The sequence below is a fragment of the Hylobates moloch genome, unplaced genomic scaffold, assembly GCF_009828535.3.
Source record: "Hylobates moloch isolate HMO894 unplaced genomic scaffold, HMol_V3 SCAFFOLD_19, whole genome shotgun sequence".
Lineage (NCBI taxonomy): Eukaryota > Metazoa > Chordata > Mammalia > Primates > Hylobatidae > Hylobates > Hylobates moloch.
Window position 1 is genome coordinate 23,233,574 of NW_026652294.1, and position 70,352 is coordinate 23,303,925.

Below are 70,352 nucleotides of genomic sequence, written 5' to 3' on the forward strand. Positions count from 1 at the left end.
TCGGCCCGGGGGAGCCCGCGCCTCGCTCAGCCTTGCAGCCCCGCGCCCGGAGCATCTCCCTGGAGGAACGGAGACAAAGGAGGATTCATGTCCAAAGGTAGGGCGGCCGGCCAGGCCACCGGCACCCGCCAGGAGGAGGCTGCGGCCCCGGCCAGCGCGGCTGGAGGCGCTCCCCGGGGGAGGGTTTCCGCGCCGAGGAGCCCACGCGCGGTGACAGATGGGCGGACACACGCACACACGGTGGCACCCACCTCGAGAGAGACAATCTCGGAGAGAGGCAGACACAGGACGCGGGGAGACGCAGGGACCCACGGACACGCAAGCAGGGACCCAGATGCGCACAGAAAGCCCCATGCTGGAATACACCAAGACACGCACACACCACACACCACGCACAGGTGCCAGGGCCATGCCAGCCGGATGAGAGACCTGTGCACTGATACATACGTCCCCTCCCCGCCAACCCCCACAGGCACACGCTGAGACAGGCACCAGCTGGTGGTCTCCAAGGGAACCCGATGGCCTCCAGAGGACTGGGATGGGGGAAGGGGTGTCCCAGGGTCCTCTGCTCCTGCGAATGGGAAAGGACCGAGAGAGCTTTCGTGATTCCTTTTCCCAGAGCCTAGGGCTGGAACTGGGGTGGGCTGGAATTGCCTCTGTGGGGGGTGATGGGGTCTTGAAGGCTGCTAGGGGCTGAGGAAGATCCACCTTCAGGATGGAAGGAAGAGGGGGCGCCTGCAGTAAGCAGGTGCTATTTTGGAAAAGTACCCTCCCTCAGCTGCCACCTTCCTAACAGAGGGGTGGGGTCCCTGGGCCAGACAAAGCCAAAGCCATTCATTTGCCCCTAAAAGGAAGTGCCACGGTCTTTGCTTAGCATGGGAATGGAGGGGCTGTTTCTGTGGGGGACTTGGCTGCACCGAGTCTGGTGGATGGTGCCTCTCCCTGGAGCACTGATGGGGCAGGTAGCTTCTGGCAGAGAGTGCTGCAGGCAGATCCCCCTTCTCCAGGGGCCCTGGGAGAGCCAGGCGCTGAGGGGGGCCCCAAAGACCGTCTAGCCAGGATGGCAGACTTGAGCTGCACCCTGCTGTGACCTGAGCTTTTCCCCACCCTTGGGGAGCCCCCCTCCAATCCTTGTTGCAGAGGAAGGAGGAGGTCTCAACAATTCTCTCTTGACTGTGGCGGAGACAACAGCCATTGCTCACTGGGGGTCAGCTGCTCTGCATGGGGAGAGGCATCTGAGGGAAGAGAAAGGTGATGTCTCTGATACCTGCCTCACTCTGAAGCTCTCATTCACTCATCATTCATTCATTCATTCATTTATTGAGGAGTGCCTGTGGTATGCTAGGTAGACTGGGACACAGAGATCAATAAGACATGGTCCTGCCCTAAAGAAGGCTGAGAACTAGTACGTATTTGTGCCAGATAATTTACATTCTTCATTCTATATAACCTTCATAGCAACCCAGCAAGGTAGGTTCTATCCCCAGTTGTCTGAGCAGAAAATGAGGCTCATAAGGGTCACCCAGCCAGGATTCAAGCCTGGGTCACCTGCCCATCTGAGGTTGACATGGTGGGACAAGGGGAGTTGTAGGGACAGAGGATAGAGCTACAGAATCCAGCTCCAGAACAGCATTGGTTCTGTGCCCCAGAGGTCTTTGTTTATTTGTCAGGCACCCTTACCAGACAGGGGGCCCTCAAGGGCAACAACCTTGTCTGGGGTACATAAGTGTCCTTGGAATTTAGCCTAGGGCTTGGCTGGTGTAGACCCCCATTTGACAGCATATGAAATGGCCTGGATGGGATGGAATGAATCAATGAGTGAATGTGATGAGTACCAGAAAACCTGCAGCGGGCACAGAAGAGGGCCATCCACATCAGATGGCAAAGCAGAGGCTTTCCTGGGAGTAGCAGTGGGGCTGAATGCTAGAGGAGGAGGAGGAGGAGGAGGAGGAGGGGGGAGCCAGGAGTTGGAGGGGGAACAGGATCTTCCAGCAAAGCTTGTGGCACAGTGACCTGCACACATTTGCTGTACTTGGGGCTGATGGGTGGCTTGTTAGCATGTGACTGGCATGTCACTGGCATGTGGTGGGGAGGCTGACTTGCCATCAGGCGCTGTGTACAGTGCACACAATGGGTGCTCATATATGCTTGCTGGAGGAATGAAAGTGAGATCTACTAGGTCCTGGTCCTGTAGCGGGCCTGTGGTAGCCCCTAGATGCTGCTTGGGAATCTGGTAGGACCCTCTCTCCATCAGGGTCTGTCTTTTGGGAGAGCTCTTTTAGGATGCTGCAGTTGACAGGCCAGGGCTGAGCAGGCCATGGTGAGAGCACACACTTTATAGGAATCTTTACACAACCTCTCATAAGTAAATACAAGGCATACTTCCCAAGTCTGTAAAATGGTGATAAGACCACCCCCCCAAACCATGTGGCTTTATCTTATAACACAGGTTGAGACCAAATGGGCTCAGCTGCAGAGGCATAAGGGGCAATGGAAAGGCCCAGCTTGTGTGAGCAGCTGGGCAGGAAAAATGGGGCATTGGTCCCAGTGCAGGTGTGCTGAGTGGGGCCTGTGAGCCACGTGCAAGAGTGGAGGAGCAGGGCCGGGCTGCTGAGAGTCAGCTGCTGCAGGGCTGGGCCAATCTTGCTGCTGTGTGGAGCTGCCTGGCTGGGAACAGCTTCCTGGGAAGCAAGAGAGAGCCATGCCAGGCCCTGGGGAGGTCCCGAGGCTTTGGCAGATTTGGCTGTGCCTGGGATTGACAGAAGAAAGAACAGTTTCCCATTGGGAGAGAGGGTCTTGCCAGTACCGGTGGAAGGACCAGGTGGAGGGAGATGAGAGTGGACTCCTGGCTGGGTTTAGGAGTGGGAAGGGAACGCTTCTGTCCCCTCTCCCTCCCGCCCATCTGCTGCTCCATCAGGCCTCCCTGTAAGGTTGAGACTCTGCAGGGTGTTAGTCATGAAACATAGGATTCGAGAACGGCAGAGCTGGAAGGTGTCCTCAAGAGCACATGGAGTCCAATAACCATGCTTGTGTAACTGGCATCTGGGGACATCTTCCTTTAACCAATGCTTTCACATGTACTGTTTCATTTCCCCTACAGACCTGAAAGGAGCTGGGGCAAAAGGGTCTGGGACTGTAAGATATTGCTCAGTGCCTTTTTTTTTTTTTTGAGACAGAGTTCGACTCTTTTGCTCAGGCTAGAGTGCAGTGGCACGATCTCGGCTCACTGCAACTCCGCCTTCTGATTTCAAGCAATTCTCCTGCCTCAGCCTCCTGAGTAGCTAGGATTACAGGCGCCCGCCACCATACCTGGCTAATTGTTGTATTTTTAATAGAGACAGGGTTTCACGATGTTGATCAGGCTGGTCTCGAACTCCTGACCTCGTGATCCACCTGCCTCGGCCTCCCAAAGTGCTGGGATTGCAGGCGTGAGCCACCGCGCCCGGCCGTTGCTCAGTGCTTCTAAGCATCACGTCTCACAAAAGCTCACCACAGTCTTAGTGATGATCTTTCCATTTTATAGAGGGGGATGCAGGCTCATAGTTGGGAGGTGGTCTTCCCAAGTCCACAAAGCTGAGAAGTAGCAGAGCCAGGCTCTTTCCACTTCACCCCACACCCCAATCGTATGGATGGGGAAATGGAGGTGCTCTATTCTGGATCCTGCCCTGGTGGACAGTGGCCTGATAAGGAAACCCACAGATTTCTCCTGTGTGTGAACACACCCATGATCCACTAAACCCAGGGGGATGTTTGCCCTTCCTCACTAGGGAGGGGCTTGTTCCTCAGCCTCCTCTTTCATCTGCCATTCACCACTCCAAGAGCACACTGTGTCATCTTAGGCAAGTGGCTGTTCTCATCCCCTCCCCACTGGTTCCACAGATTCAGAACAATGGCTGGGAGGGTGTCTGGGCTCCTCCAGGTACAGACACCCCTACTCTGCAGTGGTGCTCATGGTACAGAGAGGACATCAAGTCTGGGAGACGAGAGTGATAGCCACTCTCCAGAGAAATGTAGCCCTGTTTGCTTCTAAAAGATGAAGCAACCGAGGTCAGTGACAGTTAATAGATGTTAGTGCAGGATCCTAAAAAGTCTTTGCCCTTTATTCGGGGAGGGACGACTTAGGTCTGAATAACCCCAGACATTTCTTAGACCAGTGGTTCTCAACCAGGGCAATGGTGCCTCCCAGGGGACGTTTGGTACCATCTAGAGACATTTTGGGTTGTCACAACCTGGGAGGCTACTAAGGTCGGGGTGCCACTAATCATCCTGTAATGCACATGACAGCCTCCCACAATAAAGAATTACTCAAATGTTATTAGTGCCAAGATGGAGAAGCCCCTGGGTTAGACGCACAGATGTGGGCTTCAGAGCAGTGAGGTGCATTTGAAAGTGCCCAGCAACCAGAGAACCTGGCACTGGCCCAGATTTTGCCTCTGACCTGCTCTGTGTTCTTAGTTGAGTTCTTTCTCCTCCAGGCCTCAGTCTCTTTGTCTATGAAATGAGGGACCTTGACTAGATGATACTAAGAGCCTTTCCAGGCCCAACTTTGTATGATTCTGTAGCAAGAGAAAAATACCATGATTTCCACGTGACCTCTGCTGTCCTCCTGATCACCCCTCCGACCCCTCCCACCTTGGCTCTGCAGGGCTCCCAGAGACCAGGACGGACGCAGCCATGTCAGAGCTGGTGCCTGAGCCCAGGCCTAAGCCAGCGGTGCCCATGAAGCCCATGAGCATCAACTCCAACCTGCTGGGCTACATCGGCATCGACACCATCATCGAGCAGATGCGCAAGAAGACCATGAAGACCGGTTTCGACTTCAACATCATGGTCGTTGGTACGGAAGGCTGTGGGGCTGCTGCAGGCCTGGTGGCGGGCAGCACCAAGGATCCCATTTCTTTCCCCCGAATGGCTGTGACCCTGGCTCTTCTAAGATGAGCTGTTTGTAGAAGGGAGAATTTCACCATGCTGATCACAAAGGCCTAACCCCTGTCTCCCCTTAAGGCTAGCTGACCCAGGGGCAGGAGCTTCGGGTGGATGCCAGCCCAGCCCCCCATCACCAGCTGGGTGTACACAGGCAGCCCCTTCACCACTCTGATCCTGCTTTCGGGTTTGTGACATGAGAGAATCAGCAATGTTCTTCCTTACCTCTGAGAGCTGGTGGGAGGATTGGATGAAGGGTGGTCTTATTTCTACTCTTTTGTAGTGCTTTAAAACTTTGAGAGAAGGCCGGGTGTGGTGGCTCACACCTGTAATCCCAGCACTTTGGGAGGCTGAGGTGGGCAGATCACCTGAGGTCGAGGGTTTGAGACCAGCCTGACCAACATGGAGAAACCCCATCTCTACTAAAAATACAAAATCAGCCAGGTGTGATGGCATATGCCTGTAATAACAGCTACTCGGGAGGCTGAAGCAGGAGAATCGCTTGAACCCGGGAGGTGGAGGTTGCGGTGAGCTGAGATCGCGCCATTGCGCTCCAGCCTGGGCAACAAGAGCGAAACTCCGCCTCAAAACAAAAAACAAAAAACAAAAAAATTTTGAGAGAATTTCCAGGGATTTGGTCACTGAGTAGCGTCACTGCGTCACAGAATGTAAGAGCAGGAAGGGGCTGGGTGTGGTGGCTCACGCCTGTAATCCCCGCACTTTGGGAGGCCGAGGTGGGTGGATCACCTGAGGACAGGAGTTTGAGACTAGCCTGACCAACATGGTGAAACCTTGTCTCTATTAAAAATACAAGGCCGGGCGCGGTGGCTCACGCTTGTAATCCCAGCACTTTGGGAGGCCGAGGCGGGCGGATCACGAGGTCAGGAGATCGAGACCACGGTGAAACCCTGTCTCTACTAAAAATACAAAAAAAATTAGCCGGGCGTGGTGGTGGGCGCCTGTAGTCCCAGCTAGTCGGAGAGGCTGAGGCAGGAGAATGGCGTGAACCCGGGAGGCGGAGCTTGCAGTGAGCCGAGATTGCGCCACTGCACTCCAGCCTGGGCGACAGCGAGACTCCATCTCAAAAAAAAAACAAAAAACAAAAAAATTAGCTGGGCATGGAGGCGCATGCTTGTAACCCCAGCTACTCAGGAGGCTGAGGCAGGAGAATCACTTGAACCCGGGAGGCGGAGGTTGCAGTGAGCCAAGACCATGCCATTGGACCCCAGCCTGGGCAACGAGTGAAACTCCATCTCAAAAAAAAAAAAAAAAAAAAAAAAAAGTAGGAAGGGACCTTTGCCCTGTCTCAGTGAGATGTACAGTCAGTGCTGAAAAAGGAATCTGGCGTCATCCTTCTGTCCTCTTCCTCCTTCGTCCCCCAATCAGTCATCCAGTCCTGTCCATTTTGCCTCATACATATCTCTTACGTCTGCCCACTTCTCTCCTCTCTCCTGCTGCCACCCTATACTGAGCTAGGTCTCTTACCTGGCTTGCCGTGGCCACCTGACTCTGTGCTGTCAAAGTGCTGACCTGCAGCAAAATAAGCTCAGCTGGAGCTTGGGCCAGAGTATAAATCATATGGAAAATCTTGCTATAAAAAATCTCCACTGAGCTAAACAGTGTGCTCAGTGACAAGGTAGATTTCTCTCCTGAGGCAGACTTCTTATCTCAAGAACCCGTAGCAAATGGTTCAGGGACCCTGGTAGCTGGGCCACTATGGGCCACACTTGGAGTGGCACCAACCCTCCTAGCTCTCTCTGTCTCCTTTCCTCTCCAATCCCTTGTCCACCAGTGACCAAATAATCTTCCCACCTTGCAAAACTTATCAAGTCACCCAACTTACTTAAAGATCCGTAATAACTCTCCTTAACCTCAGGGTAAGTTTAAACTCATAGACTGTCCTGATGCTACCTCTTCAGCTCATCTCTGACGCTACCTCTTCAGCTCATCTCTGACCGCTTCCCATCTAGCATTCGACTTCTTGCTCAGAAGAGGCAGTGCTCCTCCACATGCCATGCCCTCTCCTACCCTAGAGCTTTTTCGTCTGCTGTTCCCTCTGGCTAGAACTCATGACTCTTTTGAAATCAACCTTCCGGTTTCAGCATAGTTGCATTTCTCCAGAAGTCTTCCTTAGTCTCAGAGAGACTGGGTTGGATTCCCTTGGCAATGCTGTTTCTTTTTTTTTTTTTTTTTTTTTTTGAGACGGAGTCTTGCTCTGTCGCCCAGGCTGGAGTGCAGTGGCGCGATCTCGGCTCACTGCAACCTCCGCCTCCCAGGCTCACGCCATTCTCCTGCCTCAGCCTCTCCGAGTAGCTGGGACTACAGGCGCCCGCCACCACGCCCGGCTAATTTTTTGTATTTTTGGTAGAGACGGGGTTTCACCGTGGTCTCGATCTCCTGACCTCGTGATCCGCCCGCCTCGGCCTCCCAAAGTGCTGGGATTACAAGCGTGAGCCACCGCGCCCGGCCATGCAATGCTGTTTCAATACCCTGTGGTTATTCTCCTTCATAGTGGTTATTGCAACATACTATAATTGTCTGCTTATGTTTTGGTCTCTCTCACGCTAAACAGCTCCTTGAGGGTAAGGATGATGTTTTGTTCACCATAGTACCTCCAAATTTTAGGACAACACTTGGCACCTAAGAATAATTAATGAACGAATGCTCTTAGAAAACATCTCAGAGCAAGCTTGGCAAATCCAAGACCCGTGAGCCACTTCTCTCCCCAGTGGTGCACATGGCAGGCTGCTAGTCAGTCATGGCACGTGTTCAGTGCTGAGCCCAGATGTAGCCTTTTTAACATAATGGTCTAAGTGGCTACTACCAGATAATCAGCAGGAATGAGAAGTGCACCTTATTTACCATCCCTGGTCTTGTCCAATTTCCTCTCTCCTCACCATCCTATCAGTAAAGAAACCAAGGCATGCCTAATCCAAAGGCATTCAGGGAAAACAATGCAGGTGGGTCTGGAACTCTAGGCCCTTGTCCCCCAGCATGGTTCTTTTTTCTAATATAATCACAAGAATGCACCAGCCCAGTATTTCTTTCGAGGATGTTGCTCTCCACCCAGGCTGGATGGCGGTCTCGGCGGTTCAAATCGCCTCCGGTTCACCCATTCTCTGCCTCGCCTGGCGTATTTCTTAGATCTTACTGTCCATAGGACTCTTCTGGAAGCCCAGTTAAAATGCAGATTCAGAATCATAGGTCTGGGGTGGGGCCTGAGATTCTGCATTTCCTACTAGTGTCTGGGCAATGCCAAGTCTGCTTGTCAATTGCAAGTCTTTCTTGTGGGATTCTTGTACGTGTTGAAGTTTGAGAAGCACTGCTCAGACCAGTGGGTTTCTTTCTTTTGAGACAGAGTCTTACTGTGTTGCCCATGCTGGAGTACAGTTGCGTGATCCCGGCTCACTACAACCTTTGCCTCCTGGGTTCAAAAGATCCTCAGCCTCCTGAGTAGCTGGGACTACAGGCATGTGCCACCATGCCCAGCTAATTTTTGTATTTTTAGTGGAGACAGGGTTTCGCCACGTTGGCCAGGCTAGTCTCGAACTCCTGGCCTCAAGTGATTTGCCCGCCTCGGCCTTCCAAAGTGCTGGGATTACAGGCATGAGCCACTGCACCTGGCCTGACCAGTGGTTTTCCCTTTTTTTTTTTTTTTTTGAGATGGAGTCTTGCTCTCTCGCCCAGGCTGGAGCGCAGTGGCGTGATCTCGGCTCACTGCAAGCTCCGCCTCCCAGGTTCATGCCATTCTCCTGCCTCATCCTCCTGAGTAGCTGGGACTACAGGCGCCTGCCACCACGCCCAGCTAATTTTTTGTATTTTTTTTTTTTAGAAGAGACGGTGTTTCACCGTGTTAGCCAGGATGGACTCGATCTCCTCCTGACCTCATGATCCTCCTGTCTCGGCCTCCCCAAGTGCTGGGATTACAGGTGTGAGCCACCGCACCCGGCCTGACCAGTGGTTTTCAAATGCTCTTTAGCTGTGAAACTTTTCCTTGAAATGAAATCTTCTGCAGATATGCATCTGGAAAACAGGTGAAAGGGAGCCATAGCGAAGGAAGTGGATGCAGAGGCCCTGCCTGCCCAGCCTCCTCCTCCTCTCACAGTGCCCTCTGCATATATCTTCACAGGACACTAAGGCTTCTGGGAGCACAATCTAAAAACCGCTACACTAGAATAAAGAGTGGATATAGAGCCAAGATGTTATTTGGGTTCGAGTTCCTGGTCTTGCATGTATTAGTTATGTTGCTCTGCACATATTTTGTTAGAAGAGGATTCATCTCTCTAGGACCATCTCAACTGAGGATAAAGATAGTTCTGCTTCAGGATCCAGAGGGCTGATATAAAGATGAATTTGGCTAACAAATGTGAATGTACAATATGCACTGTGAGGCAGTATCAGGATGAAAAGTCATTCTATTTTTCCTTTTAGTATCATTAAAAAGTGAAAACCTAAGCAAAAAATGGAATCACAACAAAACAGAAAACCACGACACTAGACATATGCAGAGGTTGTCCCTTTTCCCAGTGGTCCTGTGGCTCTGGGAAGGAGAGAATATGGAATCCAAGTGATATTTCCCCAAGGCCCTCTGTGGTAAGGAGGAAGCCATTCCCACCTGCCTGCAATCCCCACTCAGCCTGGCCATCCCCCAGTGACTGGTCAGACAAGGTGTTGGCCTGGATCATGGCTCTAGAATTCTGTAAGCTTATGGGGAAATATTAAGCTCAGGAGGTGGATGCAGAATCTCCCTACCTCCTCCTCCTGCTTTGCTGTAGGCCAGAGTGGACTGGGCAAATCAACGCTGGTCAACACGCTCTTCAAATCTCAAGTGAGCCGCAAGGCCTCCAGCTGGAACCGGGAGGAGAAGATCCCCAAGACAGTGGAGATCAAAGCTATTGGGCATGGTGAGGACCAGGCAGGGACCCCTATGGTCTTTGTTCAGTGAGTGCCTTTGCTGGAAAGGGGAAAGAATGGGGCTTATTGAAGGATAAGACCAATAAAAGGCAACCTTAAGAAAGAACAGACTTGAGCACTGCACTCTGAAGCAAACTGCTTAGACTGCAGGTTCAGGGAAGAGAGAGCAGGGAGCTCGAATGGAAGGAGGTGGGATTTGAGGTGGATGATAAAGTACAGGATTTAGACAGGTAGAAAGAGGTAAGGAGAGGGCAGGTACGGTGGCTCATGCCTATAATCCCAGCACTTCGGGAGGCCAAAGTGGGAGGATCGCTTGAGTCATGGAGTTCGAGACCATCTTGGTCAACACAGTGAAACCCTGTCTGTTTTTTCGTTTGTTTGTTTTTTTTGTTTTTTGAGACGGAGTCTTGCTCTGTCTGTCGCCCAGGCTGGAGTGCAGTGGTGCGATCTCGGCTCACTGCAAGCTCCACCTCGCGGGTTCACGTAATTCTCCTGCCTCAGCCTCCTGAGTAGCTGGGACTACAGGCACCCGCCACCATGCCCGGCTAATTTTTTTGTATTTTTAGTAGAGATGGGGTTTCATTGTGTTAGCCAGGATGGTCTTGATCTCCTGACCTTGTGATCCGCCTGCCTCGGCTTCCCAAACTGCTGGGATAACAGGTGTGAGCCACCGCGCCTGGCCCGAAACCCTGTCTCTTAAAAAAAAATTAGCTGGGTATGAGGGTGCATACCTGTAGTCCTAGCTGTTGGGGAGGCTGAGGCGAGAGCATCACTTGAGCCGGGGAGTTCGAGGCTACAGTGAGCTGTGATCGCACCACTGCACTCTAGCCTGGGTGACAGAGTGAGACCCTGTCTCTTAAAAAAAATAAAAGAAGAAGAAAAAGAAATGAGTAGAGAGGGTATTCCAGATTCCAGGTACAGGGAACAGCATAAGCCATGATATCGAGATGGAGAAGACCCTAAATTTGACTTTTCCAATAACTGATCCTGAAGAGCCCTGGGTCTCCCTAGCTAGCAGGCTGCCAGGTACCTGGGGTCAGCTGTAGGAATGACCTCTCTGGTACATTTTCTTTTCACCCCCAGTGATAGAGGAAGGCGGTGTCAAAATGAAGCTGACCGTCATCGACACCCCAGGCTTTGGAGACCAAATCAACAATGAAAACTGGTATCTGTCTGCCTCTGAGATCTTTGCCCTAAAGACTCTGCTGGGAAGATCCTTACTATGGTGCAGATTCATTCACATTGAGAACCATCTGCACCCTCCATGCTCTGTAGTTCCCGACAGCCCAGGCGAGGGCCCCTGGGGAGCTCCACCCCTGCTAACTAACCATCCAGGAAAGCCATCGGTGCGGGGGCTGAGGGGGAATCCGGCAGCAGGTGTCCTAGGCCCGCCAGGGAATGACATGAATGTAAGGAGATTGCTACCAGATCATGCCTAAGGTGAGCCCTAGGTCTTGTTCTTCTGATGCATCTATCTACTTTCCCTCCCCACCAGCTGGGAGCCCATTGAGAAGTACATCAATGAGCAGTACGAGAAGTTCCTGAAGGAGGAGGTGAACATCGCCAGGAAGAAACGCATCCCTGACACTCGTGTCCACTGTTGCCTTTACTTCATCTCCCCCACGGGACACTCGTATGTACCAACCCTACCCCTATTGCCAGGCCCGGTCTGGTTCCCATCATCTGTGCCCATTCTGGATTGGATGATCCATACGTTGACTCAGCTAGGGAAGGCCAGATGGGCTGGAACATAGTCATGGCCCATGACCTTGGGATTCCCCAGACTTTCCACGAGGAAGTCTGACTTTCTTGCTAGGTTAAAGCTGTCCAACATCAGCCACCAATATCTGCCCACTGGTGTCCCAGCAGCATGGCACAACTGTATCAGCAAAGAGGACTTGGTGAATGTGAGCAGAGGGCACTTCATTTATTCACCAAATACCTGCTTTGGAAAAGAATTGGAGTTGGGGGGAGCAGCAAGAAGGGTGAAATAGGGCAGGGCAGGGCTCCTGGATTGGGGCTGGTGTTTGGAGGGTAGGGACCCAGCTGTAGACATTTAGAAGGTACCAGCCTGGAGTGAGGCATTGTGTGTCCAGAGATGAAGGCCAACCATTGTCATGAAGTACTGTCTGATAGGCAGAATAAGACACACACAAGCGTGTTGGAAACTCTGATTGTGAGTGACAGGTGGGCCCCATGAAGGAAGTGCTGGGAACAGGCAGAGGATGGAGATCCCAGGGGGCAGGCCAGAAACCTTCCTGCAGAGACGGGGGGAGGGGGTCCCATAACATTACTAAGCCCAGCTGCTGGGCCAGAGTTAAGCTCTTCAGAGGATGGCACAAGCAAGGTAGACCCCAAATTTTCTAGGAACCAGGCAGTGGTGGTAGGGGGAGGAGAGAGATGAAATAAGACCCCTGGGCTAGGCCCAGGAACTCAACAGAAGGCTAGTTTTATCCCTTCCTAGGCTTCAACCCCCTGGTCAGAATGAACCATCAGACAGCCTGACTTACTGAGTCCCTGAGATTGCAAAATAGAGCCAAGTTGGGGTCTCAGAGCCTGAGGTAGGATGGGGGCATAGAATGTCAGATTGTGGGAAGGGCAAGGCCTCCAGCTTGGCCCTGCAGGACTAACTCTGGGAGCTAGGAGGAGACCTGTCAAGAAGTAATCTGATAGGCAGAACAAGACATACACACTAGGCACGGTGGCTCTTGCCTATAATCCCAGCAGTTTGGGAAGCTGAGGCAGGAAGATTGCTTGAGTCCAGGAGTTCAAGACCAGCCTGGGCAACATGGTAAAACACTGTCTCTACACAAAATTTAAAAATTAGCCAGACATGGTGGTGTGCAACTGTGGTCCCAGCTCCTCTGGAGGCTGAGGTGTGAGGATTGCTTGAGCCCTGGAGGTCAAGGCTGCAGTGAGCCAATGACCATATCACTGCACTCTAGCCTGGGTGACAAAGTGAGACCCTGTCTCAAAAAAAAAAAAAAAAAAAAAAAAAAAGACACACACAGTGTTGTTTTTTTGGTTGTTGTTTATTTTTTGTTTTTGAGACAGACAAAAAAGGAAAAAAGACACACATGCACAAGGACATATGAGTAGAGAAAATAGCCTACAGATGCTCCCAGGAGAAAGAAATCCCTGAGTCAGAAAAGATGTCATGAAGCGGTGGTTTGAAGGGGGCTTAAAGAGAGGCAGGATCTGCATGGGGACTGAAGCAGAGAAAGGCAGGTGTTGAGGCTGCTCTGCAGACGGCAAGGCAGTGGGGCTGTGTCGGAGGGGAGAGGTAGCAGCCTCTTGGCCTCAGCCAGATGCCCAGCCCAGTCCTCTTCTGTGGGTGTCCTGGAGTGGTGGCGGTGGCCGAGTTGGGGAGGGCAAGGTGGCTCTGATGATCCTGCCTTTTCTGTGCCCCAGCTTGCGACCTCTGGATCTCGAGTTCATGAAACACCTCAGCAAGGTTGTGAACATCATCCCCGTCATTGCTAAGGCTGACACCATGACCCTGGAGGAGAAGTCTGAATTCAAGCAAAGGGTGAGAAGGCCCCCTGTCTTCTTTTCCCGTTCCCATCCCCTCCTTTCTTTCTGCTGGGTTCAGGCCATCTCCTAGCCCTCATCATTCTGCCTTCACCCCCACCCTCAACCTTCCCCCAATTCTCCACCCCAGCCCCCTTCTTAACCATTCAAGAGGCTGAGGTTGGTGGTATCTGGGGACTATGATGAAGAAAAGATGGTGCAGCTCCGGGCTGCCTTCTTCCCGCCCTCCAAACCTACCTGTGAAGACCACTGAATACATGTATCACTGTGAACATAAGAAATCACTCCTCAAACATTAGCCTAATTGAAGGACTAGACTAATTAGTGAGTCAACTGGCCACTAGTCCTCACTGGTATCTTTTTTTTTTTCTGGAGTCTCTCTCTGTCGCCCAGGCTGGAGTGCAGTGGCGTGATCTCGGCTCACTGCAAGCTCCGCCTTCTGGGTTCACGCCATTCTCCTGCCTCAGCCTCCTGAGTAGCTGGGACTACAGGCACCTGCCACCACGCCTGGCTAATTTTGTTTTTTTTTTCTTTTTAGTAGAGATGGGGTTTCACCGTGTTAGCCAGGATGGTCTCGGCTAGTGTCGATCTCCTGACCTCGTGATATACCCACCTCGGCCTCCCAAAGTGCTAGGATTACAGGTGTGAGCCACTGTGCCCAGCCCTCACTGGCATGTTCTATAAGCTCAGCCCTGTGCTGGATGTACAGGGTTGGGGAGGGGGGATTTGAGAGAAATGAAAAGACAATTGCTGCCTTTAAGAAACTTACAATCCGGTTGGGCGCAGTGGCTCACGCCTGCAGTCCCAGCACTTTGGGAGGCAGAGGCGGGCGAATCACGAGGTCAGGAGATCGAGACCATCCTGGCTAACACGGTGAAACCCAGTCTCTACTAAAAACACACAAAAATTAGCTGGGCGTGGTGGCGGGTGCCTGTACTCCCAGCTACTCGGGCGGCTGAGGCAGGAGAATGGTGTGAACCCAGGAGGTGGCGCTTGCAGTGGGCTGAGATCGTGCCACTGCACTCCAGCCTGGGAGACAAAGCGACACTCCGTCCCCCCACCCAAAAAAAAAGAAATGAGCCGGGCACGGTGGCTCACGCCTGTAATCCCAGCACTTTGGGAGGCTGAGGCGGGTGGATCATGAGGTCAGGAGATCAAGACCACAGTGAAACCCCGTCTCTACTAAAAATACAAAAAAAAATTAGCTGGGCGCAGTGGCAGGCGTCTGTAGTCCCAGCTACTCGGGAGGCTGAGGCAGGATAATGGTGTGAACCCGGGAGGTGGAGCTTGCAGTGAGCCGAGATCGCGCCACTGCACTCCAGCCTGGGGGACAGGGCGAGACTCTGTCTCAAAAAAAAAAAAAAAAAAAACTTACAATTGGCTGGGGGCGGTGGCTCACGCCTGTAATCCCAGCACTTTGGGAGGCCAAGGGAGGTGGATCATCTAAGGTCAGGAGTTTGAGACCAGCCTGGCCAACATGGTGAAACCCCATTTCTACTAAAAATACAAAAATTAGCTGGGCATGGCATATGCCTGTAATCCCAGCTATTAGGGAGGCTGAAGCAGGAGAATCACTGGAACCCGGGAGGTGGAGGTTGTAGTGAGCCAAGATCGCACCACTGTACTCCAGCCTGGGCGACAGAGCAAGACTCTGTCTCAAACAAACAAACAAACAAAGAAAACTTACAATCAAATAGAACAATGAAGAGGTCCTGGATGGTTTCCTGGAGAAGGCAAGACTTAAGTCAACCTTGAAAGAGGGCAAACAGTCTCGGAGTAGGGGGAGCCTCACCTTTCTTCCTTCCAATCAGGAATATAACATGCAGGGGTCTGAGCACTCCCCAGTGGGCTCAGCTGTGCTGCTTGTGTAAATCCCAGTCTCGCAGACCCCGAGATGAGCAAGCTGGTTGTGAGGCGCCTGGGACCTGAAGTTGCACCTCCTGGCCTCTTCCTCCCCTCAGGCTAGGTTGTAATTGTATAGCTGGGGCTTGCATTTATTCACCATCTTCCTGCTGCTCAGGGTCTCAGAGTTCAGAGATGACTGGATTATCCAAGGCTGGATTTGGCTCTCTGACCTCAGCTCATGCACACAGGTGCACACACCCCTCTTTTCCATTACTCTGACACTTGACTACCTTGTTTCTTCTCTTCGCCTCTAGGTTCGCAAGGAGCTTGAAGTAAATGGCATTGAATTCTACCCCCAGAAGGAATTTGATGAGGATTTGGAGGATAAGACGGAGAATGACAAAATCAGGGTGGGTGCCTGGGGCACTGCTGCTCCACTGATGCCCCCTTGGGACCTCTGGGATGTGTATTGTGCACGTCCTCTGTCTTTTCCCTTTCTGTACTCCCCCCAACCTTGCCTGACCCAGACCAGAAGTGACATAGGGGGATGGGGAGGGGTATGGCTCTGGACTGTGAACCCACAGAAGGGCTCCCTGTACCCAGAAAGCCTTCTATCCCCAGACCACACAAAAAAGCCTCCTTTTCCCCCACAAGGTCTGGCAAAAACAGTATGTGGGGTGATGGGAGGGGCAGCAGGCAGAAAGAGCATCAGGCTGGGGTCCAGGAGGATCTATGCTGTGGTCAGACCCTGCCTTAGTTTCCCCTCTATGAAATGCAGGGGTTAGACTAAGTGAGTGGCTTATAGGCTTCCTCCCCTAGAATAACTTAAAAAAATTAAATTGGCTGGGCGTGGTGGCTCATGCCTGTATCCCAGCACTTTGGGAGGCCTAGGTGGGAGAATCGCTTGAGCCCAGGAGTTCACGACCAGCCTGGGCAACATGGCAAAAACTTATCTCTACAAAAACTGCAAAAATTAGCCAGGCATGGTGGTGCATGCCTGTAATGCCAGCTACTCAGGAGGCTGAGGCAGGAGAATTGCTTGAACCCAGGAGGTGGAGGTTGCAGTGAGTTGAAATCATGCCATTGCACTCCAGCCTGGGCAACAAGAGCGAAACTCTGTCTCAAAAAAGAAAGTACAAAGCGCTCTGCAGCTGAAGGAGAGCTGATTCCTGAGGTTAACCAGTGAGGCAGTGGTACAATTGGGACTAGACCCGGGACTCTTGAATCTCAGTCGGGTGCTCTTTTCATGAGACTGAGCCTTGCCCTTGCTATCAGTAGTATCTCTGAATGAGCATCAGAAGTGTGTGGTTCAAGGCTAGAGGACCATATGCCGTCCTGCTCCTGAATGTCCAGGTTGTTGGAGGATGACGGTGCACATGTGTCTGGTTTGTGTTTCTGCCCCATACAGCAGGAGAGCATGCCTTTTGCTGTGGTGGGAAGTGACAAGGAGTATCAAGTGAATGGCAAGAGGGTCCTCGGCCGAAAAACTCCATGGGGGATCATCGAAGGTAATTCACTGCATCTTCTGGAAGAACTGGTTGCTGATCAGTTATTCAGTCACCATTTATTAAGCATCTATAGATCAAGGCACTGTCTCAGGACATATGAAATGAATGCCAGCCAGATTCTGCCCATAAGGAGCTTACAGTCTCATTGAAAGGCGATGCTTACAGGCAGGAGTAACGAGACACTGATTTAGCACCTGACTGGGTGGCACTGACTTGGCGTATCAAAGGAGTTCAGAACACGGAGAGATTAGTAAAGCCTGGAAAAACTGGAGAAAGGTTTTCATAGGAAGGGGGATGTGATCTGACAAACTGCCGGAGGTTGTTCAGGTGTTGCCATTTCCATTTTATTATGAATGGATGTGATCTTGGGCGGGTCTTGATGATTCTGAAAGTGGTCAAAGAATCACTTTAATGATTTCATTCAATATGCTAACCCTATGAAGGGAGGAGAGTGGGTGCTCCTGTTCTCAGAGTATAAGCTACCGAAGCACCGGAAACTCAGGTTAAAAGCCTTGTCCAAAGTCACATAACTTGTTAGTGGTGAAACTTGATTTCAGACTCAGATTTTTTTTTTTTTTTTTTTTTTGAGACGGAGTCTTACTCTGTCATCCAGGCTGGAGTGCAGTGGCGCAATCTCAGCTCACTGCAACCTCTGCCTCCCAGGTTCAAGTAATTCTTCTGCCTTAGCCTCCCAAGTATCTGGGACTACAGGTACGGACCCTGATTTTTGTATTTTTTATTTAGCCCAAAAAATTAGCCCAGCTAATTTTTGTATTTTTCGTAGAGATGGAGTTTTGTCATCTTGATCAGGCTGGTCTTGAACTCCTGACCTCAGGTGATCCATCTGCCTTGGCCTCCCAAACTTCTGGGATTACAGGTGTGAACCACCATGCCTGGCGATTTTATTTTTATTTTTAATAGAGGTGGGGTCTCACTATGTTACCCAGGCTGATCTCAAATTCCTGGGCTCAAGTAATCCTCCTACCTTGACCTCCCAAAGTGCTGGGATTACAGGCATGAGCCACGGCGCCCGGCCCCATGTCTTAATCCTCATTCTGTTCCAACAGTGCTTGGCCAGTGATTTGCAAATACTAGGTATTCAATATATGTTGAATTGGATTTTTCATGTAGTGCATGACCTTTTTAAAACGGCTCAATATTATTTTCTCTGTGTTACTTCCAATCGGATTATAAGCTTCTGAAGAATAGGAAGTGTATCTTAGGCCTTGGCCAGTTTCTCAGACTTAGTATTAGTTTTCTCTTCTATAAAATGGTAAAAATTATAGTCCCTCTTGGCTATTATTCCACAGCATCTAGAAGGATGTTGTGCCCATTTGTAGCTGCTTAATAAATATTTGTTCAATGAATCAAATCCAGTACACCCAAGTGAGCAAATCTCTGGAAGGGTTACAAAAAATAACCTGTCCCATAGCTTTCTCCTAAATGCCTCTGTGACCCAAACAGAAGTTCACCTCCTGGGTGTTGCTGTATTAATGAACTGACTACCTGTTTTGCTTTGTTTTGTTTTGTTCATAGTGGAAAACCTCAACCACTGTGAGTTTGCCCTGCTTCGAGACTTTGTCATCAGGTAAGATGTCTCCCCTCCAGCTGTCCAGATAGCAGGTTGAATTATTTGGGGTCAGGGTCTATCTGTTCAGATTCACCTCCTGCATCTCCAGGTCTCTCTGACAGAGCTTTCTGCCCCAGTTCCAGCTCCTGTTGCAAAATGGAAGTGGCTGTAGAAGAATCCTTAGCTCCTGAGAGTGGGTCTCATTCACTGGGTCCAGTCCCTCGAAGTGATGTGTGTCACCGCCTCCTCTTCCTGCCCCTAATTGCAGCCCTCTTCTTCTCACCCTGTGTCCTCTAGGACCCACCTCCAGGACCTCAAGGAAGTGACACACAACATCCACTATGAGACTTACAGGGCCAAGCGGCTCAATGACAATGGAGGCCTCCCTCCGGTGAGCGTGGACACAGAGGAAAGCCACGACAGTAACCCATGACGACCACTTCTCTGTGTCATCACACATACCCACTTCACACACACACATCCCAAATACCACCACCAACCACCTTCTTCCTCTCAACTCTGTCCCACAGGCCTGTCTGGTATTTGTGGAGCATCTTGTCTGTGTGTGTGTGTGTGTGTGTGTGTGTGTGTGTGTGTGTGTGTGTTGTGTGTGTGTGTGTGTGTGTGTGTGTGTGTGTGTGTGTGTGTGTTGTGTGTGTGTGACAGAGGGAGCGAGAGAGCCTGTGTGTGGTTTGTGTTGTGTGTGTGTGACAGAGAGGGAGCGAGAGAGCCTGTGTGTGTGCATGCAGGGGTGAGGTATTTTCACTGCCCTCCCTGGAGAGTCCCTTGTAAATTTGGCTCCTCCATGCCTGTCCATTATCTGTCTCCTTTCCTTGTGTCCCAAAACAAAGCTGTTTGCCTCACTCAGGAGATCTGGGAGAGGTTTCATTTAAAAATGTTGGGAGCAGGTGAGCCACAGGCAACTCTTCTCTCGGAACCTGCACACAAACTGGGGCTCTAGAGATTCTCCAAGGACAGATGGCAGTGGAGCTAGACCTGAGTAGGAGGCAGGGAGTTCAGGACAACCCTCCCTGTAAGTTGGGGGTGGTCTGGGGGTAAGGCTGGCGCTTCCTGGGAAAAGGAAGTCCATGAGAAGGCAGAGAAGTAGGCCAGAGCTGGGTTCTTGCAGAAAGCATCAGTGCCTACAAGTGGAGCTCCACCCTTCAGTCTGTGTCGTGTTCAGTGTCACCAAGCTACCACCTGTCACCAGAGCCTACTGCTGCTCTCCACTCAACTGGCCTCTGCTGCCAGGCCAGTGCCTGTCTCTGCTTCCGACTTTGTCTTCTTTCTCCCTTTCCCTCCTTCCCTCATACATTGCTTTCTCTCCCTCTCCTGCCTGTCTCTGACATCTCTCACTTCCTTTTAGATGAATCTACTTTAGGTTCATTCCTATATTTAGCATTTATGCCCAGTCTACTTCCAGAAATGACTTTAGGTTGCCTTCACATAAAATCACAAAAGTACAGGACAGTACAAACTGAGATTGCCAGAGAAATTTGGGCCAAAGAAAGGAATAGGAAAGAAAGTTTCTGTAGTCAAGCACCGGAACAGGCCCTGAGCTCACAGGCAGCCAACGTAAAGAGGGAAACAGTTCCCAGTGTCCAGTTAAAGGAAGCACACATGCTAGTCATGTGAGACAACCTTTTATGGGGACATCAGGTTCTAGAACTAATTCTAAAGAAGTATCAGAAACAATATACATTATTTGTCTTTCTTAGTAATTTGGCTTCAAAGACAAATTTTTGACCACACCTCCCTTTTTCTCTGTCAGACTTCTCTCCCTTCTAAGCAGGCTTCTCTGTTGCTCCATTTGCCTCATACATACTTGACCTCCCTTTTCTATTCCCCATCACTTTTGTGCTGAAGCTAATTACATTTATGTCTGTCTTTCTCTACTTTTCCCTAATTCCCTCTCCTCCTGACTCCTGTAGACATTCCCAATGATACCCACCCTCATACATTTAGGCTTTTCTTGCCTTTCCCTGAAGCCCTGTATTTATTAATGCATATATTTCCCCTGCTTGTTGTACAAGTAAGTTACTCTTTTCCTTTAATCTGTAAGATTCATGAAATTCGGGGCCGGGGAAACAGCTTAGCCTTAGGGAAGGGAAAACACCAAGTGAAACTGTTTACAATAACCTCATACAACCTCCTGTCCCATCTCCTGGTTCAGCGTAGGTGTTTCACTGGTCCTCTATGATTCCCAGCACTTATAATCCCAGTCTTTTATCACTCAGGTGCTAGGAAAAAAACATAGACTCAAGACCCAAGATTCAGTGGACCAGGAGAAAGCTGGGCAGGGGGGTGATCAGGTCACCAGTGACCCCAAACCTATGGTCTCGGTCTTTCCTGGAGGCTGCCAACCCAGCTCTCATCCTCCCTTGTTCACAGTTACAGGGTAGGCACCTGTCAGGATAGAACAGCAGCAGCACTACAGCCCAGAGGTTATACATTTCAACAGAACAGGGATGCTTGGCTGCTGTAGAAGCAGTCCTGCATGGAGACCTTGGATCAGCAGGGGAAGATCTATGGGCATGGGAGGTGGGCATTGGAAAGGCTGAGTAGGAATGGTGCCTGGCACCCCTGAACCATGATCTCAGCCTCCCTGGAGAAGGTATTTTATATGTCTGCTGCCAGCTGCTGGTCTCCACACCCTCAACCGTTCTCAACCCTCCTGCAGGGAGAAGGCCTCCTGGGCACTGTCCTTCCACCTGTGCCAGCCACCCCCTGCCCCACTGCTGAATGAAGGCCATTTCAAGCGCTGCTTCTCCCTCCATTCCTCTCAGCTGTAATTGCTGCAGGGCCAAGCCGTTTTTAGTGCTGTGCTAGTCCAGCTCACCACCACAGCCCCTCTCAGCCCTCAGTAGGTGGGAGGTGCCAGCTGCCTCTTTAGGACAGTTGCATCCTCCATTTATCCAAACCACTCCTCTCCTCCCAGTGGAGTGGGGTTCTGCCATCACTGCCCTACTGCATCATCTGTGTCAGCCGGTCCTAGCCCATCTGCAGGGTGAAAGAACTCATCAAGAGCTCCTTCTGCCCTTGTAAGCCCATCCCAGCTACTTGTAACCATCTCTAAGGGCAATGGCATTGCTCCCTACCCATTCATCTGCATGAGCTACTCTTGGCTTCCTTAAAGGATCAAGAAAGCAATTTTTCTGCTTACTAGATTCATTGAGATCAGCTGTGTGAGCCCCAAAGTGGGACAAGGGTGTCTCCTTCATTACTTACAGGTATTCATGAGGGTGGGTCAGATGCTGGGGAGCAAGGGCTAGGATCACTTTTTAAAAAATCACCACTTGTGGCTGGCCCAGAGTGCGGTTGTACATCCTCCCCACCTCATAACGCAGCCACTGAGGAAGAGTGGTTTTCCTAAGAAGACATTGCTGGAATTGACTTTCTTCTGTCCAAACAAGCAAAAACTAAACACACACACAAACCCCCAGAAACCCACAATACGTACACGCTAAGGAAAAACTAGCACCCTTCTGTCCACTCAGCAATAAGAGGGATCTCTTCCCACCTACCCTACCTACTCCTACCCCCAACCCCCTTCCCCATTAATGTGAGTAATGAATTAGCCTGACCACAGGTGGTCACTGTAGGCTAATGGAAAATACCCAAGGGAGGGCAAAGCCCCCCATCAGATGCATGAATGTTTGCGAATGTTGACTGCCACTGCCCCACACACTGTGTCTTTATAGAATTCCCCTTTGCCCACCCTCTCCCTGTCTCCACCTGGACACAACTTGCTCAAAGGCTGGTGACTTGTGGGCCATTCATCTACAACCAAGTCCTGATGGAGCAAGAGGCCCACGCCTAGGGGATGCAAGAACAACCCATTTCTTAAATGTTACCAGTCCCAGCCAATCTTATGGTGACATTACAGTTAAATTTCCCAATTGAAAACAAGCAAACAGACACTCAAACTGGTCCTGTAATTGTTGCTAGACTTTATGTGTTGTACAACTAAACATTGCTGTTTGAACAGTAACTGCCTGGCCTGTCTTATTTGTGCTTCTTGACCAAATAAGCCATTATGTCATCTCACCCATGTGTGGAGGGTGAGACTCTCTTGGTAAGAAATAGCCACAGATACTAGAGATGAAACACTTTGTGAGGTCAGTTCATCTTCAGTTGGCGTGAGGTCGGGCCTCAGTCATTATTTTCTAGTGTTTCATATCCAAAGTGAGTAATGGATGGGAGGTTGAGGTGGGAAGATGGCTTGAGCATGGGAGGTTGGAGGTGCAGTGAGCTGAGATCATTCCTGACAGGACCAACCCAAGTCCATACCTAAAGGCAGGGGGCTAAGGGGGCAGGTGAGGTCGGGAGGCCACTCACCTATCACCTCTTCGCGCTCCGAGCCAATTCTCAGGGCCCGCCCCTTTCTCAGTGGGGGGCCTCTACCCTGACTCCGCCCCCCCCCCCCCCCCCGCACTGCCCCGTCACGTGACCGGCTTTCGCTCCTCCTCCTCCTCCTCCTCCTCCTTACGTCATAATCTCCGCCCTCCCCTTCAGAGACGTGCCCCACGGCTCGGCGCAGGTCCCGCCCTTTTCCATCTGCGGGGCGGCCGGAGGCCCGAAGCAAGATGGCGGTGAATCAGAGCCACACCGAGAACCGCCGCGGGGCCCTCATCCCTAATGGTGAAAGGTGCCTGAGGGGAAGCACGGCGTGCTGTCGGAGGAGAGGAGACAAATGGGATAGACATGGCGGCTCGCAAACTCTCAGCGAGTCAGGGACTTTGCCGCCTTTTTTGGGCGCAGCGCTCTTAGCTCCGCCCCTGACCGTTGGGAGTGCGCGCCCCCCACTGGTGTTCCGGCATGTGGAGGTGGCGGAGGCCTGAACGCGTGGCCTCGTGTGTTTGAGGGGCGGGGGTGGGAATGTGCCTCTAAAAGGCGCCAGGCCCAGACGCGTGTCTCCTCAGGGCGGCGTGGGGAGGGGGTGCGAGACTCGTGTCTGCTTCGAAGAAAGGCCGGAGCTGACCGGCGGTCGTGAGCAGCCGGGGGCCTTCGGTGGCAGCGCGGCTGCCCTTCGGTGCCTGCGACTTTGTTGGATGAGGACAGGTACTGGGTGTGTATCTCCTTCTACTCCCACGAACAAGGTGTCGCACTTTGGTAAGAGGGATGAGGAGGTGGAGTGTGGATCATTCTGGAAAGATCTCAAACTGTTGTGGGGCTTCTCCTTGGACTTCGGAACTTTATAAAGCCCTGTTTCCTCCTTGCTCCAACCAGGGAGATGTCTGCTTTTAAAAACAAAAGATTGAAAAGACTGAGGCCGGGTGCAGTGGCTCATGCCTCTAATCCCAACACTTTGGGAAGCTGAGGTGGCCCAGGAGTTTGAGGCAAGGCTGGGCAACATAGTGAGACCCCATCTCTACAAAAAGTAGAAAATTAGCGGGCCATGGTGGTGTGCACCCATAATCCCAGCTGCTTGGGAGGCGATGGTAAGAGGATTGCTTGAACCCAGGAGTTCGGGCTGCAGTGAGCCCAGATTGTACCACTGCACTCCAGCCTGGGTGACAGAGCCAGATCCTGTCTTAGAATAAAAAATGGGACTGAACAGGTGCCTGGGCACAATGAGGCACTGTTGGTCGCAGGAAGCTGTGGGGCTTACACCAGTTGCTTTGCTCCTTGCGGTGCCTGCTGCTGGCCCCTGAGTTCTCTACTGGAGCTGACTCAGCCAGAGGGGTGCCCATCTCCACCTTCAAGGCACACTTGTTCACTAAGGCCTGACTCCACTGCGCTCCCCTCTTTACCCCACGCACCCCCTTTCCTGTTTCCCACACTCAAACTCAGTCTCCCCCGCTGTGCAGTTCTAAATTACGCTCCTTTCTGGGCTCTGACTTGCCCTCAATTTCCTTTTCTCCCAATCAGCATTGAAACTCAAGCTGGATGATGTGCTTGGGGCCAGCACACTCAGGTCGGTTTGAATGTAGTTGTCAGGAAGATCGAAGTAGACATTACCAAATGCTGATATCCAGATCTTTCTTCTGTCTTTCCTTCCTCCAGAAAGTTTTCTTGACAGATTTATATGGGCCTTAGAGGTTTTATGTCCTCACCTGCTTCCTACGTACCTCTGGTACTTTGTTCCATTTTGTGGTAGATGATTGCTCACTACTCTGACAGTGGTGTCCTCGTGAGCACTTACTGAGAGCCATTTGAGCACTTGTCATTCCATGGTGTGAAGCCTTTTCTTTTCTTTTTAAGATATTTTTATTTCTCCAAATTTGTTATTAGGAGTGACTGAAATAAAAAACATAATTGAGTCCCATCATCATCATCATCATCATCATAGAAATGGCTTTAAGAGAAAACTGGTCAGATGAATATTATTGCTTCCCATTTCCAACCAGTAAATAGTTGCCCCTGATAAATTGACAGCGAGGAGTCTGTCAAGAATGCTCAAGATAGCCGGGCGCGGTGGCCCACGCCTGTAATCCCAGCACTTTGGGAGGTCGAGGTGGGTGGATCACAAGATCGGGAATTCAGGACCAGCCTGGCCAATATTGTGAAACCCCGTCTCTACTAAAAAAACAAACAGACAAAAAAAACAGCTGGGAGTGGTGGCGGGTGCCTGTAGTCCCAGCTACTCAGGAGGTTGAGGCAGGAGAATTGCTTGAACCCAAAAGGTGGAGGTTGCAATGACCCGAGATTGTGCCACTGCACTTCACCCTGGGCAATAGAGGGAGACTCCATCTCAAAAAAAAAGAATGCTCAAGATATGTTATATACTACAACATGCCTGTTCAAATGGGGAAAAATCCTAGGAAATAACTTACATGTACTTCTTGGTTTCATCATACAAGACAAACACAAAAGCACCACCCATGCCTCTCAGAACATTGGACCATGCACCCTTGAAAAAAGCTTTGCTTCCCTCATCATGAATAATCTTCCTCCAGCAGTCAAATGTGCCTGTGTACATGATGTCAGTTCCTTTGCATCCTGACTGCATCATCATGCAGCGGCGAATGGTGTTAAATGGATAGGAAGTCAACCCAGCAACGGCAGTGACAGTCTGTGCATCATCCAACTGATGACAATGTGAGTGTTCTTGGGATCCGGAAGCATTCCCTTTGCAGTGTCATAGATACCGAAGTAGGCAGCAGGCAGCTCGGTAGGTAATACCCTGCACAGACACGTTAAAGCCTTGGTACAGGCTCTTAATCCCATCAGATTTGTAGATCTTAACCAGGCAGTCACTGAAGCCTCAGAATTCCCTTTCAGCTCCAGCTTTGCCCACATCAGCTGCTACATGAGTATGGGCAAAATCAAGAGGGTACACAAAACACAAGGATGTGGCCCCAGTGGCACCGCCTGATGCCAGATTCCCTGCAAAGTAGCGCCAAAACTGAGACCTCTTGTCCACACCACCCAGGAAGATCTGCTTGTATTTATCTTTGAAGGCGAAGTTAAGAGCCTGGGTGGGGGAAGTATCTGATGACACTGGCCAGGTTACTGCACCAGGAGAGGACTCCATGCTCCTTGGGAATACAGACCATGCAGTCTCTAAGGCCCTTGTATTGCTTATCTGCAACGATCTGCTTGCTGGCATGCTGCACCTGTAGCAGCAGCTTGACCCGCTCGATGGGTGCTACCGCCATCTTGGAGATGACTGTGGCCACTCCACCTGCCAGGGAGTCCTTGGCGAAGGACACAGCAGCCTCTGTCATGTTGAAAGAGGAGGCAGGCTGCTGTGGGATGGGACTGGTCCGGGAATCGGCTTTGACTCCGGGGCTGCCTGTGAAGTCATTTCTAATTTGGTGTTTGGGTGTCTTCTCACTTGGGCTATGGGTGTGTCTCTACTTTGCTGCTTGTGTGTTGGAGGAAGGTAAGAAAGCATGTTTTAAAAAAACACAGAAACACTGATTTTTGTGGTCCTTTGAATTACCTTTATGGGATCCATTTTGTGCTCCTGAAAAATAGCATTTATTGAACACTATTTCAAGTACTGTTCTTAGTTCCAAGAGCTTTATACTGTAGTTAAAACCACTTTACCAGCCAGGCATGGTGACTCACGCCTGTAATCCCAGCACTTTGGGAGGCCAAGGCCAGTGATTACATGAGACCAGGAGTTCAAGACCAGCCTGGCTAACATGGTGAAACCCCTGTCCCTACTAAAAATACAAAAATTAGCCGGGCATGGTGGTGCACGTCTGTAATCCCAGCGACTTAGGAGGCTGAGGCATGAGAATTGCTTGAGCCTGGGAGGCAGAGGGGAGGTTGTAGTGAGCTGAGATCATGACACTACACTCCAGCCAGGGTAACAGGGTGAGACTCTGTCTCAAAACAAAACAAAACAAAACAAAAAAACAGTCTATCTACAGTGAAGATCAGTACTGTTTCCCTCATTTCACAGCTAGGAAAACAAAAAAGTCATTTGCTTAAAGTGCATGTGGGAGAGCTTGGATTTGGATTTGAACTTAGGTACTGTGCATTAACTCCTGTAACACTCCAGCTGTCCCTCTAAAAAGAAAAGGACTCTTTCTCTGTTTTCTTCTCACTAAAGAAGGCTCTATTAGTACCCTAGCTTCCTGGATAGAAACTACTTTAAAGAACCAGAGATAGTGGTGCACATCTGTAGTCCCACCTATTCAAGAGGCTGAGGTGGGAGCATCACTTGAGGCCAGGAGTTCAAGATCACACTGAGCAAAATAGTGGGATCTCATCTCACAAAATAAAATTTAAAAAAAAAAGAAAAAGAAAAAAAAAGAAACTATAGCCAGGCATGGTGTTACGTGCCTGTAATCCCAGCTACTTGGTAGACTGAGGCAGGAGAATTGCTTGAACCCAAGGAGGCAGAGGTTGCAGTGAACCGAGATCACGCCATCTCAAAAAAAAAAAAGAAAAAAAAAGTGCCAGCTTATGAGGTAATTACATTGGTTCTCTCCAGAGGTAACCTGCCAAGAAGAGATGCTATAGATGTTACTCTTATACGGTAAAACATTGTGAAATCAGATTGCTTTAAAATGATGTATTACAAAGTTATGGAAAAAAGCAGTTGTGACTATGGAAGCCCAAGGCTTATATCCCAGCTCTGTCTTACACTAAATATGGGTACAGTGTTTCCACCTTTTGTAAAATGGGAGCTAATATCCTCCAACCTGTGTGCCTGACATGGTGATTAAAAGGATTAAGCGAAACAATAGTTTGTAATTTATTCTGTCAGAGCAAACTGCTGAAAATGGAGTAAGTTGACTAAAAATAAATTTTTTTTAAATAAGAAAAATCCGAATAAAGCAAGTTTGTACTTTATAATTGTATACAAATAAAAGATGTTATTAAAAAAGGAAACTAAAAAAAAAACTTCAGCAGGAGAAGATTGATTCTATGAGGAGTCTTCAAAAAGATCATGGAAAATATGGGTTGCGAAGAAACTATGCGTGGATTCCAGATTATTTTTCCACCAAAATTAACTCATACTAACTTGTTATAACATGACTGAACAGGATTTAGTTTGAGGCGCTAAGAAAGATAAGACATCAATTTGAAAAAGGGCTCCTATCAGAGCAGCATAAATACTGCTAAAATTGAAGGAAGAACAAACATCAAATTTATGGTAAAGCTTGGGTGGAAGAATGGTGAAACCATTGATGCTTTAGGAAAAGTTTATGGGGAAATGGCCCAAATAAATCAGCAGTTTACAAACGGATAATGTAAAAGAAGGGACAAGAGGCCAGGCGTGATGGCTCACACCTGCAATCCCAGCACTTTGGGAGGCCGAGGCAAGTGGCTCACTTGAGGTCAGGAGTTTGAGACCAGCTGGCCAACATGGTGAAACCCTGTCTCTACTAAGAATACGTAAAATTAGCCAGGCGTGGTGGCACATGCCTGTAATCCCAGGTATTTGGGAGGCTGAGGCAGGAGAATTGCGGGAACCCAGGAGGCGGAGGTTGCAGTAAGTTGAGATCACGTGACTGCACTCCAGCCTGGGCAACACAGCGAGACTCCATATCAAAATAAGTAAATAAATAAAATTGAAAAAGAAGGAACAAGGGCTGGGTGCAGTGGCTGATGCCTGTAATCCCAGAACTTTGGGAGGCTGAGGTGGGTAGATCACTTGAGTCCAGGAGTTTAAAACCAGCCTGGGCAACATGGTAAAACCCTATCTCTACTAAAAATACAAAAAATAATTGGATGTGGTGGCATGTGCCTGTAGTCCTAGCTACTTGGGAGGCTGAGTTGGGAGAATCACTTGAACCTGGGAGGTGGAGGTTGCAGTGAGCTGAGATTGTGCCACTGCACTCCAGCCTCCAGCCTGGGTGACAGAGTGAGACCTTGTCTCAAAAAAGAGAAGGGACAAGATGATGTTAAAGATGAAGCCTGGGCAGGGCACAGTGGCTCACGGTTGTAATCCCAGCACTTTGGGAGGCCAAAGTGGGTGTATTGCCTGAGGTCAGGAGTTCCAGACCAGCTTGGCCAACATGGGGAAACCCCATCTCTACTAAAAATACAAAGTTAGCTGGGTGTGGTGGTGGCACCTGTAATCCCAACTACTTGGGAGGCCGAAGCAGGAGAATCGCTTGAACCTGAGAGGCTGAGGTTGCAATGAGCCAAGATCACGCCATTGCATTCCAGCCTGGGCAACAAGAGCAAAACTCTGTCTCAAAAAATAAATAGGCTGGGCATGGTGGCTCATGCCTGTCATCCCAGCATTTTGGGAGACCAAGGTGGGCAGATCACAAAGTCAGGAGTTCGAGACCAGCCTGACCAACATGATGAAACCCCGTCTCTACTAAAAATAAAAAAATTAGCCAGGTGTGGTGGTGCATGCCTGTAATCCCAGCTACTCAGGAGGCTGAGGCGGGAGAATCGCTTGAACCCAGGAGGCGGAGGTTGCAGTGAGCCAAGATCGCGCCACTGCATTTCAGCCTGGGCGACAGAGTAAGACTCTGTCTCAAATAAATAAATAAATAGGCTGGGCATGGTGACTCACGTCTGTAATCCCAGCACTTTGGGAGGCTGAGGCAGGTGGATCACCTGAGGTTAGGAGTCTGAGACCAGCCTGGCCAAAATGACGAAACCCCATCTCTACTAAAAATACAAAAATTAGTTGGCGGTGGTGGTGGGTTCCTGTAATCCCAGCTACTTGGGAGGCTGAGGCAGGAGAATTGCTTGAACTCAGGAGGTGGAGGTTGCAGTGAGTGGAGATCTCGCCACTGCATTCCAGCCTGGGTGACACTCCTGAGTGAGACTCCGTCTCAAAAAAATAAAATAAATAAATAAATAGATGAAGCCTGTAGTGGCAGACCATCCACATTAATTTGTGAGGAAAAATTCATCTTGTTCATGCCCTAATTGAAGAGAATTCATGATTAACAGCAGAAACAGTAGCCAATACTGTACACATATTATTTGGTTCAGTTTACAGAATTAAAGTTGAGCAAACTTTCCATTCAATGGGGGCCAAAACTATAGTGCCCAGATCAGCTGCAGGCAAGAGCAGAACTTGCAGTGGAAAATTTAAATATGTGGGATCAAGATCCTGAAGCATTTCTTCAAAGAATTGTAACAGGAAATGAAACATGGCTTTACCAGTATGATCCTGAAGATAAAGCACAATCAAAACAATGGCTACAAAAATGTGGAAGTGGTCCACTCAAAGCAAAAGTGGACAGACAGGTCAAGAGCAAAAGTCATGGCAACAGTTTTTTGAGATGCTCAAGGCATTTTCTTTATTGACTTTCTGGAGGGCCAAAGAATGGTAACATCTGCTTTGTTTTAAGAAAATTAGCCAAAGCTTTAGCAGAAAAACACCCAGGAAAGCTTTACTAGAGAGTCCTTCTCCACTATGACAATGCTCCTGTTCATCGTTCTCATCAAACAAGGGCAATTTTGCAAGGGTTTTGATGGGAAATCAGGCATTCACGGATCATTAGGCTCCTGATTTATTTTGTTTCTTAATCTTTTTTTTTTTTTTGAGACGGAGGCTCGCTCTGTCACCTATACTGGAGTCCAATGGCACAATCTCAGCTCACTGCAAGCTCTGTCTCCCAGGTTCATGCCATTCTCCTGCCTTAGCCTCCCAAGTAGCTGGGACTACAGGCACCCGCCACCACACCCTGCTAATTTTTTGTATTTTTAGTAGAGACTAAACCCACTGATGGGGTTTCATTGTGTTAGCCAGGATGGTCTCGATCTCCTGACCTCATGATCTGCCTGCCTCAGCCTCCCAAAGTGCTGGGATTACAGGCGTGAGCCACTGCGCCCGGCCGGCTTTGTTTCCTAATCTTAAAAATCTTGATTGGGCACCCATTTTTCTTCTGTTAAACATGTAAAAAAGACTGCCTTGGCATGATTACATTTCCAGGACCCTCACTTCTTTAGGGATGGACTAAACGGCTTGTGTCATAGCTTACTAAAGTGTCTTGAACTTGTTGGAACTTATGTTGAGAAATAAGGTTTATGTTTTTATCTTTTAATTCCATGAACTGTTTGGAGTTCCCATTATATTTTGACTCCTCTTGCCTATTCACAATACACAGTTGAGAAATGCATCACAGCTTGCTGTGTTTTGTAGAGTTTTTCTGACCCCACCTGAGAAGTCATGAACATGTGGGCCAGACTCTACTGTAAAATGGGAATCATTGAGTTGTTTTATTTTATGCATTGTTAAAACGTGTGCTGAAAACCTGTCATTATAGAAGAATCAGAAAAAAAATCTGTTATCCCAAATTTTTACCAGTAATGTTTACATTTTGGTATATGTCCTTCTGTACTTTTCCACATGGAAATAAACAGTTTTTTTCTCCAACTGCTTTATAACTTATTTTCCTCATTTACCAGTATATTGGGAATGTTTTCTAGTGTATCTACATCATTATTTTCAATGGCTGGTATTCCAGTGTGCATAAATCTTTACTCAACCCCTAATCTGGAATAGTCCGGGTTTTTGTTTTTTGTTTGTGGTTTTTTGATCATCACTATAAACATTCCTGCAATGAACATTTTTGAAAACATAATTTTGCCTACCTGTCAAAATGTTTCTTTGGGATATATTCCCGAAAGGGGAATTGTGAGGTCAGAGGATTAGACTTTTAAAAAGGATTAAAAATATTTATTGAAAATATAAAAATCATTGTTCAAAATATTAAAATATACATGACTATACATTAAAATATACTTATTGCAGAATTGCCCTACAGAATTATATCAATTGACATTCCTCTCAGTACTCTGAGTGCCCACTTCACTATACTTTTACCAACAATTCTCTTCCCATTAAACAATTCCCTCTATCCCTCTCCCCATGACACCTAGTAACAACCATTCTACTTTCTGTTTCTATGAATTTGACTACTTAAGATACCTCATGTAAATGTAATCACAATATTTGTTTTTTTGTGGCTGGTTTATTTAACTTAGCATAAGATCCTCAAGGTTCGTCCATGTTATAGCATGTAACAGGATTTCCTTCTTTTAAGGTTGAAAAATATTCCATTGTATGTATGTGCCACATTTTGTTTATCCATTCAGGCACTGATGGACATTTAGGTTGCTTCCACCTCCTGGTTATTGTGAATAGTGCTGCTATCAACATAAGTATTCAAATATCTATTCAAGACACTGCTGGCAATTCTTTTGGATGTATACCCAGAAGCAGGATTGCTAACTTGTACGGTAGTTCTATTTTTAATTTTTTTTGAGGAGCCTCCAGACTGTTTTCCATAGCAGCTACTCATTTTACATTAGCAACAGTGCACAAGAGTTCTGGTTTCTCCACATCCTCACCAACACTTGTTTTTCTTCTCTTCTCTTCTCTTCTCTTCTCTTCTCTTCTCTTCTCTTCTCTCCTTTCCTTTCCTTTCCTTTCCTTTCCTTTCCTTTCCTTTCCTTTCTCCCTCCCTTCCTTCTCCCTCCCGCTCCCCCTCTCCTCCCCTCCCTTCCCTTTTTTGATAGAGTCTCACTCTGTCATTCAGGCTGTAGTGTAGCAGCAGGATCTTGGCTCATTGCAGCCTTAGCTTCCGGGGTTCAAGTGATTCACATGCCTTCAGCCTCCTGAGTAGCCAGGATTACAGGCATATGCCACTACACCCAGTTTTTTGTATTTTTAGTAGAGATGGGGTTTCACTGTGTTGGCCAGGCTGGTCTCAAACTCTTAGCATCAAGTGATCCACTCACCTTGGCCTCCCAAAGTGATGAGCCACCATGCCTGGACCTGTTGGTTTTTTAAATATTAACCATCCTAATGGGTATAAGGTGATGTCTCATTGTGGTTTTGATTTGTATTTCTCTGATGATTAGTAATGACAATCTTTTTATATGCTCATTGGCCATTTGTGTATTATTGCTCTTGTTGCCCAGGCTGGAGTGCAATGGTGCAATCTCGGCTCACTGCAAGCTCCACCTCCCCGATTCACGCCATTCTCCTGCCTCAGCCTCCTGAGTAGCTGGGACTATGGGTGCCTGCCACCACACCTGGCTAATTTTTTCTATTTTTTAGTAGAGACGGGGTTTCACTGTGTTAGCCAGGATGGTCTTGATCTCCTGATCTTGTGATCCACCCGCCTCGGCCTCCCAAAGTGCTGGGATTACAGGTGTGAGCCACTGCGCCTGGCCGATTTTTTGTATTTTTAGTAGAGACGGGGTTTCACCATGTTGGCCTGGCTGGTCTCAAACTACTGACCTCAGGTGATCCACCCACCTTGGCCTCCCAAAGTGCTGGGATTACAGGGAGCTCTTTACATACTCTAGATATTAATCCCTTATCATAAATACAATTTGAAATATTTTCTCCCATTCCATAGGTTGCTGTTTCATTCTGGTGATCGTGTCCTTTGATACACAATTTTTTTTTTTTTTTTTTGAGACGGAGTCTCGCTCTGTCGCCCAGGCTGGAGTGCAGTGGCGCAATCTCGGCTCACTGCAAGCTTCGCCTCCCGGGTTCACGCCATTCTCCTGCCTCAGCCTCTCTGAGTAGCTGGGACTACAGGCGCCCGCCACCACGCCCGGCTAATTTTTTGTATTTTTTTTTAGTAGAGACGGGGTTTCACTGTGGTCTTGATCTCCTGACCTCGTGATCTGCCCGCCTCAGCCTCCCAAAGTGCTGGGATTACAAGCGTGAGCCACCGCGCCCGGCCGATACACAATTTTTAAGTTTGATATAGTCCCATTTGTTTTTTTGTTCTTTCGTTGCCTGTGCTTTTGTTTTCTTATCCAAGAAGTCATTGCCAAGTCCAATGTCACAAAGATTTTCACTATGTTTTTTTCTAGGAGTTTTTATAGTTTTGGGTCTTATGTTTAAGTCTTTAATCCATTTTGAGTTAATTTTTGCATACGATGTAAGATAACGGTATGACTTCATTCTTTTGCATGTGGATATCCAGTTTTCTAAAAGGACATCATTTGTTAAATAGATTGTCTTTTCCTCACTGAGTCATGTTAGTACCTTTGTTGAAGATTATTTGATCAATTCTCACATATATGTGAGGATTTATTTCTCTCTATTCTAGTCCATTGGTCTGTTTATCTTTAATGCCAGTACCATGCTGTTTTGGTTACTGTAGCTTTGTAATATACTTTGAAATCAGGAAGTGTGAATCCTCTTTGTTCTTCTTTTTAAAAATTATTTGGCTTTTTGGGGTCCCTTGAGATTCTATATGAATTTTATTATGTCACTTTCTGTTTGTGCAAAAAGTGTTGTTGAGATTTGGTAGGGATTGTGTTGAATCTCTGAATCACTTGGGTAGCCTGGACGTCTTAGCCTTATTAAGTTTTCAAATCCATGAACATGGGACATCTTTCCATTTATTTATGTCTTCAATATTTTTTCACCAATGTTTTATAGTTTTCAGTGTACAAACCTTTCACCTCCTTGGTGAGGTTTGTTCCTAAGTATTTTATTCTTTTTGATGCTATTGTAAATGGAATTGTTTCCTTAATCTCCTTTTTGGATCATTCATAATTAGTGTATAGAAATGCAACTATATGTATGGGTTGATTTTATATGCTGCTACTTTACTGAATTCACTTATTTTGACAACTTTTTGGTGGACTCTTTAGGTTTATTTACATATAAGATCATGCCATCTGTGAATGGAGTTAATTTTACTTCTTCCTTCCAAATATGAATACCATTTATTTATTTATTTTATTTTTTGCCTGATTGCTCTGGCTAGGACTTCCAATACTATGTTGAACAGAAGTGGTGAAAGCAGGCATCCTTGCCTTGTTTCTAATCTTAGAGGGGAAGCTTTCAGTCTTTTGCCATTCAGTATGCTGTTAGCTGCAGGCTTTTCATATATGGCTTTTATTATGTTGAGGTAGCTTCCTTCTACTTTTAGTTTGTTGAGTGTTTTTATTGTGAAAATATATTGAATCTTTTCTTTTCTTTTTTTTCTTTTTTTTTGAGACAGAGTCTCGCTCTGTCGCCCAGGCTAGAGTGCAGTGGTGCAATCTCGGCTCACCGTCAGCTCTGCCTCCCAGGTTCATGCCATTCTCCTGCTTCAGCCTCCTGAGTAGCTGGGACTACGGGTGCCAGCCACCACAACCGGCTAATTTTTTGTATTTTTAGTAGAGAAGACGGGGTTTCACCCTGTTAGCCAGGATGATCTCGATCTCCTGACCTCGTGATCCACCCGCCTCGGCCTCCCAAAGTGCTGGGATTACAGGCGTGAGCCACCACGCCGGGCCAAAAATATACTGAATCTTTTCATATGCTTTTTCTGCATAGATTGTGATGATCACATGGTTTTTTTCCTTCATTTTGTTCATATGGTGTATTACATTGATTGATTTTCCTATGTTGAACCATCCTTGCATTCTAGGAATAAACCCCATTTGGTCATAGTGTATAGTCCTTTTAATGTGCTGCTGAATTTGGTTTGCTAATATTTTGTTGAGGATTTTTTATATCAATATTCATGAGAGATACCGACCTGTAATTTTATTTTATTGTAGTATCTTTGTCTGGCTTCAGTATCAGGGTAATGCTGGCCTCATAAAGTGAGCCTAGAAGTGTTTCTTCCTCTTTAATTTTGGGGAAGAGTTCAGAAAGATTATTTAATTCTTTAAATGTTTTGTATAATAGAATTTGTTGAGAGGTTTTTTTTCTCTTTTTGAGACAGGTTCTCACTCTGTCACCCTGGCTGGAGTGCAGTGACGTGACACGATCACAGCTTACTGCCGCCTCAATCTCCAAAGCTCAAGTGATCCTCCCACCTCAGCCTCCTGAGTAGCTGGGACTACAGGTGTGTGCCACCACACCCAGCTGTTTTTTTATATATTTTGTAGAGATGAGGTTTTCAAGTTGCCCAGGCTGGTCAGAAACTCCTGGCCTCGAGCAATCCTCCTGTCTCAGCCTCCCAAAGTGCTGGGATTAAAGGCATGAGCCACCTCACCTAGCTGAGAGGTTTTTGGTTACTGATTCAATTTCCTTACTAGTTAATAGGTCTGTTTATATTTTATGTTTGTTCATGATTCAGTGTGGTAGGCTGTGTTTTTCTAGGGATTTATCCATTTCTTCTAGGTTATCCAACTTGACATACAATTGTCCTTGGTTTTCTCTTAATAATCCTTCGTAACTCCTTGGCATCAGTTTCTTTTTGGTTGTTGTTGTTTTTTGGAGACAGAGTCTTACTCTGTCACCCAGGCTGGAGTGCAGTGGTGCAATCTTGGCTCGCTGCAACCTCTGCCTCCTGGGTTAAAGTGATTATCTTGCCTCAGCCTCTCTTGTAGCTGGGATTACAGGCGACCACCACCATGCCTGGCTAATGTTTTTGTATGTTTATACTAGAGACAGGGTTTCGCCATGTTGGCCAGGCTGGTCTCAAACTCCTGGCCTCAAGTAATCCACCTCCCTTGGCCTCCCAAAGTGCTGGGATTACAGGCATGAGCCACCGTGCCTGGCTGGCATCAGTTTTAATATCCTCTTTTTCATTTCTGATTTTAGTTGAGACTTCTCTCTTTTTCTTAATCTAGCTAAGAGTTTGTCAAGTTCATTGAACTTAAATTTTTTTTTCTTATTTTTTTCTATTCTCGCTTCATTTATCTCTGTTCTAATCTTTATTATTTTCTTCCTTCTGCTAGCTTTGGGCTTCATTTGTTTTTCTTTAGTTCCTTGAGGTATAAAGTTAGATTGTCAATTTGAGATCTTTCTTCTTTATTAAAGTACACATCTACAGTTATAAACATCTTAGCACTGCATTTACAGCAACTCATAAGCTTTGGTATGTTGTGTTTTCATATTCATTTTTCTCTAGGTACTTTCTAATTTCCCTCTGATTTCTTCTTTGACTCATTGTTTATTTAAGAGTGTATTGTTTAATTTCCACATATTTGTGGCAGTTTTCCTTCTGCTGTTGATTTCTAGTTTCTTTCCATTGTAATCAGAAAACATATTATAAAATATAGCATTTCTTGTACTTCAAATTTACTAGTAAAGAACTTTCATTTTTTGTTTATTTGGTAATGTCTTAATTTCTCTTTAATTTTTGAAGGATAGTTTTGCCACTTATAGAATTCTCGGTTAAGAGTTTTTTGTTTTTAGGGCTGGGCACGGTGGCTCTCGCCTGTAATCACAGCACTTTGGGAGGCTGAGGCGGGTGGATCACGAGGTCAGAAGATCGAGACCATTCTGGCTAACATGGTGAAACCCCATCTCTACTAAAAGTCCAAAAAATTAGTCGGGCGTGGTGGCACGAGCCTGTAATCCCAGCTACTCGGGAGGCTGAGGCAGGAGAATCACTTGAACTCAGGAGGTGGAGGTTGCAGTGAGCCAAGATCACGCCACTGCACTCCAGTTTGGGCGACAGAGCGTGACTCTGTCTCAAAAAAAAAACAAAAACAACAACAACAAAAAAAAAGGAGTGTTTTATTTTTTACTTTTAGCAGTTTGAATATGTCATCCCATTTCCTTTTGGCCTCCATGATTTCAATAAGAAATCAGCTGCTGGCTGGGCGTGGTGGCTCATGCCTGTAATCCCAGCACTTTGGGAGCCCGAGGTGAGCAGATCACCTGAGGCTGGGAGTTCGAGACCAGCCTGACCAACATGGAGAAACCCCATCTCTACTAAAAATACAAAATTAGCTGGGTGTGGTGGTGCATGCCTGTAATCGCAGCTACTCGGGAGGCTGAGGCAGAAGAATCACTTGAACCTGGGAGGCGGAGGTTGTGGTGAGCCAAGATGGCACCATTGAACTCTAGCCTGGGCCACAAGAGTGAAACTCTATCTCAAGAAAAAAAAAAAAAAAAAAAAAAGAAATCAGCTGCTAGTCTGAGGATTCCTTGTGCATGATGAGTCACTTATCTTGCTAATTTCAAGATTCCTTGTATTTGGCTTTCAATAATTTGATTATAATGCATGTCAGTGTGGAACTGAGTTTATTCTACTTGGAGTTTGTTGAGCTTGGATGTGTAGATTCATGTATTTCATTAAATTTGGGGAGGTTTTGGCCATTATTTATTTATTTTGAGATAGGGTCTCTATCACCTAGGCTGGAGTGCAGTGGCGTGATCACAGCTCACTGCAGCCTCAACATCCCAGGCTCAAGTGATTCTCTTGCCTCAGCCTGCTGAGTAGCTGGGGCTACTGATGCATGCCACCACACCTGACTAAATTTTTAATTTTTTTTTTTTTTTTTGAGACAGAGTCTCACTCTGTTGCCCAGACTGGAGTGCATTGGTGTGATCTCGGTTCACTATAACCTCTGCCTCCTGGGTTCATGCGATTCTCCGGCCTCAGACTCCCGAGTAGCTGTGATTATAGTCACGCACCACCCACGCCTGCCTATTTTTTGTATTTTTAGTAGAGATGGGGTTTCACCATGTTGGTCAGGCTGGTCTCGAATTTCTGACTTCAGGTGATCCACCTACCTCTGCCTTTCAAAGTACTGGGATTACAGGCATGAGCCACCGCACCCCGCTGGCAAATTTTTAAATTTTTAGTAGAGGTGATGTTTCACTGTGTTGCCCAAGCTGGTTTCAAGCTCCTGAGCTCAAGCAGTCCTCCCGCCTCAGCCTCCCAAACTGCTGGGATTACAGGCATGAGCCACTGTTTCCGGCCCAGATATTCTTTTTTCTTATTTTGAAACAAGGTCTCCCTCTGTCACCCAGACTGGAGTGCAGTGGTACAACTGTGGCTCACTACAGCCTTGACCTCCCAGGCTGAAGCAATCCTCCCACCTCAGTGTCTTCGGTAGCTGGGACTGTAGGTGCACTCCACCATGCTTGGCTAATTTTTTGTATTCTTTGTAGAGACAGGGTTTCACCATGTTGTCCTTGCTGGTGTTGAACACCTGTGCTCACTCATTCTGCCCACTGTGGACTCCCAAAGTGCTAGGATTACAGGCATGAGCCACCGTGCCTGGCCCCAGATGTTCTTTATTCCCCTTTCTCTCTCTCCTCTCCTTCTTGAATTCCCATTGTAGATGTATTGGTATGTTTGATGGTGTCCCACAGATCTCTTAGACTCCGTTCATTTTTTCTTCGTTTTTTCCCATTTGTGTTACTCAGGTAGTAACCGTTATTCCCATTGACCTACTTCAAGTTCAATAATTCTCTCTTCTGCCTGCCAAAATCGGCTATTGAACCCCAGTGATTAAATTGTTCATTTCAGTTGTAGTCTTCAACTCTAGAATTTCTGTTTGGTTCCTTTTAATAATTTCTGCCTCTTTATTGATATTTTCTACTTCCTGAGACTTTGTTTGTGTTCTTTCTTTTAGTTATTTGGACTGCTTTCCTTTAACTCTCTGAGTATATTTACAATAGTTTATTTAAAGTGTTGTCTGATAAATCCAATGTATGGGCTTCCTCAGGGACAGTTTTTATCAATTTATTTTGTTCCTGTGTATTGCCATACTTTCTTGTTCCTTTGCATGCCTAGTGATTTTTGTTGTTGTTGAAAACGGGACATTTTGAATATTTTAATGTAGTAACTCTGGAAAGTAGAATCTCCCTCTTCTTCAGGGTATATTTTTGTTGCTTGTGGTAGTTGTTATTTGTTTGTACGGTGACTTTTCTGTACTAATTTTGTAAAGTCTGTATTCTTTGTTATTTGTGGCCACTGGAATCTCAGTTCTGTTACCTCAGTGGCCAGCTAGTGATTTGACAGAAATTTTCTTCCATGTCTGGAACAACAACAACAAAATCTCCCAGCCCTTGCAGATGGGCTTTGTGTGTGTTGGAGCATGAGCGTGCCTTTCTTACTCAGCCAGGCAGTTTACAACTCTGCCTTCACCTTCACTTCTTTTTGCATCACTTCCTTTTTTTTGAGACAGAGTCTTGCTCTGTTGCCCAGGCTGGAGTGCAATGGCATGATCTTGGCTCACTGCAACCTCTGCCTCCCGGGTTCAAGCAATTCTCCTGCCTCAGCCTCCCAAGTAGCTGGGATTATAGGCGCCCACCACTACGCCCAGCTAATTTTTGTATTTTTAATAGAGATGGGATTTCGCCATGTTGGCCAGGCTGGTCTTGAACTCCTGACCTCGGGTGATCTGCCTGCCTTAGCCTCCTGAAGTGCTAGATTACAGGCGTGAGCCACCGCACTGAGGCCTTTTTGCATCACTTCTAATTGTCAATCAGAGGTGAAAGCTTAGTGCCTCTTCAGTGTGTGTGTGTGTTTCATTTTTTGTTTGTTTTTAGTATGAATCTAGCCCTGGACATGTATGTGTATGGCTTTCTTGTTTCTCAGGAATATGTGTGAGCTTTTCAAAGCCTTTATTCCTCAAAGCATCTCATTGCTCATCCTTTCCTTTAGCTTTTCAATTTGTCTGTTTTTTTGCCCCAGTTGTCATCCCTTTCGCTAGGTAGCAGCAACTAATACATTGGCTTGGAAATTTTTTTTTTCTTGAGGTGGAGTTTCGCTCTTGTTGCCCAGGCTGGAGTGCAATGGCAAGATCTCGGCTCACTGCAAACTCTGCCTCCCAGATTCAAGCAATTCTCCTGCCTCAGCCTCCTGAGTAGCTGGGATTACAGACACATGCCACCAGGCCCAGCTAACTTTGCATTTTTAGTAGAGACGGGGTTTCTCCATGTTGGTCAGGCTGGTCTCGAACTCCCGACCTCTGGTGATCCGCCCGCCTCAGCCTCCCAAAGTGCTGGGATTACAGGCATGAGCCACCGGACCCGGCCGGAAATGTTTTTGACAAATGCCCCCGGTAGCCTCATCAGTCCCTGGAAAATTACAAATTAAGTACATGCCCTTTGAGCCAGTCCTTCAAGGAGCCACCAGACAAGTCAAACTACAATTTTTAAAAATAAGTGTGTTCTGCTCCCTTCAGTACTTGGTATCTATCATGGGAACATAGATTGTTGTCTTCAAAGCTGCTGCCAAGCTAGTAGTGGGGGATGATACCAGGGTAGGTTAAAATGTCATAAAGCTTACTTACTGAGATTCGGCTTTTTAAAAAAATTGTTTAAGCATTCCCCTAGTTGCCATAAGCTTTTGATTAGATTCTAGAGTTCTGAAAAAGTTTATTCTGACAGGTTTTCTTTTGCTTTATTTATTGCTTTTATGGCTAGACTGACATTTAAAGATTCTCATTCCACAGTTTTTTGCTAATGTCCTGTATTTTCATAGTCTTTTAAAAATCTTCCCCTTTTAATCTGCACATTACCACCCTAGTTCCAGTTTTTACCTTGCATCAGGACTGTTTTAGGAATTCTTAAACTGATCCCTCCGATACACTACCTTCTTGATTATGTGACTTTCCTGTTGAGAAATCTGAAGCTCACAGTTTCTCCTTGCCTATCAAACGATGTCTTTAAGCTGTAGTTCCGGCATAGCTTTCCAACTTTATTTCACTGTTTCTCCTAACCTCACTTCCACACTATGTTTTGATGAAGCCATACCACTAGGCTTCTCCCAAGTATGCAGTTTGCTTTCCATATCTGCTCCTGCGCCTCCATGAATGCTGTTTGCTTCCCATCTGGATTGTCCTCTACCCTCACCTCTACCTACTGAACACTACCCATCTCTCTCTCTTTTTTTTTTTTGAAACAGGGTCATACTCTGTTGCCCAGGGTGGAGTGCAGTGGATCACTGCAATCTGCCCCATGGCTCAAGCAATCTTTCCACCTCAGCCTCCTGAGTAGCTGAGATTACAGGCATGTACCACCATGCCTGGATAATTTGTGTATTTTAGTAGAGATGGGGTTTCACCATGTTGGTCAAGCTGGTCTCAGACTCCCCAAATGATCCGCCAGCCTTGGCCTCCCGAAGTGCTGGGATTACAGGCGTGAACCACTATGCCCAGCCAGAATACTACCCATCTCTTAATCGGCTCAAATTGCAGTCTTTCTATTAGGTCATTCCTAATTACTTCAACTAAAACTAATCTCTTCTTCCACTAAATTGCTGTGACATTTTGTTACCAATAAATGTATGACATACATTTATATTATGTATGTCATATATTGTTGCATTATGATCTGTATTCATGTTTTCATTCATTCATTCTTTTAATAACTATTTAGAGCACCCACTGTTTGCTAGGGCTAGAGTAGCAAAGAAGGCAGACATTGTACCTAATGATCATTAAGGTATACATTGGATATATATATCATTAAGAAAGAAAAGGCTGGGGGACTGGGTATGGTGGCACATTCCTGTAGTCCTAGCACACTGGGAGGCTAAAGCAGGCAGATCTCTTGAGCCCAGGAGTTTGAGACCATCCTGGGCAACATGGTGAAACCTCGTCTCTACTAAAAATACAAAAAATTGGCCGGGTGCAGTGGCTCATGCCTGTAATCCCAGCACTTTGGGAGGTCGAGGTGGGCGGATCACCTGAGGTCAGGAGTTCCAGACCAGCCTGGCCAACATGTTGAAACCCTGTCTCTACCAAAAAATACAAAAATTAGCCTGGCGTGGTGACAGGCGACTTAATCCCAGCTATTTGGGAGGCAGAGGCAGGAGAATCGTTTGAACCTGGGAGGCGGAGGTTGCAGTGTGCTGAGATCGAGCCATTGCACTCAAACCTGGGGGACAAGAGCGAGACTTCTCTCAAAAAAAAAAAAAAAAAAAATTATCCAGGCATGGTGGTGCTTGCCTATGGTCCCAGCTATTCGGGAGGCTGAGTGAGAGGATCACCTGAGCCCAGGAGGTGGAGGTTGGTGAGTGGAGATTATGCCACTGCACTCCAGCCTGGGCAACAGAGTGAGACCCTGTCTCAAACAAAAAAAAAAGAAAGAAAGAAGAAAGAGAAAAAAGAAAGGAAGGGAAGGGAAGAAGGAAAGGGAAGAATGGAAGGAAAGAAGGGAAGGGAAGGGAAGAAGGGAAGGAAAGGCAAAAAGAAAAGGAAAGGAAAGAAAAGAAAGAAGTGAGGGAAGGAGGGAGGGAGAAAGAGAAAGAAGAAATAAAGAAAAAGAGAAAGAAAGAAAAGAAAGAAAGATAAAGTAAGAAAAAAAAGAACCCAGCAGGATTTGATGAGTGACAGTAAGGTGAGTCTGAGTTTTCCAGGTTAATAGTAAGGAGAGAGCACAACAGGCTGAGGGAACATGTCAGAGGGGGCTGGGGCAGTCTGCTGCCTTACCTTCTTTACCAGCGTCAAAGAACCATTTGTATTAGCACAGTGCTTTACACTTACCACACAAGAAGTATAAGAATTAATGAACACACATTGAGAATAGGAGTAGGTTTGACAAGAAAAAGAATCCAATGATGAAGAGGGAGAAGAATAAGAGTAAATTGTCAGAGAATAAGATCATTTGAATTCCTTTTTATTTCAATAAAATAGTAGTAGTAGTAGTAACAGTAGCAGTAGCAGCAGCTAATGTTTATTGAGTGCTTACTCTGGAAAAAAAAAAAAACTGCATTAAGGGCCAGGCACAGTGGCATGCCTGTAATCCCAGCACTTTGGGAAGTCGAGGCGGGCGGATCACGAGGTCAGGAGATCGAGACCATCCTGGTTAACACAGTGAAACCCCGTCTCTACAAAAATACAAAAAAATTAGCCGGGTGTGGTGGCGGGCGCCTGTAGTCCCAGCTACTTGGGAGGCTGAGGCAGGAGAATGGCGTGAACCCGGGAGGCAGAGCTTGCAGTGAGCTGAGATCACGCCACTGCACTCCGGCCTGGGCAACAGAGTGAGACTCCATCTCAAAAAAAAAAAAAAATCGCCTTAAGAACTTTATGTGTGTCATTTTACATACATTCTTTATTGTGTGCTGTCTGTTCCTCATTTTCTACAGTCTCTTGAAGCAGTCTCCGAATGTGGAGCTCTCCTTCCCACAGCGATCAGAAGGCTCCAATGTTTTTAGTGGTACAAAGACGGGAACATTGTTTCTCACTTCATACCGGGTAATTTCTACTTCTACTTTAATCTGCTGATTAACTCTACATTTGTTTTCCTTAAAATGAAGAAAAGTTAAACATTGACTTTTGAAGTGTTTTTAAACATGTGCACTTTGGGATTTTCCACATTGAAGGGTTATGGAAGAAAAGATGATGTTTCTTAGTTAGACCAGAATGCATCTTGCTCTTGTAAGTCTCAATCCATGGACGAATTCTGCATTCCTTTTCCAAAGTTTCTGTCCTTGCGTAGGTGATTTTCATAACTTCGCACTCCATCAATGATCCCATGTTGTCTTTTATGATGCCATTTGATCTGATGATGAACCTCACTGTTAAACAACCAGTATTTGCTGCAAACTTCATTAAGGGAACTATTCAGGCAGCTCCATATGGTAAGTGTTCCCTCAGAAGTGTGTATTTTTTTCCCTCAAAATCTTCTAGAAGGTTTAAGATTCAAACTTGGCTCATGTTGAAATTCAAACAAAAGCTGCCCTACTTTGTCAGGTAGTGCTTCCCTTGGTGTTTGTGGCAGTCTTTCTGTTGTCAGCTATGCCAGTTTCTTGGTGAGTGTGTGCCATTTCTTCCCCCAGGTGGCTGGGAAGGACAAGCTACTTTTAAATTAGTCTTCAGAAATGGAGGTGCCATTGAATTTGCCCAGTTGATGGTGAAAGCTGCCTCTGCTGGTAAGTGATGCTGATAAAGATATTAAGCACTTTGGGTTTTTTTGTTTGTTTGTTTGGGGTTTTTTTTGTTGTTGTTGCTGTTGTTGTTGTTTTGTTGTTTTTGAGACAGGGATTTTTGTATTTTTTGTAAGTTGGGGTTTCACCAGGTTGCCCAGGCTGGTCTCGAACTCCTGAACTCAAATGATCCTCCTGCCTCAGCCTCCCGAAGTGCTGGAGTTACAGGCATGAGCCACCATGCCCAGCCCACTTTGGGGTTTTAAAGCTTGTGGAATTAAAGCAAGACTTCTACTCAGCCAAGACTTGCTGGCCTCTGTGGCCAGGCAGTTGGTATTTGTACACACATTCAGCAGGCATTTCCTGGGCCTACCTACAATTGTCAAGTACCATGTTACAGGGTAGGAACACAAAGATTATTCAGTCCCTTCTTATCCTGAAGGAGCTTGGAATCTAGTGGGAGCTTACAGCCAGACACCCAAGTGACTAATTATACCTGATAGTCTTTTGTCCATTTAAACACTGACCTCAGATATCTACTGAGCGTCTCTTCCTTGGGTCAGGGAGCCCTTAGTTATTCTTCCTTTGGTGTGGCTTTTTATTTTTTCTTCTCTCTGGACTTGCCTTTGCTTTTCTCAGGTTTAGTCTCCATTTTACATGAGAGAGGAGTAGAGGTACTGTCAAGACTTGTAGCACTCATCTAATGGATGTACCACAGAACTCTTTCAAACTGTGACTACAAATTTTTTTTATCACTATATATATGTGTGTGTGTGTATATATATATATATATATATATTTTTTTTTTTTTTTTTTTTTGAGACAGAGTCTTGCTTTGTCACCCAGGCTGGAGTGCAATCGTGCAATCTCGGCTCACTGCAACCTGCACCTCCTGGGTTCAAGCGATTCTCCTCCCTCAGCCTCCCAAGTAGCTGGGATTACAGGTGTCTGCCACCACACCCAGCTAATTTTTGTATTTTTAGTAGAGACAGGGTTTCACCATGTTGGTCAGGCTGGTCTCAAACTCCTGACCTCAGGAGATCCACCCGCCTCAGCCTCCCAAAGTGCTGGGATCACAGGCGTGAGCCAGCACGCCTGGCCGGTCCTTGCGATCTTTAACCCATGGCTTCCATGGCCTCTTTGTACAGCCAGCAGAGAAGGGAATAAAGATCTCCCCTGGGAAATTTTTTCTGGGCCAGGCCTGGAAACTGTGTACATTACATCTGGTCACATGCCATAGGCAAAATTCAGTGTGATAGGCTGATAATGGATACACAGATATATCCCCATCCCAATCCTCAGAATCTGTGACTGTTATCTTATTTGTAAAAAGGGTGTTTGTAGATGTAATTAATTTAAGGATCTTGAGATGACAAGATTACCCTAGATTATTTAGGTGGCCTCTAAATGCCATCATAAGTGTTCTTATAAGAGAGATGCAGAGGGGAGACAAGTGTTTTCTTCGGTACCACACTTCCTTACATTGGTCTTTAATGGATATATCTTACCAACTTGGTAGAATCCTCACTTAGAAGTTTTTTCTGAATATCTATTATGATTAGGTGCTATGCTAGGCCTGGAATAAGCACAGGCAAATGAGACACTATCTCTGCCCTTAAGAAACATGCCATTCAGGACAAGGGTCATATTTATTTTCTTTTTTTTTGAGACAAGGTCTTACTCTGTCACCCAGGCTGGAGGCTCCAGTGCAGTGGCACAAATAAGGCTCACTGCAGCCTCAAACTTCCAGGCTCAAGCAATCCTCCTGCCTCAGCTTCCTGAGTAGCTAGGACCACAGGCATGTACCACCATGCCTGGCTAATTTTTAAAAAATTTTTTGTAGAGATAGGGTCTTGCCATGTTGCCCAGGCTGGTCTTGAACTCCTGGGGTCAAGCAATCCTCCCATCTTGGCCTCCTGAAGTGTTGGGATTACAGGTGTGAGCCAATTCACCCAGCCCATGTTTCTTTTTTATCTTGTGTCTCAAGGGCATTGTTGGAAACACATGTAAGGTGGTGATTAAATACTCTGTTAATTGTTCAGTTGATATCTGCTATATATCTGACTTAATTGAAAGAGTTCCTATTTTGCCAAATTTGTCTTTCCAGCTGCCCGAGGATTTCCACTTAGAACCTTAAATGACTGGTTCAGCTCTATGGGAATTTATGTAATTACTGGGGAAGGGAATATGTGCACTCCACAGATGCCTTGTTCAGGTAAGGTATGGCAGAGGGGTTCTTCCTGGAAGGTGGAAAATTATGCCAGAGGCTCAAAGATCTATCTTGCAGGCTTGCCTCCAGCTCCCCTGCAGGAGCAGCAGCAGAGAAGTTTAGGGGCTTGGAAAATGGTCACATCTGTGACTTTGTTTCCAGACTGAAACCCAGTGGCAAAGTCAGCAAGTGACTGGGCTTTGGTTTCAGGCTTACTTTTAATGATATATACAAACCTGGAACATACTTGGCAACTGCTGTTAGTGGGAAGAGTCACTTCCTGTTTATAGCCTGAGCAGAAAATATATGCTCTTGCCCACTTCCTTGTTTCCATTTCACATAGCATAGTCATCCTACCGGTGCCACACCCTTCAACCTTACTGAGGACTCAAGCCCTGGGTCCTTTAACAGTTTGTGCTGTTAAAGTCCACTGCTACTGAATGGGGTTTCTGGAAAGTAATTCTCAAACATGGTCCACTGGTGGGCCACCAAGGTTCTCTTAATGCTGCCAACACACACAAAAATATGGGACTTTTCTTGAGTTCTCCTTGGAACTTGATATGCATGTCCATGGGCCTTTAGTTTTGTATGTAACTTAAAGGCTACTTATTTGTAACCTTAATAGTTACCTTGGTTTTTAAAGGTTATTGCAATCTAATATTCAGAATCTAAAGTAATTGTTGCTAGGGTTTAACATTTTTTCAATTGAGGTGAAATTCACATAACATATAATTAACATTTTAATATGTACAATTCAGTGGTATTTAGTGTAAAATTTAGCAATATTTGACGTATTCTCAATATTATACATCCACCAGCTCTCTCTAGTTTCAAAAGGTGGTTTTTTTTTTTTTTTTTTTTGGAGACAGGGTCTCGCTTTGTCACCCAGGCTGTAGCGCAGTGGTACTATCATGGACCCTTGCAGCCTCGACCCCCTGGGCTCGAGCGATCCTCTTACCTCAGTATCCCCCAACCAGAGTAGGCCAGGACCACAGGTGCAATCCACCATGCCCAGCTAATTTTTATATGTTTTTGTAGAGACAGAAATCTCCCTATGTTGCCCAGGCTGTTTTGAACTCCTGGGCTCAAACCATCTGCCCACCTTGCCCTCGCAAGGTGCTGGGATTACAGGCATGAGCCATCCCTGCCAGCCTTTTTTGTTGTTGTTGTTGTTGTTGTTTTTTGAGACAGAGTCTTGCTCTGTCACCCAGGCTGGAGTGCAGTGGCGCAATGCAAGCTCCACCTCCCGGGTTCACTCCATTCTCCTGCCTCAGCCTCCTGAGTAGCTGGGACTACAGGCGCCTGCCACTACGCCCGGCTAATTTTTTTTTTGTATTTTTAGTAGAGACGGGGTTTCACCGTGTTAGCCAGGATGGTCTCGATCTACTGACCTCGTGATCCGCCCGCCTCGGCCTCCCAAAGTGCTGGGATTACAGGCTTGAGCCACCGCACCCGGCCCCTGCCAGCCTTTTTTTAAAAAAAATTTTTGTAGATACAGGGTCTCACTGTGTTGCTTAGGCTGGTCTCACACTCCTGGGCTCAAGCAAGTCTATGCCTTGGCCTCCCAAAGTGCTGGGATTGCAGGTGTAAGCCACAGCATCTGGTCTAGTTTCAAAACTTTTTATCACCTAATACCCACTAAGAAGTTACTCCCCACTGTCCCTCTCTGATCCCCTGGTATCCTCTAATCTGCTTTCTGTCTTTATTGATTCACCTATTCTGAATATATCACATAAAAGAAATCATACAATATGTGACCTTTTGTGTTTGGCTTAGCTCACTCAAGATAATGTTTTTGAGGTTCCTCCAAGTTGTAGCATGTAGCAATACTTCATTTCTTTTCGTGGCTGAATAATATTCCATTGTACATATATACCACAATTTGTGTATTCATTCCTCCATTGATGGACATTTGTCTTGTTTCCACCTTTTGGCTATTACGAATAATAGCTGCAATAAACATTTGTATATAAGTTTCTACGTAGACATATGTTTTCATTTCTCCTGGATATACATGTTGGAGTGGAATTTCTGGGTCATATGTTAATTCTCTAACTTTTTGAGGAACCACCAACTATTTTTCAGTGCTGCACTATTTTACATTCCTATGTAAATGTAAGCGTTCCTATTTTTACACATCCTCAGCAACACTTATCTTCCTTTTTCAAAAAAAAACCATCTATATTAAAGCCATCCTAGTGGGTATGAAGTGGTAGCTCATTGTGGTTTTAATTTGCATTTCCTTAATGACTAATGATGTTGAACATCTTTTAATGTGCTTTTTATATACCTTCGTTGGAGAACTGTCTGTTCGAGTCTTTTGCCTATTTTTTTATTATTTAAATCGGATTGCTTGTCTTTTTGTTGTTGAGTTGTAAGCATTCGTTATATAGTCTGGATATGAAATCCTTGTCAGATATATTATTTGCAAATTTTTTAGGTTTTCTTTCACATTCTTGATAATGACTTTTTTTTTTTTTTTTTGAAACAGAGTCTCTCTCTGTCATCCAGGCTGGAGTGCAGTGGCACCATCTTGGCTCACTGCAACCTCTGCCTCCCAGGTTTAAGTGATTCTTGTGCCTCAGCCTCCTGAATAGCTGGGACTGCAGGTGTGTGCCACCATGCACAGCTAATCTTTGTATTTTTAGTAGAGATGTAGTTTCACCATGTTGTTCAGGCTCATCTAGAACTCCTGAGCTCAAATGATCTGCCTGCCTCAGCCAGTGGGTTACAGGTGTGAACAACTGTGCCCAGGCAAAAATGACTTTTAATGCACAAAGGTTTTTAATTTTTATCAAATTTCTCTTTTTTCCTCTTGTTGCTCATGCTTTTGATGTAAAATGTAAGAATTCGTTGCCAAATCCAATGTCATGAAGATTTATCCTTGTTTTCTTCTAAGGATTTTATAGTTTTAGCTCTTATATCAAGCTTGTCCAACCCATGGCCCAGGATGGCTTTGAATGCAGCCCAACACAAATTCATAAACTTTCTTAAAATGTTATGAGATTTTTAAAAATAGCTCATCAGCTGTCGTTAGTGTTAGTATATTTTATATGTGGCCCAAGACGATTCTTCCACCAATGTGGCCCAGGGAAGCCAAAAAATTGGCCACCTCTGTTTTATATTAAGGCCATTGATTCACTACACGTTAATTTTTGTCTGTAGAGTGAAGTGAGGGAAGAACCTCATTCTTTTACATGCAGATATCCAGTTGTCCCAGAATCATTTTTTGAAGAGACTATTTTTTTCCCGTTGAATGGTCTTGGCATTCTGTCAAAAATCAACTGTTCATAGATGCTTGGGTTTATTTCTGGACTCTTAATTCATTCCATTGGTCTCTAAGTCTGTCCTCGTTCCAGTAACACACTGTCTTGATTACAATAGTTTTGTAATAAATTTTGGATTAAAGCAAAATAACTTTACAGCTGTCCATTCACTTTATCCAGTTAAATCACTTTGGGGAATGTAACCCAAGGTAATAAGTAAAACTCATGTTTATTTTAAGGTTAATCGGAAAGTCAGAAACAACAAAAAGAGTCATCTATTCATATGATGAAATATTATCCAGCTTTGAATTTATGAAGTAAATTAACCATATGAAGACATGTCTTATAATATTAAGTAAAAGAGCCAGATTTAAAAAATCATATGGCTGGCCGGGCGCAGTGGGAGGCCAAGGCGGGTGGATCATGAGGTCAGGAGATCGAGACCATCCTGGCTAACATGGTGAAACCCTGTCTCTACTAAAAATACAAAAAAATTAGCTGGGTGTGGTGGCGGGTGCTTGTTGTCCCGGCTACTCGGGAGGCTGAGGTGGGAGAATGGCATGAACCTGGGAGGCGGAGCTTGCAGTGAGCCAAGATCGCGCCACTGCACTCCAGCCTGGGTGACAGAGTGAGACTCCGTCTCAAAATAATAATAATAATAATCATAATATGGCTAATATGATCATGATTATATAAAGAATATTCACAGAGATTCTACAAAGAAATACACCAAAATAGTAAGTGTTTGATGGTAGAATTATAGATGCCTTTTTCCATTCCTCTTTTATTTTCCAAACGCATATTCCTCATTAAGCATGTATTACTTTTTTCATAATCAAACTTTATTAAGTAAAACACATATCTGTGCACGAGTATAAGTAATGCACCGATCTATTGATAGGGTTGTTTTCATGTTGATTTGAATCCCTGCACAACAGGAAGTGATATGTCTTCAGTTGGTGATAGCTGGAGGAAATAGCTTTAGCATTATTCTGCCTGACTTCTTGCGTCAGTTTGCTTCAGCATTATTTTTTAAGTTCTTCCTTCTCACATATTCCTTGACTTCAAGGTAACTGAACTTTTTTCCTTCTCATTATAATTACCAGTTATTGCCTATGGAGCCCCACCTGCAGGATATGGAGCCCCACCTCCCAGATACGGAGCCCCACCTGCAGGATATGGAGCCCAACCTGCAGGAAATGAAGGCCCGCCTGTGAGATACAGAGCCTCACCTGTGCAATATGGAGCCCCACCTCTTGGATACGGAGCACCACCTGCAGGATATGGAGCCCCACCTCTCGGATACGGAGTCCCACCTGCAGGATACAGAGCCCCACCTCTTGGATATGGAGCCCCACCTGCAGGAAATGAAGGCCCGCCTGCGGGATACAGAGCCTCACCTCCTGGATTTGGAGCCAGGCCTCACGAATCTACAGCAGCCCAGGCTCCTGAAAACACGGCTTCTCCTCCCTCTGCCTCCTCTTCTTAGGTCCATTCTTAACTTTCTAAGATGTAAACCTTGAAGACTCAGCAAGCAAAGAGGTACCCTAAAATTGAAGTCCGGATAAGGAGGAGGACTCAGGTATGTGATCACAGGCTTCTCGCAGGTAGTTGTTTCACCCTTTGGAAGGGCAATCTTATGGGGGAAGGTGAAGCTTTACTTCTGTGCCTAGATTTTAGAAGCAGAATCAACTCTTGATTAGCTGGCTAAAGGAAGAATACCACTGTAGGGCTAATTCCCCAGTAATTTGGTTGACATTGGGTTGCATTTTTAAACATAACTTTTTTTTTTTTTTTGGTATTTTCAGTAGAGATGGGGTTTCGCTGTGTTAGCCAGGATGGTCTCCATCTCCTGACCTCGTGATCTGCCCACCTCGGCCTCCCAAAGTGCTGGGATTACAGGCATGAGCCACCGCGCCCGGCCTAAACATAACTTTTTCCACACTTGCATTCAAGGTTCCTGTCTTCCCATCCTCATTCAAGAAACATTTGTTATGCTCCGTTTGCTAGGCACTAAGAGGCGTGCTAAAAACATCATGTTGAACACTTAGTTGTTTGAAAAAGCTAACTTTTCAATAGTGAGAGTATTATAAATTATGGTATATCCATAAAAAGGATTATTATACACCTGTTGAAAACTATGTCTAGAGGTAGAGAAAGCCTTCTTTGAGGAGGCCAAAAACAACAAATAAAAGCATGATAAATTGACTATATCAAAATTTAAACCTTCTCTATGACAAAAGTTAAAAGATAGGCAACAGAATAGGAGAAAGTGATTTTCAACATATACATTAATTTATAGTCAGAATACGTGAATAACTACAAATCAGTTCTCCCCAAAATGACAGAAATATGAATTGCCAAACAACCAAGGCAATAGCATGGCCAAAAAACGTTTGAAAAGATGTTCAGCTTGACTAGTGTTAGGGAAATGCAACTTGAAATGAGAAAACATTTTTATCTCCAAAGATTTACAAATATTAAAACTCTTGATATGGCACTTTCACATCTTAAAATCTACCTCTAGGAAAACTTGCATGTGTGCACAAGGATGCATGTGGGAAGATTTCATTATATTCATTGTTCTAACAGCACAAAATTAGAAATAACCTGTATGTCCATTAATAGGAAATATATGAATAGACTATGGTATGCCCATACTACGTATGCAGAAATTTCTAAGACTTGTTGATAAGGAGAAAAGCAAGTTGTAGGGAGCATATACTATAGTGATTTTCAGCCTCATCAGACTGAATGCCCCATTTTATAACAAATATTTATATTTTATAACAAACGTTTATATTTGTATATTTATAACAAATATTTTGTAATGTCTCCTTCACTTCAATGAAGTTTGTAGATAATTGCATATTATTCCACACCATTTCAACCAAAATTAATAGGCCATAAATGTGATAGAGGAAATAAAAGGAGTCTGTAGTAAAATTTTAAGTGTTTTAATATATAAATGCTCAGATTCTACCACACTAGAAGACATACTGAAGTAATCAAGGGTTCACTCCCATATACACAGTCACCGTAGGTATAAAGATTAGAAATGCTAACTGATATGAATATGTTGCTTTGGTGACTTGAATACCATTGCTATTGGCAGTATTACTCTCCAAAATGGTGAACAACCTTTGAAAATTTTCCAAATAAAACACAGTTTAGTCTTCCCTTGATTTACACAGTGGTTGAATTCCTGAAAATTTCTGTATATATTAAAGTCATATAAAACAGAGTTAGGCTGTAGGCTCAAATGATTATAAACATGCTTCATCTACATCACTGGCTGGAGAGCCATTTGAAAGTCAGGAGACATAGGACAATTAAGGTACTGCCCTGTACGTTTCAGGATGTCTCGCATCTTCGACTCCTCACCCATTAAATGCCAATAATGGCCTCTAATTGGGATAACCAAAAATGCTCCCACTTATTTCCTAATTGCTCCCTGGGGGACAGTACCATCCCTGCTGAGGACCACTATTCTAGACTGTTTCAAGGCTTTCAGCCCCTTCAGAGCTCACCATTCTCCCACTCTGGCAAGGTAGGCAAAGTTCTTAATTTCATTGGCCTTTCCTTATCTTATTGTAGGCTCATCAAGCCACCTAAAAGGGAGGCCTTAAAAATACATTAGTAGGCCAGGCGCGGTGGCTCACGCTTGTAATCCCAGCACTTTGGGAGGCTGAGGCGGGCGGATCACGAGGTCAGGAGATCGAGACCACGGTGAAACCCCGTCTCTACTAAAAATACAAAAAATTAGCCGGGCGTGGTGGCGGGTGCCTGTAGTCCCAGCTACTCGGAGAGGCTGAGGCAGGAGAATGGCGTGAACCCAGGAGGCGGAGCTTGCAGTGAGCCGAGATTGAGCCATTGCACTCCAGCCTGGGTGAAAAAGCGAGACTCCGTCTCAAAAAAAAAAAAAAAAAAAAAAAATACATTAGTAGCCAGGTGTGGTGGCACATGCCTGTAATCCCAGCACTTTGGTAGGATAAGGTGGGAGAATCACTTGAGCCAGTTCAAGACCAGCTTGGGCAACATGGCAAGACCCTGTCTCTAGGAAAAAAAAAAAAAAAAAAAAAGCCAGGTGTTGTGGTGTGCACCTGACCCAGAAGACATTTAAATCAATATATTTTCTATGCATTTTTTTTTTTTGAGACAGAGTCTTGCTTTATCACCCAGGCTGGAGTGCAGTGGCACAATCTTGGCTCACTGCAACCTCCACCTCCTAGGTTCAGGCAATTCTCGTGCCTCAGCCTCCTGAGTAGCTGGGATTACAGGCAGGTAACATTATGCCCAGCTAATTTTTTTTTCTTTTTAGTAGGGTTGGGGCCTGGCCGTGTTGGCCAGGTTGGTCTTGAACTCCTGGCCTCAAGTGATCCGCCCGTCTCAGCCTCCCGAAGTGCTGGGATTACAGGCATGAGCCACTGCACCTGGCCTTCTATGCATATTTCTTATATGTAGTTGAAATCATGCTATATAATGTTTCACCAGATATTTTACATTTTCATAGGTTTTGAAGAAATGCTTGTAAATATTGTTAGTGACCACATAATATTCTGTGACACAGTCACACCATAATGTATTTTCTCAATCCCTTTTAAGGTATTTGAGTTGTTTCCAGATTTTTGTTATTACAACTTCGTGATTAACTTCTTTGTATGTGGAGCTTTTTAAAAGTTTTAAATGCTTTCCTTAACACAGCTTAGAGTCATTGATTCATCTGCATTATGAAAATTAGGAAACCAGATGCTCCCATGTTCTCAAGGACAGCCTTTCTTAAGGAAGTCAGGTAGATATTAATGGGTTTTATGTGAAATGGAGTAACTGGGTTAAATATAATTGAAAAAGACAAGAAAACTGGTTTCTTTACAACTTCTTAGAGCCTTGACTGTACCAATGGACATAATCTCCAAGAAAGAGAGATTTTCAAAATTTACAGTTTTTTCAAAATTATTTGATCTTAGAATATTCAGTAAACATTTTGTTCAGTAGAACAAACTTTGAGAAACACTTTCTGGAATGATGGGATATTAGAATTAGAATGGACTTCAGGTATCTGGAGTATGCTAGACCTTAAAGCTCTTTCCAAAAATGAAGACAAGTCAAAAGACCATTTTTCCTTCCATTCCAAAAAAAAAGAGCTTTATGTCCAATTTACAGAAAGCAGGGTGGGACATCTTAAAGATATAATACATAGAAAGTAGCTGCTGCTTCCTCTCAGAAATTACTGGGATAGAGTTACGGGTCTAGGAAGCTGGAATGTCAAAACACAGGGACAGCCACTTTGCCCAGGCAAAGTTTCCAAACAGGGAATCCAGGCAATATTGGATCTCAAACATGGGTCATAGGATCTGGCACTTTTATCCCTAAAATTTTTGGAGGAAAATAACGAGATATTTTAAGTTTCTTCTTTTCTTGCTTCCAAACTACTGTGCGTGGATAACAGTGACAAGGAGAGGAAGAGAGGAGAGACTCAACCAACTAGAGCAGGGATAAGGTTTCCCTCGTTCAGCTTTTCAGTGTCTGCTGGAATGTGACGGTAAGTTGAGAACAGGGTGAATGGGTGAGGCCTTTTTTATATCAGAAAGTTTTCTGAGTAACTGATCTCTGGCAAATATTTCGGGATTAGAATTCTAAAAGAATACAAACTAGACTTCTCTTCTGCTCTTCATTTTAGTTGTACCAGGTAGATTTGAGGTGAGGTCCAGTTACCTGAAAAGTTTAGCAGGTGCGAGTTTCTTAAAGGTGGAATTCCACCATGTTCTCCTATGCAAAGGGTACCTGTTTACCTGGTTCACCAAACTGCCCAGTACAACCAAAGGCTGTGACTGTGTAAGGATAGAACCAAGCGGAGCCACAGTTTGGACCCACATGGTGCTGTGTGGCACACCTACTGTTAATTAGCTCCCACTGTCTGGTACAGTTGTTTCCCCCAAATGCTCAGTCCAATTTGTTCTATAAGAAGAGCTTTGTGTCCTGTATATTCAAAGGACCCTGGTTTTTGCTTTGCTTAGGACAAATCCAGTCAGAATTCGGCTGAGCCTTCTGCATGCTCCGAGCAGTCATGTGCTGAGTTCCTCAGCTCCTCACTGACATTTTGAGTACTTTCTTTCTGACTCACTCACTGTGCTGGGGGATTCCGCTCTTACTGTCTCTTCCCCAGCTGCAATACAGAAACTATACTCTGTTGTCTACTCTTTCATTTCCTATTAGAAATATAAAGGGATAGAAATAAGACCTTTTAGTCCTGGACTATCTGGTATTGGCCCCTAAAATGAGCCTCCAAATATTCCTTTTCATGGATAAGTGGATGCTCCCCAGCCTGCTGGAGCAGAACCTTCCTGGCTCAGCTACACTGAGATATCAGGAGAAAAACATATAGCTGGTGTGATTTTCCTCTTTTTGGTTTTTTTTGAGATAGAGTCTGGCTCTGTCCCCCAGGGTGGAGTGCAGTGGCGTGATCTCAGCTCACTGCAACCTTTGCCCCACAGGTTCAAGCGATTCTCCTGCTTCAGCCTCCCGAATAACTGGGATGACAGGTGCCTGCCACCATGCTCGGCTAATTTTTGTGTTTTTAGTGGAGACAGGGTTTCACCATGTTGGCCGGGCTGGTTTCGAACTCCTGACCTCAAGTGATCCACCCACCTCGGCCTCCCAAAGTGCTGGGATTACAGGCATCGTCTTGTGCCTGGCCGATTTTTCAATCCATACATTAGTATGTTCAAGAAATATTGCATGTCTTTGTTTTCTGTAAATTTATTTCTGTTACCAAGATCCCCACCACCATCTGCTTTGTTGGTGGGCTCCTCACAAATCCTAAGATTATGCAAAGGTATCCAGATTTTATTTGGCACCAAGACGCTGAGAAGGTTCTTCTGGTCATCAGACTGCTTCTGAAACAGCCACTATCCAGTCCTGGCAGTCCCATCAAGTCTAAAAGCTTGTTTCCTTGGGACCCCAGTATCTTGGGTAGGGCTTAGAACCAGGGTGTCAGAGATCCAACTCTGTGTACCATATTGCTCCTTAGAACTGGGGAGTAGGACCCCAAAGCCCAACTCTGTGTACCATATTGCTCCTTAGAACTGGAGAGTAGGACCCCAAAGCCCTCCTTATCCTTGAGAGTCTGACAATTCCTTAAACTTCCAGATTCTGCCCTCCCAGCTGTGCTGTTGGTCTGCATCACCTCCATCTCTTAAGCATCTATCCTAATCCAAATCTCAGGCTTTAGGTTTACCCAAAAGGTAATAGAAAGCCTTTGCCTTCATGCTGACTTGGCTTTCCTTGCCTAGCACTTGGTTGCTTGCTTGAAAATCATGTATGTATATATATAAAATGTAGAAGCCCAATTCAAATTAATAATGTAAAAAATTATTCTGTTACACAGATAACCTCATTGTCAGGTAGGAAGTGAAACATACGATACACTTCCTGGCCTTTGCCTTAAGAGTCTTCTGGAGCCTGAAGAGGGTGGGACAGACAACCATGGACTGCTGGAGAATAAACTTTTTTTGAAGCTTCCTAAATGGATTAGAAAGAAGGGGTTCTGTCAAAGGGAAGGGGTCTATACAGATGTGACCAGCAGTTTGATTAGTTCAGATGTATGATTTAGTAGCCAATATAAGAAACTTGAGTAATTTTTAGTAATTAGAATTTATTATAAATAATAAAACAGGATATTAATTGAGTTATTAATGTTATAGTATCTTTGGGGTGTCACTTTTCTGGCCACAAACCTCTGTGGACAAGTGGCACCTCTGCCCAAGCTTTGCTTGGGCCCACTGGGTTCATTCCACCCACCCGGCCTGGCAGGCTGCACTTGGCTCATGCTACCAGCCTGGATCCCACGCCTGCCAAGGGAGATTGTGTGGAGTGACAAGGGGTGTGTGGGGAAGTGTGGGGTCTGGCTATTTTTCAGTCAGATGTGCCAGCTGCTGCAGTGGGGTGGTCAGCTCCAGGTACCAGCATGGGCACCAGCTCTCCACGAGGCTGCAGCTGGACCAGTCACACTCCAAGCAGCTTCCACAGCTGGCACCAGGGAAAAGGTGGTGCCCAGAAGCTTGGAGATGCCAGGAACCATAGGGCCCCAAAGAGGGAGTCACAGCCCTGGCTTGGAGAGCTCCCAGGTCTGGGCTTCCCAAAGGGCTGCAGCTCTTCTTTTCTTCTCTTTGCCCACAACATGTTGAGTGAGGGGCATGTCTCAACCCTGTTTGTGTTACAGGTCTTTTAGCCTCATTTGGTGGGTCCAGAGTTCTTGAATGAGGTAAACAGACAAGTAGAGGGTGAGCAATGAGAATGAGGTACACAGACAACTGGAGGGTGAGCAAGACAAAGAGGAGCTATTGAGTGACAATAGCTCAGAGGAGGCCTTGGAGTGGGTAGCTCCTATCTGCAGGCAGGTCTTCCTGTCATCTCTGCAGCTCTCAGCAGAGAGGAGGCCCTGGAGTGGGTAGCTTTTCACTGCAGCTCATTGTCCTGATGTCTGCTGCTCTCAGCAGAGAGGGGTCCTGGAATGGGTAGCTCCTCCCTGCAGCTGGTCGTCCCAACATCTGCTTAGCTCTGGCTGAGCCCAGGGATTTTATGGGCCTCAGAGGGGAAGAAGTGCGTATCGATTGGTCCATGTGTGGCCATGGGCAGGCCCAGAAAAGGCATCACAAGTTCTCACTCCAGTCCATGGGACTGGCATCCTGGCCCCCAGCTTTCAAGCCCTCCCTGGCCTGAAGGTGGGACCTCACCAGAGACCCATCTCCTTCTACCCAGGAACCTGTCTGCCTCCTGCCATTGATGGTACCCAGGCTGTAGGTGCCAAGCCAAGCTGCCCTCAGCTCTCCTCAGCTTCCTTCTATGCTCATTGTGCCCAAAATCTGGAGGGGGCCAGGGCAGCAGGGGGCTGGTGTGTCAGCACTGCCCAACTTTGCTCTGAGATCAGAGAAGGCAGGGAGAAGCTAGGCAGTAGGAACAGGCATTTCCATGCCTGCAAGGGCAAGGGGGGCCTTCCTGGGCCCCCAAGAGTGCAAGGATGCCTGGGTCTACAGCCACAGTTTGGGCAGCTGGAACTGTGCCTGGGAGGGTGGAGCTCCCACCTGCCCTCTGGGCCCTGAGAGCACAGGGATGCCTGGGTCTGCAGCCATGGCTTGGGCAGCTGCAGCAGCATCCAGGGAGCTCCCACCCCAACTTGGAAGGGGCGAGTCTCCCGCTTGTCCCTGGCTTTTGCCTTCTCCATGGAGCATGCAGCCCTGGCCATCCCTAGTTGCTGCAGCCAGCGTGATGGCAGCAACTGCTCCAGATGGCCTGCTGCTGCCATCATTAATATGTAGCTATTAAACACAGTTGGTGAATCACTTTTTGTCTTTTAAATTATTTTGCAATAATTTAATATTTATGACATATAAAAATTAAATATATTTAATGTATACAACTGAATGTTTTTGTGAAACATTGTGAAATGACCATCACATTCCAACTAATTAACATATCTATTACCTGCATATAGTTACTATTTTTATACCCTTTGACCAACATCCTCCATTTCCCCCTCTTCCCAGCCCCTGGCAACCACCATCCTACTTTCTGTTTCTATAGTTTGACTATTTTAGATTCTACATAAAAGGGAGATCATGCAGTATTTCTCTTTCTGTGTCTTGCCTATTTTGTTTAACATAACTTCCTCCAGATTCATCCATTTTGTTACAAATGGCAGGATTTTCTTTTTTAAAGGCTGAATAATAATCCGTTTTGTATGTGTGTATAATCACATTTTCTTTATCTGTTCATGCACTGAAGGACATTTAGGTTGTTTCTATATCTTGACTATTGTGCAAAATGCTACAGTGAACAATGGGAGTACAGATATCCCTTTACTATCCTATAGGATTGTTTGATCATATGTTCTATTTTTTTTTTTTTTTTGAGACCAAGTCTCGCTCTGTCGCCCAGGCTGGAGTGCAGTGGCGTGATCTGGGCTCACTGCAAGCTCCGCCTCCTGGGTTCACACCATTCTCCTGCCTTAGCCTCCCCAGCAGCTGGGACCAGAGGCGCCTGCCACCATGCCCGGCTAATTTTTTTTACTTTTAGTAGAGATGAGATTTCACCATGTTAGCTAGGATGGTCTTGATCTCTTGGCCTCGTGATCTGCCCGCCTCGGCCTCCCAAAGTACTGGGATTACGGGCGTGAGCTACCGTGCCCGGCCGTGTGTTCTATTTTTAATTTTTGGGAACCTTCATACTTTTTCCATAATGGCTGTATGAATTTATATTCCTAACAGCAGTGTACAAGGGTTCTCTTTTCTTCACATCCTTGACAACTTTGTTATCTTTTATCTTTTTGATAATAGCCTAAAAGGTATGAAGTGATATCTCATTATGGTTTTGATCTGCATTTACCCAATGATTACAAATGTTGAACACATTTTCATATGCTTATTGGCCATCTGAATTTCCTTTTTTGAGAAGTATCTATTTTGGTTCTTTGCCCATTTTTTAATCCAGTTATTTGTATTTTTAGCATTGAGTTGTATAAGTTCCTTATATATTTTGGATATTAATCCCTTATCAGCTATATAGTTTCCAAACATTATTTTCCCATTCTGTAGGTTGCCTTTTCATTTTTTGGATTATTTCTTCTGCTCTGCGGAAGCTTTTTAGTTTGATGTAATCCCACTTGTCTATTTTTTCTTTCATTGCCTGTGCTTTTGGTGTCATAATGAGAAAATTATTGCAAGACCAATGTCAAGAAGGTTTTCCCAATGTTTTCTTCTAGGAATTTTGCAGTTTCAAGTTTTACATTTAAGACTTTCGTCTATTTGAGTTGATTGTTGTGTAGTATGAGATAGGGGTCAGATTTCATTTGTGTGTGTGTGTGTGTGTGTAGATACCCAGTTTTTCCAGTACTGTTTATTGAACAGATTATCCTTTCCCGATTGTGTGTTCTTAGCACCCTTGTCAAAGTAAGTTGTTCATTAATATGTGAGTTTATTTCTGGGTTCTCTGTTCTGTTCCATTTTGTCTGTGTCTGTTTTTATGCCAGCACCATACTATTTTGGTGATAGCTTTGTAAGATAGATAATTTGTAGTCAGGAAGTGTGATGTCAATTTGTAGTCAGGAAGTGTGATGTCTCCAGCTTTTTGTTCTTCTTCAAAATTGCTTTGGCTATTCAGGGTTTTTTGTATTTCCATATGAATTTTAGGATTTTTTTTTCTATTTTTGTAAAAAGTGCAATTGGGATTTTGATAGGGATTGCATTGAATCTGTAGATTGCTTTAGGTAGTATGGACACTTAGACAATATTAATTCTTCCAATCTGTGAACATGAGATGTCTTTCTACTTATTTGTGTTTTTATTCCATTTATTTGTGTCATTTATTTTGCTGAGTCCCATAAATTCCTAAGTATTTTAAAATTTTGTTGCTAAAGTAAATGAGATTGCATTCTTAATTTCCCTTTCAGATAGTTCATTTTTGGTATATAGAGATGCTATGGAGTTTTATATGTTGATTTTGTGTCCTGAAACTTTACTGAATTCATGTATTAGTTCTACCAGTTTCGGGGGGAGGTGCGGGGAGAGAGAGAGAGAGTGAGTGTGTGTGTGTGTGTGTGTGTGTGTGTGTGTGTATGTAGTCTTTTGAGTTTTCTATGTATGTGATCATGGCATGCAAAAATAATTTTACTTTTTCCTTTCTGACTTGGAAGCCTCTGTTTTTCTTGCCTGATTGCCCTGGCTATGCTTCCAGTACTAGGTTGATTAACAGTGATAAGAGTGATCATCCTTTCCTTGTTCTCGATCTTAGAGGAAAAGCTTTCAGTCTTTCACCATTGAGCGTGGCGTTAGTTGTGGGCATTTCATAAGTGACCTTTATTGCATTGAGGTAAATTTCTTTCATACTTGTTTTGTTGAGTCTTTATCATGAAAGGATGTTGACTTTTGTCAAATGCCTTTTCTAGGTCTACTGATGTGATCATCTGTTTTTTGTGTTTCCTTCCTCTTACTGTGATTTATCACATTGGTTGACTTTCATATGTTAACTGACCTTGTATCCTATGGATAAATCCCACTCTATCATGTTGTATAATCATTTTAATGTGCTGTTGAATTTGGTTTGCTAGTGTTTTATTAATGATTTTTGCATTTATGTTCATCAGGGATATTGCCTGGTAATTTTCTTATGTTATCTTTAGCTTTGGAATCAGGGTGATGCTGACTTTACAAAATGAGTTTGGGAGTGCATTCTCTTTTTTAATTTTTGGAAGAGTTTAAGAAGGGCTAGTGTTCTTTGAATGTTTGGTAGAATTATCATATGAAACCATCTGGTCCTGGGCATTTCTTTGTTGGATTTTTTTTTTTTTGAGACCAAGTCTCGCTCTGTCGCCCAGGCTGGAGTGCAGTGGCGCTATCTTGGCTCACTGCAAGCTCCGTCTCCCGGGTTCATGCCATTCTCCTGCCTCAGCCTCCCGAGTAGCTGGGACTACAGGCGCCTGCCACCACACCTGGCTAATTTTTGTATTTTTAGTAGAGACAGGGTTTCACCGTGTTAGCCAGGATGGTCTCGATCTCTTGACCTCGTGATCTGCCCACCTCGGCCTCCCAAAGTGCTGGGATTACAGGCGTGAGCCACCATGCCCGGCTGGATTTTTTTTTTCTTTTTCAAGATAGGGTCTTACTCTGTTGCATAGGCTGCAGTGCAGTGGTGTGATCATTGCTCACTGCAGCCTCAATCTCCTGGGCTCAGGTGATCCTCCTGCCTCAGCCCTACGTAGCTGGGACTACGGGTGCACACCACCATTCCTGGGTAATTTTTTTTTTTTTTTTTTGAGACAGAGTCTCACCCCATTGCCTAGGCTGGAGTGCAGTGGCACCGTGTTGGCTCACTGCAATTTCCGTCTCCTGGGTTCAAGCAATTCTCTTGCCTCAACCTCCCAAGTAGCTGGGATTACAGGCGCCCACCACCATGCCTGGCTAGTTTTTGTATTTTTTTTAGTAGAGACAGGGTTTCACCATGTAGGACAGGCTGGTGTCGAACTCCTGACCTCAGGTGATCCACCTGCCTTGGCCTCTCAAAGTGCTGGGATTACAGGCTTTTTTTTTTTTTTTCAGTATCAGTGAGGTCTTCCTGTGTTGCCTAGGCTGGTCTCAAACTCCAGAGCCCAAGCCATCCTCCTGGCACAGCCTTCCAAAGTACTGTGATTATAGATGTGAGCCACCACGCTCAGCCTGGAATGTTTTTGATTAGTGATTCAACTCCTTGTTTGTTATTGGTCTGCTCAGGCTTTCTGTTTCTTCTTGATTCAGTCTTGGTAGTGTGTGTGTTACTAAGGATTTATCCATTTCTTCTAGGTTATTCCATTTATTGGCATATAGGTTGTCATAATAATCTCTTATGATCCTTTTTATTTCTGTGTCATTCATTGTAATGTCTCCTCTCTTATTTATTATTTTATTTATTTGAATCTTCTTTTTTAATCTAGCTAAAGGCTTGTTGATTTTGTTGATCTTTTTAAAAAGCCAACTTAGTTTTTTCTATTCTCTATTTTGTTTATTTCCGCTCTAATTTTTCTTATTTCTGTCCTTCTGCTAACTTTGGCTTGAGTTTGTTCCTCTTTTTCTAGTTTCTTGATTTGTACAGTTAGGTTTTTTTTTTTTTTTTTTTTGAGACGAAGTCTTGTTTTGTTACCCAGAGCTGGAGTGCAGTGGCAACCTCAGCTCACTGCAACCTCCGCCTCCTGGGTTCAAGCGATTCTTCTGCCTCAGCCTCCAGAGTAGCTGGGACTACAGGCGCCCGCCACCGCGCTCGGCTAATTTTTTATATTTTTAGTAGAGATGGGGTTTCACTATGTTGGACAGGCTGGTTTCGAACTCTTGACTTCAAGTGATCCACCCACCTTGGCCTCCCACCATGCCTTGGCCAAAGTTAGGTTCTTTAATTGATATCTATCTTCTCTCTCTCTTTTTCTTTTTTTTTTTTTTTTTTGAGACAGAGTCTTGCTCTGTTGCTTAGGCTGGAGTGCAGTGGTGCGATCTCAGCTCACTGCAACCTCCGCCTCCTGGGTTCGAGTAATTCTCCTGCCTCAGCCTCCTGAGTAGCTGGGATTATAGGTGCCTGCCACCATGCCCGGCTCATTTTTTGTATTTTAGTAGAGACGAGGTTTCACCATGTTCGCCAGGCTAGTCTTGAACTCCTGACCTCAAGTGATCTGCCTGCCTCGGTCTCCCAAAGTGCTGGGATAACAGGTGTGTGAGCCACCTTGCCTGACCGAGATCTTTCTTCTTTTTAAACATAGGTGTTTAATGCTATACATTTCCCTTATGGAACTGCTTTTGCTGATTCCTGTAAATTTTAGAAAGTTGGAATTTTATTTTTGTTTCAAGATATTTTAAAATTCTCTCTGGATTTCCTCTTACCCAGTTGTTCAACAGGGTATTGTTTTTATGAATTTGTGAATTTTTCTATTTTCTTTTTGTTACCAATTTCTAGTTCATTCCACTGTGGCCTAAGAAGATACCAAGTATTATTTCAATCTTCTTAAATTTGTTAAAACTTGTTTTGTGACTTAACATGTGACCTATCCTGGAATATGTTCCATGTATCCTTGAGATGAAATTGTATTCTGCTGCTGTTGACTAAAAAGTTCTGTATGTTAGGTCCATTTGGTGTATAGTGTTATTCAAATCAGTTGTTTTTTTATTGGTTGTCTGCCTGAATGTGCTATCCATTTTTTTTTTTTTTTTTTTTTTTGAGGCAGAGTCTCGCTCTGTCGCCCAGGCTGGAGTGCAGTGGCGCAATCTCAGCTCACTGCAAGCTCCACCTCCCGGGTTCACGCCATTCTCCTGCCTCAGCCTTCCGAGTAGCTGGGACTACAGGCGCCTGCCACCACGCCCGGCTAATTTTTTTTTGTATTTTTAGTAGAGACGGGGTTTCACCGTGTTAGCCAGGATGGTCTCGATCTCCTGACCTCGTGATCCGCCCGTCTCGGCCTCCCAAAGTGCTGGGATTACAGGCGTGAGCCACCGCGCCCGGCCTTGTGCTATCCATTATTAAAAGTGGAGTATTGAATTCTCCTACTATTAAATTGTTTTTAACCTCTTTCTACATATCTGTCCATATTTGATTTATGTATTTAAGTGCTCTGATGTTCAGTACATACATGTTTATAATTGTTATAGCTTCCTGTTGAATTGAAACTTTTATCATTATATGACTTTCTTTGTCCCTAGTAACAGTTTTGGACTTAAAAGTCTGTTTTGGCTGGGCACGGTGGCACACGCCTGTAATCCCAGCACTTTGGGAGGGGAGCCTGAGGCAGGCAGATCACGAGGTCAAGAGAGCGAGACCATCCTGGCCAACATGGTGAAACCCTGTCTCTACTAAAAATATATATATTAGCTGGGTGTGGTGGCACACACCTGTAGTCCCAGCTACTCGGGGGGCTGAGGCAGGAGAAGCGCTTGAACCCAGCAGGCGGAGGTTACAGTGAGCCGATATCACGCCACTGCACTCCAGCCTGGCAACAGGGTGAGATTCTTTTAAAAAAAAAAAAAAAAAAAAAAAAAAGTCTGTTTTGTCTGATAAAAAGTATAGCCACTTTTGCTCTCTTCTGGTTACCATTTGCATGGAGTATCATTTTCTATCCCTTCACCTTTAGTCTGAGTGTCCTTATAGCTAAAGTAAGCCTTTTGTAGACAGTATATTACTGGATCTTTTTTTTTTTTTAAATCCATTAAGCTACCCTATGCCTTTTGATTGGGGGCGGGGGTTAATCCATTTACATTTAAAGTATTTATTGATAAGTGAGGACTTAATATTGCCATTCTGTTGCTTTCAATCTGTTTGCAGCTCTTTTGTTTTCTTCCTTTTCTTCTTTTGTTATTTGATGATTTTTTGGTTTGCTTTCATTCTTCCTTTGTCTATATCTTTCGTGTATATACTACAGGGTTTTTCTTTGTGGCTCCTATGAGGCTTGTATATATATTTTATTTCATTTCATTTATTTTATTTATTTTATTTAATGGAGTCTCACTCTGTCACCTAAGCTGGAGTGCAGTGGCATGATCTCGGCTCACTGCAACCTCCGCCTCCTGGGTTCAAGTGATTCTCGTGCCTCAGCCTCCCAAGTAGCTGGGACTACAGGTGCGTGCTACCATGCCTGGCTAATTTTTGAATTTTTAGTAGAGATGAGGTTTTGCCATGGCATGCTGGTCTTGAACTCCTGATCTCAAGTGATCCACCTGCCTTGGCCTTTCAAAATGCTGGGATTACAATCATGAGCCACCATACCTGGCTACATTTTCTTTCAGTTACAACCATCTATTTTAATTTAACGATAAATTCAATTGTATACAAAAACTTTACACTCATACTCCCCTCCACTATGTACTCTTCAAATCAGAGTTTACTTCTTTTTATATTGTGAGTCTATTACCAAATTTTTTTGGTTATAGTTATTCTTGATATTTTTGTTTTTCAACTTTTGTAGTCTTATGGGTAAATTGGGCCCCACCATTACAGTGTTACATTATTTTGTATCTGACTATATATTTACCTTTGCCTGTGAGATTTACACTTTTACATTGCTGATTAGCATGTTTTTCCATTTGAAGAACTCCCTTAAGCATTTCTTGTAAGACAGGTCTAATGGTGACAAACTCAGTTTTTGTTTATGTGGGAAAGACTATCTCTCTTTCATTTTTAAAGGATAGCTTTGCAGGATAGTATTCTTGGTTGCCATTTTATGTCAATATTTGGAACATATTATCCCATTCTTTCCTGGCCTACAAAATTGTTGTGGAGAAATCTGCTGATAGTCTCATAGGGATTCCCTTGAATGACAAGTTGCTTTTTTCTTGCATCTTTCAAAATTTTTTGACTTTAACAGTTTCATTGTGATGTGTCTTGTTGTAGACTTGTGTTCAACCTATTTGGGATCCTATGGGCTTCTTCAGTCTGGATGTCTATTTCTTTCCAAAGATTTGGAAATCTTTTTAGTTATTTCTTCAAATACACTTTCTACTCCCTTCTGTCTTCTTCATCTCATAACCCCATAATGTGTATATTAGTTCACTTGATAGTGTCTCATAAATCCTATAAGCTTTCTTCATACATTTTAGTTCTTTTTTCTCTTTTCTCCTCCAATTGGATAATTTCAAATAAACTGTTTTTGAGTCTGCAGATTCTTTCTTCTACTTGAGTCATCTTCTGAAGTTCTGTATTGCATTTTGTAGTTAGTCATGATATTCTTCAGCTCCAGAATGTTTCTTTTTAATTTTCCTGTATCTTTGCTGAACTTCTCATTTCGTTCTTGTCTTCTTTTCCTGATTTCATTAAATCGTTTATCTGTGTTCTCTTGTAGTTTGTGGAATTTCTCTAAAACAATTATTGTGAATTTTTTATCAGGTGGTTCATGGATATCCATCTCTTTGGATTATTTACTAGAAGCGTATTTTCTACCTTTGGTGTTGTCATGTTTCCCTGATTCCTTGTGATCCTTCTAGCCTTGCATAGGTGTTTGCACATTTAGAGAAGTAATCATTGGCTGGGTATGTTGGCTCATGCCTGCAACTCCTGCACCTTGGGAGGCCAAGGTGGGCAGATCACTTGAGCCCAGCAGATCGAGATGACCAGCTTGGGCAACACGGTGAAACCCTGTCTCTACCAAAAAAGATACAAAAATTAGCCAGGCATGGTGGTATACACCTGTAGTCCCAGCTACTCAGGAGGCTAAAGTGGGAGGATCCCTTGAGCCCAGGAGGCAGAGGTTGCAGTGAGCCAAGAAAAAAAAAAAAAAGGAGAAACAATCCATCTCTTCTAGGTTTTATAGAGTAGCTTTGGTAAGGAAAGACTTTCACTTCTCAGGAGTGGGTGGGCAGCATGCTGCAGTGTGCCATGGCATTGGTTCTAGTGGTCCTCCACAAAGTGTGGGGGCATGTGGCAGCTCCAGGTTCATGGAGCAGTACAGTGTTTTACTGGCTCAGGGAGCTGGGTCTGTGATGTCACCAACTGTGTGGTCCTTGGAGACAAGAGGTGTGGGGGCCTACAGTGCCTGCAAGGGCTGTTGAGGTTCTCAGCAATGCTTCCAGGTGCAGCAGCAAGGGACTGGAACAAGCTGTGGGGGGGGCTAGGGCTGGTGGTGTGTATATGCTCAGTTGTGGGAGCCAGCTGCTGGCACATGTGTGATGGCAATGGCCAGATTTGGGCATATATTGTGGTGAAGGCCAGGACCAACAGCAGGAGCTGGAGTCGACTCTAGGCACACACACAGTGGCAGTTATGTGTGTGTGTAGCTGTGGGGTTGGTAGTGTGCACCCATGTGAATTTAAGGGCCAGTTATAGGCATGTGCATGGAGGGAAGGGCCAGCAACCATTCTGGATCGGCTGCATGCATGTGCACAACTGAGGAGAAGCAAATTGCTTTTAAAGTCCAAATGTTCTTTCAACAATCTTTGACATCCTAGCCAAAACTATTGGAGCTAGATTTTTTTTTTTTTTTGAGATGGAGTCTTGCCCTGTTGCCCAGGCTAGAGTGTAGTGGCGTGATCTAAGCTCACTGCAGCCTCCACTTCCCGGGTTCAAGTGATTCTCCTGCCTCAGTCTCCCGAATAGCTGGGATTATAGGGAACTGCCATCATGCCTGGCTAATTTTTTGTATTTTTGTATAGACAGGGTTTCACTATATTGGCCAGGCTGGTCTTGAACTACTGGCCTCAAGTGATCCACCCACCTTGGCCTCCCAAAGTTCTGGGATTACAGGCGTGAGCCACCTCGCCTGCCCTGCAGCTAGAGTTTTAAGTTGTTAACCAAAGAAAATATTTCCTTTTCTGTTGCCTCAGAGAGGCAATAGTCGTCTTTTCAGTTTGGAGAAGGGTTACCCGAACGTGCCTTGCTCTCCTATTTCTCCAAGTCTGTGCCTAGAGTGCTTTCTATCCATCCCTGTCCCTATCCCACCAGGCATGCACCACCATGTCCGGCTAATTTTTTTTTTATCTTTTTTTATCTCTACAGACAAAGTCTCGTTATGCTGACTAGGCTGGTCTTGAACTCCTGGCCTCAAGCGATCCTCCCACTTCAGCCACCCAAAATGCTGAGATTATAAGCATGTGCTACCGCGACCAGCTGGCCTTACCTTTCAATACAGCCCCACTGGGGATTAAGTTTCAACATGAGTTTCAGAGGGGACAAACATTTAAGCCATAGCAGGAAGTAATGGAGAAAATCAACAAAACCAAATTTCGTTCTTTGAAAAGATCAATAAAAATTTTGGTTTTGGCTAGGTACAGTGGCTCATGCCTGTAATCCCAGCATTTTGGGAAGCGAAGGCAAGAGGATTGCTTAAGCCCAGGAGTTTGAGACTAGCCTGGACAATGAGGGGAGACCCTGTCTCTACAAATAATAAAAAACTTTCGCTGGGCATGGTGGTGTGTGCCTGTAGTCCCAGCTACTGGGGAGGCTGAGGCAGGAAGATTGCTTGAACCCAGGAAGTCAAGGCTGCAGTGGGCCATGTTCATGCCACTGCATTCCAGCCTGGGTGACAGAGGCTGTGTCTCAAAAAATAAATTTTTAAAAATTTATTTTGTGGAAATGGATGTCACTCTGTCACCCAGGCTGGAGTGCAGTGGCTTGATCATAGCTCTCTGTAACTAGGAACTCCTGGGTTCAAGTTGATCCTCCTGCCTCAGCCTCCTGAATACCTGGGACTATAGGCACATGCCACACGTGGCTAATTTTTTTTTCTTTATTTAAGAGAGATGGGCGTCTCACTATGTTGCCCAGTCTGGTCTTGAACTCCTGGCTTTAATCAATCCTCTTGTCTCAGCCTCCCAAAGCACTGGGATTAGAAGCATGAGCCACTATGCCCAGGCTAAAATCAATAAAATTTTAAAACCTCGGCCGGGCGCAGTGGCTCATGCCTGTAATCCCAGCACTTTGGGAGGCCAAGGCAGGCGGATCACGAGGTCAGGAGATCGAGACCATCCTGGCCAACATGGTGAAACCCTGTCTCTACTAAAAAAAAAACAAAAAATTAGCTGGCCATGGTGGCGGGCGCCTGTAGTCCCAGCTACTCGGGAGGCTGAGGCAGGAGAATGGCGTGAACCCGGGAGGCGGAGCTTGCAGTGAGCCAAGATAGCGCCACTGCACTCCAGCCTGGGTGACACAGCGAGACTCTGTCTCAAAAAAAAAAAAAAAAAAAAAAAAACCTCTTACCAGGCTAAGGAAGGAAAATGGACAAATTTCTGTGAAGTGAAATTTCATAGAAATGAAAGAGAAAAATCACTGTTGATCCCATGGGCATTACAAGGATTATAAGGAATATTGTGAACAACTCTCTGCCCACAAATTCGATAACCTAGATGAAATGGACTAATTCCTTGAAAGATACAACCAACCAAAACTCACACAAGAAGAAACAGACATCTCAATAGCCGTACATGTATTTTAAAAATTGAGTCAATAATTAATAACCTTCCAAAAAATAAAGCACCAGGCTCAGGTGAGTTCACTGGTAAATTCAATATGTTCCAGAAAATAGGAGCAGAGCCTTGCATGGTTCATTAAGGTTCAAATTATAACTGATTTACATTTTCAACTATATTTACTTTTTAAATTCTTGACTTTCCCATTTTAAAATCTAAACTAGACATCTTAATTGGTGCAAGTTGTTTAAGCTTCTTATTGTTGATAGATACATCCTGTCGAGGC

General features: G+C 45.5%; 2 protein-coding genes across 15 annotated transcripts in view; both read left to right on the forward strand.

Annotated features, from left to right (window-relative positions):
• SEPTIN3 (septin 3) overlaps nt 1–22,282 on the forward strand; it is a 28,493-nt gene extending 6,211 nt beyond the window's left edge. The window contains exons 1-11 of one of the 5 annotated variants that reach the window (XM_032138294.2): nt 1–97; nt 4,646–4,837; nt 9,699–9,827; nt 10,921–11,002; nt 11,333–11,470; nt 13,249–13,366; nt 15,528–15,623; nt 16,622–16,721; nt 18,258–18,309; nt 18,589–18,682; nt 20,972–22,282. The exon at nt 1–97 is cut by the window's left edge and continues 205 nt beyond it. In XM_032138294.2, coding sequence (XP_031994185.1) covers nt 88–97; nt 4,646–4,837; nt 9,699–9,827; nt 10,921–11,002; nt 11,333–11,470; nt 13,249–13,366; nt 15,528–15,623; nt 16,622–16,721; nt 18,258–18,309; nt 18,589–18,682; nt 20,972–21,037 — 1,077 coding nt within the window. In that variant the 5' untranslated portion in view covers nt 1–87 and the 3' untranslated portion in view covers nt 21,038–22,282. Of the gene's footprint in view, nt 98–3,467; nt 4,048–4,645; nt 4,838–9,698; nt 9,828–10,920; nt 11,003–11,332; nt 11,471–13,248; nt 13,367–15,527; nt 15,624–16,621; nt 16,722–18,257; nt 18,310–18,588; nt 18,683–20,971 lie in introns of those variants that run through there. The other 4 variants (XM_032138297.2, XM_032138298.2, XM_058431108.1 and 1 more) reach the window with 4 other exon arrangements.
• A 552-nt stretch (nt 22,283–22,834) lies between these two features.
• WBP2NL (WBP2 N-terminal like) lies at nt 22,835–60,525 on the forward strand. 10 transcript variants are annotated; one of them, XM_058431111.1, is made up of 10 exons: nt 22,835–22,939; nt 43,413–43,521; nt 43,766–43,907; nt 44,106–44,198; nt 46,300–46,407; nt 50,774–51,249; nt 54,372–54,459; nt 55,117–55,209; nt 56,162–56,209; nt 57,055–57,187. In XM_058431111.1, exons 1-6 carry the CDS (start codon nt 22,878–22,880, stop codon nt 51,154–51,156), a joined length of 897 nt encoding a protein of 298 aa, XP_058287094.1. In that variant the 5' UTR covers nt 22,835–22,877; the 3' UTR covers nt 51,157–51,249; nt 54,372–54,459; nt 55,117–55,209; nt 56,162–56,209; nt 57,055–57,187. The 10 variants fall into 10 exon arrangements, with proteins under 10 accessions (XP_058287094.1, XP_058287095.1, XP_058287093.1 ...); XM_058431116.1 differs by lacking the exon at nt 56,162–56,209 and adding an exon at nt 25,191–25,332 and having other exon boundaries at nt 22,848–22,939; XM_058431117.1 differs by lacking the exons at nt 22,835–22,939; nt 56,162–56,209 and adding exons at nt 23,314–23,359; nt 25,191–25,332.
• The last annotated feature ends 9,827 nt before the right edge of the window (nt 60,526–70,352 follow it).

Excerpts from the sequence above, each read along its gene's own strand:
- WBP2NL (XM_058431112.1), top strand. The coding sequence starts at position 22,878 with ATGGCGGTGAATCAGAGCCACACCGAGAACCGCCGCGGGGCCCTCATC. Across the intron at positions 43,522-43,765 it reads TGTTTCTCACTTCATACCGG|GTGATTTTCATAACTTCGCA; the intron begins GTAATTTCTACT and ends GTCCTTGCGTAG. Across the intron at positions 46,408-50,773 it reads TCCACAGATGCCTTGTTCAG|TTATTGCCTATGGAGCCCCA; the intron begins GTAAGGTATGGC and ends TATAATTACCAG.